The 57,492-nt window shown below is 39.8% G+C and overlaps 2 protein-coding genes across 5 annotated transcripts; one reads left to right on the forward strand and one right to left on the reverse strand.

The window, feature by feature from the left end:
- Positions 1 to 2,072: 2,072 nt before the first annotated feature.
- On the forward strand, positions 2,073 to 14,284 carry zbtb34 (zinc finger and BTB domain containing 34). 2 transcript variants are annotated; one of them, XM_023343817.1, is made up of 2 exons: positions 2,073 to 2,290; positions 7,691 to 14,284. In XM_023343817.1, exons 1-2 carry the CDS (start codon positions 2,273 to 2,275, stop codon positions 9,251 to 9,253), a joined length of 1,581 nt encoding a protein of 526 aa, XP_023199585.1. In that variant the 5' UTR covers positions 2,073 to 2,272; the 3' UTR covers positions 9,254 to 14,284. The 2 variants fall into 2 exon arrangements, with proteins under 2 accessions (XP_023199585.1, XP_014327214.1); XM_014471728.2 differs by having other exon boundaries at positions 2,285 to 2,372.
- Positions 14,285 to 23,367: 9,083 nt separating this feature from the next.
- angptl2 (angiopoietin like 2) lies at positions 23,368 to 34,781 on the reverse strand. 3 transcript variants are annotated; one of them, XM_023343098.1, is made up of 5 exons: positions 34,594 to 34,781; positions 27,678 to 28,594; positions 25,647 to 25,840; positions 24,591 to 24,861; positions 23,368 to 24,481 (listed from the first exon to the last, which is right to left on the reverse strand). In XM_023343098.1, exons 2-5 carry the CDS (start codon positions 28,567 to 28,569, stop codon positions 24,282 to 24,284), a joined length of 1,557 nt encoding a protein of 518 aa, XP_023198866.1. In that variant the 5' UTR covers positions 28,570 to 28,594; positions 34,594 to 34,781; the 3' UTR covers positions 23,368 to 24,281. The 3 variants fall into 3 exon arrangements, with proteins under 3 accessions (XP_023198866.1, XP_023198865.1, XP_005806986.1); XM_023343097.1 differs by having other exon boundaries at positions 34,268 to 34,781; XM_005806929.3 differs by having other exon boundaries at positions 34,288 to 34,780.
- Between the last annotated feature and the right edge of the window lie 22,711 nt (positions 34,782 to 57,492).

The following is a 57,492-nucleotide window of genomic DNA, read 5'->3' on the forward strand; positions in this document are numbered from 1 at the left end:
AAGGGGCAGCACATCAGAGCCCCAGGCCACACCACCTGGAGACCCCCCACCTCCCCCAATCGATCCTGGGCGCTGCTGCATTCAAAGCCATCCACGTTAGCTTGCTGCCATAAAATACTCGGTCGACCAAAAGACACCGAGCTCACAAAGCCCCGTTTCAGAAAAGATTACAACTTCAACAAGAAACTCTTTGATTGCAGGTTTGCTTGAAACGTTATCAATATCATGATCATTCCTGCGGATCAACAAAGAGCATCTCTAATCACCATACTTTGGCTGCACCTTCACTTGTGCGTTGGTCACCTGGAAAAAAAAAAAATGTGGGGATGGGAAGGTGGGGAACTCACGATGGAGAATAAAACACTGGCTTGTTTAACAAGACACACGTGCAATGACAAAGCGATTCCTTTCTCGATGTTGTTCACCCACCTGCACACAGATTAGGTCAGATATTTACCTGAGCTGCCAAGTTGTCACTCAGGCTAGTAAGAAAAAAAAAAAAGAAAAACAGAAATCCACACTGTGCACATTCATCCTTCCTTCTCCTCTTCGGGGAGAACAGATAAAGTCCTGCAGAGAATAGAGAACAGGGGCTTACCTGTCATTTTTGCTATCAAGAAAACAGGCAGCCAAGAATTATTACTCAGATTAAACGCAGCATAAACAGTACAGTGTTTAAAAAGAGACTCGCCATCAACACTGAGATGGATAAAAAAAGGATCAGACAAGATGAATCTTTAGTGTTGTCACATTAGGTCTCAGTGGTATTAGCAAATTAAGTGATTTGTGATGTGATTGTCATGTTTAATCCACATTTTCTTCACTGGTCAATAGATATTCTATTCTCAAAGTGTCCACACACCACTCACCATGAGCATCAGTATCTTGGTCACTAATATCTACATCAGGTGTGGGGATCCAGGCCAGTGATAGTTCATCTAACTGGCAAAATAGGCAGAGAGTAAATGCATGACATGTGCAATATACTGTATTAACATACAAAATATTGAATACTGAAGACATTCATGTTTTGTATAATTTCTCATAAAAATACAGTATTCTTTTTTTTTTGTCTTTGTTTACCTGTCATGGTCTACAACACATGTACAGCAAATACTATAACATGTTCAAGCATAATTTGGTCTTTAAAACTTTTGCAGGTATTTTTGCTTTCATTGAATATTTCCATTGCAAATCCAGTTAATCTGATGAGCTCGGCTCAGACTGTTTCGTCGCATTGGCCTCTGGCGCCACTCTGTGGAATCAATGCAGAAGTGAATAACAATTGTACCTCAAACTCTTCCGTCGAAAGTCACTTTTGTCGAGTATATAAAACAGCAGCAGACATTCTCACAGCTTATTTTCCTTTATTATGGTTGGCACTAAGGTTATTTTCTATCCCTTTCATTGAGCTTTTACCCAAACAGTTGCACACATAGAAATAGATCGTAGACCTTACACAAGAAAACACACACACACACTTAAATTCACAATTTTGTCAGACTTACGTTTTCAAAACGACAAATACAGAAACATATTAACACAAACGAAAGATGTAACATGATGCAGGGTTCCAAACAAAGAAACTGTAATTTAACACGTTTTTATGTCAAATTACATTTTCAATTTAGATTTAGTTTGTGTATATTATTATTATTATTATTATTATTATTATTATTATTATTATTATTATTATTATTATTATTATTATTATTATTATTATTATTATTATTAACAGTGTCTTTATTATTGTTCCCTCATGTACAATACTTGAACACTGTTTCCTCTTGGAGCAACAAGAAGAAACAAATACTCGTTCAGTAAAACTTGTACGTGATTACATTTCTGCCATAAATCAAGTTACCACAGAATAAATATTAACTTTTGACTATAGTTGAAAAAAAAAAGTTAGACTAGACTGCACAATGTAATTTCTTTTTTTTTTATAAAACATAACCTTCAAGCCATCAGGTAAACTACTTCAAAGCAAAAGACACGAGCAGCTCTATTTCTCATTTTCTGCGAGTGCACGTCCCTCACCCCGTCATAGATTAAGAACATAATATGTCACCGTACAACACTGACTCAAGCAAGGGAGGGGCTGCTCTGCTGCAAGATACATTAGATAGAATGAATGCAACGAGCCTAAAGAACACTTCCTGTTGATGCAAAAATTGCAGCAGCAACTGCCTGACACATCTGGACTGTGGAAAAGGGGGGGAGGCCTGGCTGTAGTGTTAGCGAGCTGCTGAGGGGAATGGACAGCATCTAAATGCCAACCTTCAAGACGGTGAGTGTGGTGGACTTCGTCTTTGGCATGGACTGGTGACCATAGTGCGTTTGTTATGTCGGCACGTCGGTACCTTTTCAGCGTAAGTAATGGTGAAATAATTACCTACGACCGCACGCTAGCTGCTACCTACTTAGCCAGCGTTAGCCTGTGGGTAACGCTAGGCGCTGAAACGAAAGTGACTAGTAAACTGCGGCTAAGCGTTAGCATTGGCTAACTAGCCTTGTAGCTGGGTAATATTATAGCCGACATAGTTTCCACCCGAGTTCGACGTCGTAACTTGGTTATTAACTCCCAAGGGCTTGACAGTCATTATATAGTAATGAACCGGAGCCCACGATTTATGCTCGAATAACACAAATTGGAACATTTTGCTTAAGCAGTCCATTTCTCTGTGAAACTTGATTGTAGGCTAGCTAGTGTAGCTGGTTAGTCTCTGCTTATTTGATGCTTAACACGCGGGTTGTCCAGCCCACTGAATCGGCTGAAAGTGGTTCAGTAACTTTAACCTGACTTTAAGCTTTTTGTTGGAGTGAGACATGGTAATGAAAATGAGCTCGATGTGACAGTGAAGCTAGCGTGAACGGTAGCAGCTTTGCTATTCAGACCCTCTCCTCCTCCCCCATCATTACTCGCTGTACATTAAAGTTTGAAGCTGCTCCTATTTGCTTCTTGGCAGTCGACATATAAGAGTGTGCACTGTATGCCTCGACGCTTCCGTGGACTTGTAGGAGGGGGTTATTTTTTTATAAACGCAGATTGAACTACTCTCCAGGTTGAAAGTTGCTACATGTTATATGTGGTGTAAAGTAAAAGGGTTTTTTTGATAAACTCACTGTTCAAATATGATATGGCACCAGGGCTGCATTTAGATCCCATCTGTCAAAACTTCACTGGATTTCCCGGGGCGTGAGGAGGGCCAGCAGATATGGCAGCACACTTTGTTACAATTTGTTCTAAGAAAGTGAGATATGGCAGGACAAAGTGCAGGGACATGGCATATTATTTTTCAGTAAATCTAGGTCTCCTGGGTCACTGAAGGCAAGGTTCACTTCTGTATATTTGACAGTCATTTGTTCTTCAATTCAATTCAATAAAAATTATCCTTAGAAATGAATCAGTATTAATGTTGACATTTGAGATTGGCAACTGTAACCAGGCTTATTTAAACAAAAGCATATGCCAGATTAGATTGTTGCTGCCAAACTAGTTGCAGTGTTTACAAGTGCTTTGTGGTATTGAACCCCCACATTGTTTTGTTATTACAGCTCTGTGTTTGCTTTATGTGGTAAGTAGTTAAATTGTATTGATTCTAATTCTGTTTATGCTTTATTATTTTTCACTGAGAGGCATAGAGCAAACTGGTCACTTGGAAGGAAAGTTGTTCTGCAGTGCAATAGAAATGTCAGAAGTTTTATGTAATCCTCGTGATTACATAAAACTTCTGAAAAGCACATGCTTTTGTAATATTTTATTCCACATATACAGTACACAACTGTGTGTCCAAACTTTTGGTCTGTATATATATATTCAGATACTCAAAAAGTGCAACAAATGGCTAACTTTCAGTTCTTGTTGAGTTTAGTGCAAATCTGATCAACGTTCATGTATGGGGGAAGATCTTGCAATCACTTCATTTTCTGCTTCATTTATAAATACTTTTTCTGTAGGTGATACTGTATTCATTTTTGTTTAGATATAGTCCTTTAAAACAACAACAAAAAAAAGAAATAATTTTGCAATCAGCTTTCAGAGAAAACCAGATCAGCCAGGTATCAGTCCGAAGATGGTGTAGTGCTGTTAAAATATGTCACTTCTCCAGCCTTAATGGCCATTAAAATGCTTCACACCACAAGCCACATTCCCATATTTTTAGGTCGCTTTTTACTCTGTAGATAGAGCATTTCCCTCCAAATTTTCACTGTGCACTATGAAAATCCATTAAGGTTTAATTCCACCAACCAGTTATAACTCCTCCCATCCCTCTAATTGCCCTCCTGCTAAAAGAGGACTACAGTAAAAGTTATTGTGCATTTAGATATTTCTAGCAACTGAACAGCAAGCGGTCACTTTACTTCCACTGACTTCTGTTATAAGGATGTTGTATCAAATTTAATTTGCATTACCCAACTGGAACCTTAATCGGTCCACTCTCTTAATTTGGTTGGCTAATCTTTAAATTTATTGGTGTTTGTTAACAAAAGCATAATGCAAACTAAATCAAATGTAAAACATTTATTAGGGATGTTTGTTGATGGTATCTTGTTTTAAAACCGATGAGGAGGATAAAGACAGGCCCGAATGTTTCAAGATTCTAACTTTTCTTCATGTGCTTAGCACGTATTTAGCCTGAAATGAAGAAGAAAACAACAAGCTTCATGTATTGCAAACAAATCCAATTGGAGAACCCACCCACAAGGCTCAACGTGAAACCTTCAGCGCGCCATGCTGATTTCTCGCTACAGAAGGCTGTGTCGTTTTCAGGGTGTGTGTTATTTTCACTTCAGCAAAGTTGTGCACATCTTACTGTCCCCTAGGCCCTCCACAGTCTATTTTTATATGGGTGCTTTACTATCTGTTTTAAATTGTTCTTCATTCTGTGCTTGTTAAGCAGTTCTGTCCCATGTCTGGTGTGGCCCACAAACAGTTTTTCAAAGTAGGCAAATGCTGCCTGCTGATGTTGAAGTAAGCATAAACTGCTTTCCTGCTGACCGGTTTTTTTTTTCCCCTCCTCTAAATGACAAGCATTTTAATATATCTTTGTGGACCTACATAGCAGCAGCATCAAGCTCATTATCTAGCAAGAAATATGAGCTTAGCTCCAATTGTTTTGTTTTTTTGCATCCAAGCTGAGCATGTGATCCTCACACACCATGTACATTCTAGTTACTGAGCTTACATTCTTTGTCTGCCTTTCCATTTGGCTCCACCTAGTTTACATGTTGTAAAGAGTCTGTCAGTGTGAATATGTTTTATTTATTCATTGTCATGGCAGGAGTGAAAATCAGCCGTCTTACTAAAGATATTCTTATGCCTTGTCTTTCTGTTGCTAAGAATACAGGTTCATTGGACAGATGTTTTAAAAAGATGTCTTGGCAAGCTTTCGCAACTGGAGAAAATGTTTACATCCCCAGTGTGCTGACAGTACTCAGTTTGCATAGGATAGTGCTGAATAGCCGGCAAGGGTTATGAGGGAAAAATGTGGGACAGTCGAGGAGGTAGGAGAGAGCAGTTAAATCTAAACAGCTATCACAGCCTAAGAGGATAGTCCAGAATATTTGAAGTGAGCTTAAAGCTTTATAAGCAGTTAATATCTTATTTGCAATTGATAACTCTCTCTTGGCGTTTTAATTTGTTACAATAAAAAGCTTGTCCTAACAGAGGCCAAAACTGATACAGACTTCTACTTTTTTGTAAAAACTCCGTTCCCCAAAAGTTGTTTTAATAAAAGTTCTCTTATAACCTCAAACTATTAGCATGTACGCACAGAGTGGCTATTTACCAGTTATTATAAACAGAGAAAATGACGGGAAGAGGTGGTGCACCAAAGATCTGCCTTTTTCAAACACTAAGAACATAAAAAAAATATTTTCACAAACTGCCTCCCAACACCTCAGCCTCTTGGAACAACTTATTTGTATTTACTTGCCCTAAACATACTGGAGTTTCATTTTGAGGCCATTCTTTACCTGTTTGTGAGTTTATGCCTAATTTCAAACCAGTGTTTTTGATAACCTAATGTCAGGGAAAGTGAGACTCAAACAGGATTTGTTGGTGAATGTAAAAGACAGTAACTTTGCAAACGTGTCCTGACTGTAAGTTATAATTTATAGTCAATGTTTTTTTTCAGATGTATATCCTAAAAAAGCCTGCTACGTAGCGCCTGAATTCAACTCGTAGCTTTTTAGTAAATGTTGTCAATAAGTGACAGAATCTAGAAAGATTATCACACATAGACAATTGCCCCACATGAGTTGTTCCTAATTGTAGTAGCTTTTCTTTACAAGCCTTCTGAAGAATAATAGGTGCGTGCCGACCTCCCCGGCAGAACCAGATTTTCCTCTTTCTCCGGTACTGTATGTACACTATACCTTTTTCGGTCTGGCTCCAATGACTGTTAACGTTTCACTACAGTCACTGACAGGTAGACTTTGAACAGTCATTTGCGTAAGTTTTATCTGCTTTCCCATCAATTTCCGTTTAAGGTGTAACTATGTACCCAGCACCTTTCTTTTTAACGCCAACACTGTATAGAATTTTACGACAAGATTATAATACACCTGCTAAGCATAACATTTGACCAAAATAGACCCGAGCCATTATGATATGGGCTACACTAGACCACTAAGGGTTTGGCAACAGATTGTTGAAGTCCTATAAGGTGGGATGTCCATCAACGGAAATTGTTTGTTCAGCACGATGTAAGATGTTCTATTGGATTGAGTTTTATGGAATTTAAAGGCTACGTCCGCACTTGAAGCTAGTTGTGCTTCTCAAACCATTTCTAAACTCAAGGATCTGCAGCTTAAGCAGCCTTGTATGCAATGGTCTCTGATGCACTGTGTATTTTAGGTATAAAACGTTTAATGATATCAAGCTATATTAAGGTTTTTAAATCAATTTAAGGAAATGCTAGGAGGAAGTAGTACATAGAGTAATGCCACTGACAAACCTGCCCCATCACTTGCTGCACATTCCTCCTAGTCAAATAGCAAACCTTCAAAGTATGCAAACCTTTCAAGGTTTGCATACTTCTCCATTTTCTTTTGATAATAAGAAAGACATCTAATGCTATTTTTAAATATTTTGTCGCTGCGAAAAACAGAATTATGGTGTGCAAACTAAAGAGCTGTCACCCATCACATATATCAAGTCAAAGATGTTTTAGTTCACAGCTGGAAGCTATGAGCATAAAGTCTGTTAAGCTGCAGGCAGACTGCATGAGGAGATAATCTGTTCATCTCAAACTGCAGAAAGGAGTAATGCTTTTTACAGCAAGCATTTCAAAACAAACCCTAATTTGCGTGGGAGCCAATTCTAAGCTTTTCTTTCAGCTCGAAGTGCTTCAACATCAGAGGAGCTTTTATTGGGTCAGTTCTGCCAGAAAGGTTTCATTTTCATCAATGTCAAACACTTATAAATATTATAGATTAATTAGCAGCGGTTGAAATGATAGTTTCTTTCCCGATACGGACTCTCTCAGCTCTTTATGCTTTCCCATTTGTTCTCCTTCTGACACAACAGATGTGGGGAAAAGTGTTCACTTGTTGCCTATTGTGTTCAAGCTACTAACATATGTAAGGGTTACTGTCTTTATCCCACAGTGGTCATGGTATTCTGTATATATTACAATGTGTGTATGCAGAACATTAAAACGAAAATTGTTTTTCTTCTTTTCAGGCTGTCGACAAACTGGAGAAACATATCCAAGAAATGGACGACGGCAGCTACATCGAGTTTGATGTGCCGGAGTTCAGTAATACAGTTCTGACCCAACTCAACGAGCTACGGCTGCAAGGGAAGCTGTGCGACATCATCGTCCACATTCAGGGCCAGCCATTTCGAGCTCACAAGGCCGTCCTGGCGGCTAGTTCACCCTACTTCCGTGACCACTCAGCCCTCAACACCATGAGTGGCCTTTCCATTTCAGTCATCAAAAGCCCTGAGGTGTTTGAGCAGCTCCTCGCGTTCTGCTACACGGGTCACATGTCCCTCCAGCTCAAGGATATTATCAGCTTCCTCACGGCGGCCAGCTTTTTGCAGATGCAGGCAATCATTGATAAGTGCACCCAGATCCTGGAGAGCATCCATTCCAAGATCAGCCTCCCAGTTAATGCTTGTAGCCCAGATAAAGACAGCTCGCAAATCAGTCACAATGGTGTAAACGACAGCAACCTGTTCATAAACCCTACCCAGATCTCCCCCCCTTATTACCCTCGGCAGAGCCAGGGAGTCAGCGAAGCTCGGTCGGAGCAAGCAGGCAAAGGACAGGGCCGGGTGCGGCAGCCGCAAGAGGAGGGGCAATCCGATCGTGGCAGTAGCGATGGCGTGTCAGAGCACGATGCAGTCATCGAAGGTGACACCGAGCAAATAGAACTGATTGGCAAAGATGGGCAAGTCACAGATGTGCATGTGAAGGTAGAAAAGAACGACAGGCCATCTTGCTCAGATAGTTCCTCAGCTGGTGACGATGGTTACCACACAGAGTTTGTGGACGGAGAACAAATTGTGGCGGTGACCGTGGGTTCCTACGGCCCAGTCATCCAGCCTGCTGCCTATTCTTACTCAGGGCTGTCCTCCTCCTGCTTCGTCAACCTCAGCAACTCCAGTCCTTCTCGCTCCATCCTCAGTGGCTTCAGAGGTGGGAGAGCCCGATCAAAGCGCCCAGTGGCTATCCCGGCAGGGGTCCTGAGTCAAATGAAACCCGCTTCGGACGACGCCGAATCAGCCGTGGGCTCTGCGGGGTTGGAGAATGACGTGCGAGAGCGTAGCCTCCGGAGCCAGTGGTACCCGTACAACGAAAGACTCATATGCATCTACTGTGGAAAGACCTTCAATCAGAAAGGGAGTCTGGACCGCCACATGCGCCTGCACATGGGAATTACCCCATTTGTTTGTAAGTTCTGCGGCAAGAAGTACACAAGGAAAGACCAGCTGGAGTACCACATCCGTGGCCACACAGACAACAAGCCCTTCCACTGTCAGATCTGTGGTAAGTGCTTCCCATTCCAGGGCACCCTTAATCAACACCTGCGGAAGAAGCACATGGGAGCGTCAGAGGCTAGCAATCACACGAACTCCCCGGAGAGAACCGAGGATAGCTCAGGTCAAAAGGACCAGGGTGATACACCAGAGGGGATGGCCTATAAGGCGCAGTATGCGGAAGAGGCACCAGCCAATGATATGGAGGAGAGTTCCAAATGCAGTCCAGAGGAGGCTCAGGCATCCAGATGTGATTTTTAAGGTCCTGCTTCAGGTTATGGAAGCTTTAAAATATGATTAGTTCAACTCAATCTAAAGAACTCACTTTTTTTGGAATCCCTCTGCTATGAACCTTTCTTGATACAAGCGTTTCTGTCAGTTGTTTTTTTTTTTTTTGGTAAAATTGATGCAGAGAATGAGTGAAAGAAAGTGGATGCTTTATTATAGAAATTCTTTCAAGCAAAGGGAGTCACAACGTACTATTTTTGAGGTGGTCCCAATAATCAAGACCTCCAGTTGATTGCTCTTTTTATCTTTCCATGTTTTTTAAAAAAAAATATTTACAGAGTTATATAGGCATGTTGCAATAATTGATAATGTGAAAGCTCTGGTAAGATGCTTGTCATATCACCTTTTTACCTGACCTGTTTTTGCACATGTGGCCACTGGAGGTCACTTACTCACAAGGAATGATTTTTCTGCCAGTGCAAAGCTTCGTGTGACATATCCATTTAATACCTCATGTTATAACTACATACTCATAACAGACAGTATTTTAACTTCAATGAAACTCACCGGGTTCTACCTCATAGCCAAGAACCTAGCCGGCACAGACGTGTTCACCGTTTGAAATCCGTTTTAGCTTTTATGTACAGTTTATCTTATTGCCAAACGCTGTAACACTTATTCTTTTTACACAAAGCCTTGATACTAGGGTGGGAAATATTCCTTGCTGATTGTATGGATTAGGGACAAAGTCCTTGTCAAATGTCTATGGTCAGCCAGGTTAAAATTATGATCAAGAAGGTGCTATGTTAGGAGTGCATAAAATCTGCAAGCTTACTTGTGTGCTTCTGGCAAATATTGCGGACAAATTAAGAAACTGGCCCTGTTATGATTTCAAGACACGTTTTACTTTCTGTCTGGTGATACTTGCTTTACAAATACACTTCAGGATTTTATCCCACATCACTACTGGAAGTCTCACTCAGTTGGTCCAGGTGTGGTATTAGATACTGTCACCCATGAAATGGGTGAAATATGTCCACGAAGTAAAGTCACATGTATACCTCTTTACCCTATAGGCTAATTTACAATGAATTAACTTGTGTCTGTTTTATAAAGAGGAAGGCTTCCAATGTAATACTCAGTATCTGACAGAGACAAGCGTACTTGCTGTTAACTAAGCACAGCTTAGGGACCAGCTTGAACAATATGCAAAAAGAATGAACAAAGGAATCTCAGCCATTGCCTCATAGTTTATATTCCGTCATTTATAAAGGCTCATTTTGTTTTGTTGTGTTTGTTGGGAATCCAATTAGGAGTGTGTTCCTCTGTGTCATTGTCGTAGATGTGGCATAGCTGGATTAAGGTTAAAAGATAAATATGTGGAAATGTGGTCAGTTTTTAAAAGTATTAGAGCACTTTGCAGAGTTAGGTTTCAGCTTAGTGCCAGCCCACTGATTAAAAGAGCAGAACTTCGATTAAAAGAGCAGAACTTCGATTAAAAGAGCAGAACTTCGTTTTGTGGTTCTTGATGCATATTTGGAGTATAACTTCAGTCAGAGAAAAGTACAAAAACTTTGTTGCCATTCTGAAATCTTATAAATACTATTGGCTTAAAGTCATGCATGTGGCATGACATTGTTATTTTTATTTTTTATCTATACTCATTGTGTTATTTGGGATCAGGGAAGGGGATCTTATTATGTATAAAAAGGCGCTAAAAGTGCCAAACTAACTGTTTGCGAGTTTAAAACTTAGCCGGGTGGTTCTGTTTGTGCTACTCTACTTCTTTATTTGCCATCCAGCTGTTAAATGCCTTTTTTTGTGTGTGTGTGTGTGTGTGTGTGTGTATTTTTAAAGAACACCTACTATAGACTTTTATTTTCTCCCATCTGGGCCATGTTGAATTTTATGCCAATGAACTAAAAATGTATTACATCATAGTTTATTTCATATAATTTCCATAATTATTGTACGTTTGGTGGAAGATTCTGTTATTTGCTTTAGTCTAAAATTACGTGGGATTTTTATTTTGTTACTTCTCTGAATGTCCTTACGTCATCTTTACGCTTTTAACGGATGAGACAGTGACACCAAAATGTGGAGAATTTCTCTTAAATCGGCATGTCTCGCTTTACTTTAGCAGTGTGTTCAAATGAAGTTCTCACTTTCACTTATCACAAGGAGTCTGTCAGCCTATAAATGTTTACCAAGTACAATTTTATCTCTGTCAAACGCTGACAACATGCGGGTTTGTCAGCTGATTTGACCTCATCAATATAAGTTGCTGACTAATATAAATTTTACCATAATCTTTACCAGTCTAAAAGGAAAACATCCACATTCGTTAGAATCATCTGTTGAATAAGTAAAAAAAAAAGCCTGTTAAATTAATCTTGTGCCAAGACATTACACCAAAGACTAATAGGTGATTTTTAGAGTCCGTTTTGATTATACTAGTTTAATGCTCAGTAATATAGGATAAGGTGATTGCTATTTGCAAGTTTGGTTTCTCAGCTTATAACAATCAATTGTGACAGATTTAAAGAACATTTTCAATAGGTAAGTCAGTAATGTTATATTTTAAGCCATAGAAAAGTTCAATAAGTTTTGTAATTATTAAGTCTTCAAAAAGAAAAAAGAGAGAGAGAGAGAATAGAGTGGCATCCTAAACCTCGTGCCTTGCCACAAGCTTTATACTTTAGATTCTGGCACTCTCTACATATAAAAATACTTTCTTCTATTTCACAACTACATACTACATTGTTTCAATTTGAAAAAAAATCTCTATAAATTACGCAGTGACTTCTGGTGGTAGTGTGGTAAATTATTCAGAAGGATATGAATACAGTATCGAGGCACTGTTAAGTGTGTACCAAGAATGAGTTGGACCTAAATTTAATCTATTGGACTCTGCTAAATCTGGTCTCTAACTTTCACCTAGTCTTTTTTTTTCTTCTTCTTTTTTTGGGGGGTTGGGGGAGTGGGTGGTTGGGTGGGCACAGGGACGGGCCGCTGATTTTAACTGATCTTTGTAGCAGTCGATCGCAATCAAACAAGGCAGACTTGTTTCCAACAACCAACCGCCCCATGTTCGCAGACTGTACTCGGACAATCTGAGTCATGCACTGTATTTGAAGCATTTCAGTGAAGGAAGATGATGCATGAAAAACAACAGTCTACTTCCTTTTTTTTTTTTCCTTATTATTTTGGAGCAGGAAACTGCCTGAATATTCAGCAGATAATTAATGAATATTTGTGCGGGGGGAAAAAAGAAGCTTATTCTCATATACTGTAGCCAAATTGCACGTTGCTCAGCCAGAAAATTATAAAAATGCTAACTGATAGATTTAACTTAAGTTTTCTTGTAATTGTTTCATTGACTGTGCACTTATATTTGTCAAAACTACATACCAGTTCCAACCGGAAAGTCTACTTTATCTCCTTATTTACATTTAAGGAACTCAGTAATTGTTCCCACAGTTATTTTGGTAGGTAGGTGGGGATGTTGTTCCCTTAAGTGGTGCTTTTAGCTTATTAAATAATGTATTCATGATTGGTGAATGGAGGCAGAATTGTTTAAAGGCTTTTTATTTTATTTTATTTTTTAAATAAACCATAGCTACTTCTTAGATAGTACACACTTCCAGAACCAACTGAACTTGAAACACTCTCAGATTGGCTCTTTGTCAGTTTTTAGGTCCACCTCTTCGAAAGGAACCGGACATGCATTTTGGGCCACAAGTAATCAAAAGGAAGTGTTTACAAGGAAGGCTGTCAGACTACTTCTTTTTAAAATTGCAGCTCGTCCTATTCCTTTTATAATAAACTCACTTCAGGTAGTTGACGAACACTGATACAGGCTTAAAAAAATCACAAGTCTTCCATAGATTTTCAGTCAGTTTCTGTCCACTGTGTATTATTGAAAGAAAAGCAATAACCTCTTTTTTAATATTATTTGAGAGAGTGATTGTGGGGTATTGGGATCATCAAGCCTAATGAAATATTGGCCTGTCATGTATCAAACACAACAACGTCAGGGAGCGGATGAGCTGAAGTAGGACCAGGACGATTTTAATATTGCTTTATCTTTATTATTTTTTTTAGAATACTTTGGATGGTTTGACTTTGCTTTTCACAACAACAAAAAAGAATATTCGATCAAAGTTTTTGTTGTTAAAGAGATGTTTCAGATGCTCATCGAGATGCAGCGGGAGTCGGTGAACTGCAACAACAACTGGGCGCTCAGCGGCACCGTTTATGGAGGTGCACGTCCAGCTGAGCGAAACGATGAAAGGGATTTCCGGGCTGTATCGCCACTGTTGTGGAGCGTGGGCCGTCTGTCGACATGTTGAGGTTCAGCGATCCTCGGCGGCTCCTCAGGATTCAAAGCTGTAGTTCAGGATCGGAGGAGAACAGTTCCTCCTAATGTTTTCCGCCCTGCCCCTACACTCTGCACTACAAAGTGTCTGACTCTCATGTATCTATTGACAAGGCAAAAAAAAAAAACAATCAAAAACCTCAAACTCAGGGTAAATATATTTTGCTAAAATATAGCTATATCCTTGGACACCGACTTCGTGTCCGTATCCTAAACGTTTGCTTCTCCTCGGGCGGGGAACCAAGTCTTCACTCCCCAAACGTTCTGCCTCATGCTCTGAATGAGCCCTTAGTTCCCACAGAGCTGAAACCTGAGGCCCGCCGAAGACCACGAACCGAACCGTGACAGCAGAAACGACTCGGCTCCAGTTTTTTTTGTTTTTTGTTTTGTCCACTCTATACACACAACCTCACAACCCAACTGTGAACCTCAGAACTCTACTGTTTTGTACAACTATGAAGTAAATGAAGCTAGCTACAGCTATAGACGTTGTATCTATTGCCATTTATGAATTTATTTTATAGCATGAAATAGATATATTTATTCAAATTATATATTTTACTCATAATCATTCTGTGCTGCTTCATTTTGGTTCTTAAGCTTGTAAATTGCCTTTTTATTATCTTAAAAAAAAAAATGTCCATAGAATAATGCGTTTGTAAAATAAAGACGCTGATTTGGCTCTGTTTTGTCTTTTCTTTGCGTACAAGTTGAAGTTGGTGAGTTCATGCGTTAACATCTGCTTGCAAATATCTAATGATTAGAAGAAATTCTGGAGTTCAATGCTTTGGATCAGCTTTCATGTACAGGTGCAGCTCAATACATTTGTAGAGTAAAATATACATTTAGTAATTAAATTAAAAACATTGAAATTCACAAATATAGTTTTATTACACTGAATGCTATATCAAGCATTTCTGTTAGTTTTCCTGATTGTAACCTAACGCTAACAACATTTTTTTTAAAGATGAGATTAGAATTTTACATGAAAGGGATCTATATTACAGAAATATCTGGACAACCATGGGGAAGAAGTCATTAACACCTTACAAAGAGGTTAAGTAAAAAAAAAAAAGATTGCTGAAGAAAACAGTTGTTCAAAGTGCTGTATTTATATAATACTACTGGAAAGTTCAGTGGAAGGTAGAAAAGCTGGGTAAAAGTCCACAAGCAAAATGAATAATCCAAAGCCTATTTAGGATTTTATTTGGGGGGTGGGGGGGAGTTCAGTAGATGCGGAGTTGGAGCTTCAAGAGTCACCACTCTGGGTTTTTTTTATTTTTTATTTTTGCCTTTAAGTTCCACTTTTTAATCGGTTTGAGTATGTGTTTAAATTTCTTAAGTACTGAAATATGCTAGTTGTTTGAAAGTATTGGATTTATTGCACCTGTTATAACACAAAGTGTGTGAATGAGAAAGTAAGCATGTATGTGTGCAGCTTGTCCCTCCAGAGGGAGCTAGAGAATAATTTTTCAGAAGAGCAATAATCGCCTTCGGCCTTCAGTGGTTGTTTTAATTTCACTCCTAAAATAATGATTAATACTAAAGGTTAAATACTAATTCAGAGTGATAATTAGCAACTTTTTTGTTAGGTCGCAGCAATTCAGAAGGACTTTTCTTCGCCTTCCCAGATAAAACTGGAAATATTGTGATCCATCCAAGTCACAGAGGCCAAGTAGCAGTGTATAAAACAATAAACGGCATTAGTCCCAGATGCCTGGTGATAAAACAGAAATTTATCACCGGTCTTGATGGTTCTCAAGACCAGCTAAATTCTTTACATAATTTTTGCCAATGTTACTTTTCCTGTCCCTGCTGTGTCCGAAAAAATCCATCCGAGGGGAGAAACACTTTAACTGCACGGCGCATGTGGTAGGACTAAGGGCATTATGTTCTTTTTTTTTTTAACAGAATCAAGTGTCTCATAAATCACCATTTGCAGCTGCATGCTACATTAATATAATGCTAACTATAGTGTTTCTTCTTCCCCTCGGTTAGTATCATAGCTCTGCAACATGGGGTGTAAAATTTGCATCATTTAATGCATAAAAAAAAATCGGGTAAAGTTTATGAATTGACAGTGTTATGGGATTGTAAGCACATGCGATCCTAAAATAACAGCCTAAAAATCTCTGCTTGGAGGAATAAGAGTTTAAAAGGAACCACTAAACATGAGGCCGGGAACCCAGAGGTTGCTGTGTTTCCACAAGGATCTTTAAATACAGTATGATGTGATTCGGGTTTTTAACACCAACGTGGACGGATCAGAGAAACTCGGATTATTGTGTCACACTTTCCTGAAATTGCAACTTTGAAAGGACCTTTCATGTCTGTTCGACTTTGAGGCGATCCTACGACAATTGTTTAAAATGCTGTGGGGAAAAAAAAAATGTATCTCTGTACTCTTGAGATTAATTCTGTTTTTGAAATAAAATGCAGTTTTCATCATTGGAAAAAAAAAATTATCAGCTTTTCTTGGGGGAGTGAATTTGCTGGCGTGCTTTGAATCATTGTCCTCCTGCATTACCAAAGTACATTTAAGCTTAACGTCTGAAATTGATGTCCAGACATTCTCATTCTGGAAATACAAATTCTGCTGTTATATTTCAATAATTCTCAAAATTAACAGTCATTATTTGGATACTAAAGGAATAACACTGTTCAGTCGTAGTGGACATGAAGCTGTTTTTAATATTGCCAAAACTTTGAATGGCAAGTTAAGAGCTGCCTGTGTAGCTGATTGATTAACCAGTTAATATCAGCTTACAGAGTTCAGAACAACACAAAGATAAAATATTTGGCACAATGAGCACATCTCTCTGAAAATTGATACTAAATTTAAAATACTAAATTGTCAAAATCAAATGAAGTGCGATGAACAACAAACGCATGCTGTGGAAAACTTTATTGTGACTCTAAAAATGAACCCAGTATATTGTTTTACCTACAACAGCATCAAGCTGATGCTTGTCTGTATTTTATTCATTTCAACTCTTTCTTCACTTTCTGTCACACTGTTATGCTATCTTATGGTGGCAGACAAGTCAGTGCCAGTTTTAAGGAAGCGGAAAAGCAGAAGAACACAAATGAGTTTCTCCTCCTACAGAAAATGTTAAATTGAAGTCTTCTGGACCTCAGGTCCGTTTTGTCCCGGGTGGAATTCCTTTCACAGACCGATCAGTCTCACAAAATAGTTGTGACAGGTAGGGAAAGTTAACCTTTGACTCCAGTTAAAAACGTCCAGTGGCTTCTGGTGTGCCTGCGCCAAATGTGACAGAATGGAAAACATTTCAAGAAGGAAATGTGCGAAAACTACCAGCGAAAAGGAAAAACATAATTTCCTCCAAAGCAGTAGCATATTATCCACACGGAGGCGATTTGAAGCATTTATGTATTTGTAACGTTAGCTGCCAGCTAGGCAATGCTACGTGACAGAATAGATCCAATATGGTAGGAAAACACTGAAACAAAATAGGTTAAACCTTAGTTTGTGTGGTGCGCAGTGACTCCAAATGCCACGTCTGTGTATTTGTCTTGACCACAGGTTTGACATTTTGATCTATGACGAATCCATACTGAAAAGTAACTCTATATTAGCCAAATTTATTTCCTCACCCATCTAATTAATCAAATTTGGGTGATTCAATCACTAGGAATGCAGATGACCTTGACAAACCTTTGTGAACAAATGAATGAAGTCCAGTTGCCTCACTATTAAATATTCCACAAAGGAACTTACATAGCCCTACAAGATGGCTGAATTTTTAAAAAATTTCTGCCCAGCAATTAAAAAGAGCTATTGCCCATTATCACAAACACTTGCCTGCAATTGTTGCCGCTAAGAATGGCACAATCCATCTTTAGTTTTAAGGGGCTACTACATTTTTCTGCACTGACCCCGGGAGTTTGGAACAGCTTTTTACCTTTAATAAATAAAATCCACAATTGATTTTTGATTAATTTCTTTGATAGCTGATTTTAGATTATTTAATGTTTTTTTTTTCTGCAGCTGGGATATCGAACAATGGAGTGAGAAGAATGTGGCTTCTTACAGATTTCTTTTGTTTTGCTTTTGTTCACACGTCAACATTTCAGATGTCCTAACAAATATTTATATGTCAAACCTGAGTAAATAGAAGCCAGCAGTTTGCAAATTATTATTTCATTTAGTAAGGACACCATTGCCCGCCCACTGACCACAATGATCATAATTTTTTGTGATAACTGGTAATTAGTCTTTTACATCATTGCAGAGAACTTTTTGCCCACTTTTCTTTACCAGATCACTTTGATTCAGCCAAATCAAAGTGGCTGATTTGGCCACTAGGCTGTTTTCGAGCAAGAATGACTTGTTCACAGTCAAGCTATAGTACTTCTAATAGATTTATATCCAGCCTTTGATTAGGCCAGTCCAAAACCTTCAATTTTTATGTTATGAGTCACGTAGAAGTGAGCGTACTGGTGTGTTCCTGATTATTTTTCTGCTACATAAACCAGGCTCAAGTTCATGAACCGATGGTCAGACATTCTCTTTCAGTGTTTTTAGTAGAAAGCAGAATTTATGGCTCCAGCAATTGCGTCTCCAGACCATCTCACTAACACCCCCAGGCTTAAATGTAAGTATGAAGTTCTTCTTTCATTTTTATTTTGTGTTAGATTGAACCAGATGTTTCTTGACTCACATCCTCCAAAAAGTTCCACTTATGTCGCTGCAGTCCAAAAAGTATTTCCCCAAAAGTCTAGATATCACTGAAATTCTGTGTGGCAAAAGTGAGATGGGCTTTTATGTTCTTTTTTTTTTTTGTCAGCATGGAGTTACGACTCTTAACTCTCCCATGATCCCGATTCAGTCATGTTAATCACGAATCCCTACCTGCAGTACTTTGGATTCTAATATGGATCATTTTGTGACCTCCTGGATGGACTCTTGGGAAAGAAAATGTGATAAGTCAGTCACTACTCGATTTCTGAACAGTGACTCTCATTGTAGTGTGTAGGAGTCACAAAGTCGCAGATTTTGTTTCTCACCTGTTCTTGAATTTCTTTAGAACGGAACGTGGAGTGTTGCTTTTTGAGATCTGTTTGTCTACTTCATGCTGCAAGAAAGGTTCTGTTTGAAATTATTTTATTGATTCTGTGGATTTGAATGTAATCAGACTTAGTGGAAATTACCCTCAACTGTCCAAACTCTGTGATTAATCTAAAATAAGTCAGGATTGAACTGTATCCATGATCACATAACTGTCTTCACAGCCAGTTACCATAAGCATGTGATTGTCGCTGATGCCAAGGGAGATACAACTAGACGGTCTTCCAGGGGTGGGCAATCCTGGTCCTCGAGGGCCGGTGTCCTGCAACTCTTAGATGTCTCCCTGATCAAACACACTTCAATCCAACAGCTGAATCACCTCCTAAGTGCAGTCAAGTTCTCCAGAGTCCTGCTAATGACCTCATTATTTGAATCAGGTGTGTTGAAGTAGAGATACATCTAAAGGTTGCAGGAGACCGGCCCTCGAGGCCTGGAGCTGCTCACCCCTGGGGTAATCCCATAGGGCCAGGCTGCTTTAGAGTAATTTCTTTTAAATAAATTAAATCATTAGTTGAAAACTGCTTTCTGCATTTTTAATGCGACAAAAAAGCATAAACACAAGCAACGTGTGAGGGGCTGTAAATTTTCTCCAGTTGTTCGAAGAACCGAAGCAAAAGTGTGGCTTTCTAGAGTACAGCTGACCGGTAAGAACAGACTTACAAAGATAACTTGATTATGCAGTTTTTTTTAATTTTATTTTAATTTTTTTTAAAAAGACAAAAAAAAAGCATACTATAAAAAAATAAATAAACAAATAAAATCTGTTGCACAAAGGAAAATTCCTCTTATCATTCCCGAAACGATTTCCTGTAAATCTCCACAGAGGATTTGTAGACCATTTGGAAGAGCATGGAATAGTGGTCACGGTGTGTGACTATAAAGTTATACCAGGATCTGCACATCTCCTCAGTTAGAAATCGGCTCACATGCTGAACTTTTGGAAAGTGGGGGAAAAAAAAAAGAAAAAAAAAATTCCACTATATAAAAAGCAAATACCTCACCACTATTTTACACGTTTCCATTTTGAAGCTTAACTAATAACTTCCATGTGCATCAAAAGTGTTTTACAGCAACAACTGGGAATAGCTCTTGTAAACGGTTTGGAAAAAGAGGCAGGTTTTTTGTTGTTGGGTTTTTTTTTTTTTTTTCTTACACTGAGTCAACGTTTGCTGCTTTCTTATATATTTTTGAAAGTCAGATGTAGGAAAAATTCTGTTAAACCTAAACTGCAGTTAGATTATGGCAATGTGAAGCCCTGGCTAAAGTCAGCGTTCAGTCAGTTCAGTGGAATGCTCAATTACACAGATGTCAGACGGGCTGCCACTTCTGAGGAAGAACGCTGAAATGATAGCCGGACTCTTGTACAAGTGCATGTCATGTCTGTCTGTGGTGAGTTATCGCCAACAAATGCAGTGAATCACATCGACGAAGAGAAGGCAGAGCGGAAAAAGGGATGAAAAGATGGATTTGATTATACTTAATGGTTACGGTTAGCACAATGGTTCATGATTAATGTTTCACTTGAGAAACTGTTCGGTTTGAAGGAAACAAAATGGGAGTTAGTGTTTTGTCACAGTGTGACTCTATTATATCTGTAATATTCAATAATTTTTATAACTGAACTCTAAAACTTCAGCATGTGCTCGTATTTTATAAAGTCTTTCAAGGAGGAATTTTCTCCAATCTCATCTCCAGTAGACCAAAGGATTGTGGGTAACGTGAGACGCAGGGACAGACTTGTGTGTGATGCTGAACCAACAAAGACTGCACAATAGAGTTCTGACAGATTGCGGCTCTTCTCCGTTTTACATTTACACATTAGCTTCTAGTACATATATAGGCTAAATATAAAATGCACTATATACTTGTACACCAAGTGGTGCATTGCGGACAAGACATCTGATTAATAGCAGATGGCATTTGGTGATTTACGTCACTGCAAACTCCAAATCTCATAATTACAGGGTCGCTCTTTTTTATTAAGTACACACTCTAGACAATGGGTTTGTATAAATACAACAGAAGGACCACTGTTTCATTTGTAAACAGTCTGTGCTTGCATAGCACTTCATCAAGGCCAGTAGGCCCCAAAGCTACATCCAGTCTTTCACCTATACATTCACACGCCGGTGGTAATGAAGCTACATTATAGCCACAGCTGCTCTGGGGTAGTCTGACAAAGGCCGGGATTGAAACTGGCAGCCTACCAGTTACTCCTACCATCTTCAGCTCTTATGCATTTAGATTTTTAGAAATGTGTTCAGGACTTTGTAAAAATCCATTGTAAATTCCTAAGTATACGGCATCATTTGTCCCCTCGACAGATGTTTGCTTCACAGAGAACCGAATGTCGCCAAACGAGCCTTGTGACCAAGGCTCCTAGTAAAAGCAATCATGATCTTTTCCGTTGCGACTACTAAGTGAAATAGGCATTGCGAGAGGCCAGGAAAGTTAAAGCATTCCTCTATTAAAAGTTCAAGCATGCAGACTTTAACAGATGGGACACAACAATGCAGGCTCATTGAAAGCTCCAGGTTTGAAGGTTCAGGAAATGTGGGCTCCTTTTGTGCTGAGAGAGCAGTATGTCAGCTCAAGGTTTTCCATGTTGGTTGAGGAGTGGGAGCGGAACAGGCCACCCTTACTCAAGGTTTTCCACTGTGGTGAGTCTTCAGACTTGCACGGCGTCCAACGAGTCTGTCCTCTATGTTTACGGAGACAATGAAACGCTGTCCTTTCTTTTTTTTCACCACCATTAAGTTGATTGAGAAAGCAGACATTTTGTGTTTGTGTATCTGGTAAGACCCCTTTTAGCAACTCATTCATGTTTTGTTAAGGAAAAGACACTGCTGACAGGAATGACAAGTGGCGTGCTCAAAGTCTTAACTTCGTCCTGTTTAAAGACTCTGTGACATGTGGAAAATAGCCGTTCAGCCAGATTTAACAGCCACCGTGTGTCAGCTTCATGCAGGTTAAAGCGTCTTTGACACTGTCACACAAGAATGTAAACAATCCTGTTCATGGGTAATTTTGTACCTGAAACTGAACATTTTCTGCGTATAATTGTTCTCCGATTAACTCCATATATACGTTAAAGACTGAAAAAAGAAAAATCTTTCACCTTTAGTTTGCTGTCGGAAAACGGTATTAACACAGTTGGGTTCATTGCGATGTTAAGTCATTTTCCTGTCACTCTGACAAATTGAGGATTACAGAGCATTTTAGCTGTCAGTTGAAGAGACTGCTGGATGCATTAAGTTTACTAGCCTGTCATTTTTCATCAGTCACGCTAACTATACGGGATATTTGAGTATGTGTAGACGCTGGAGCAGAATGTTGGAGGCACAATGCTTTCTGAGGCCATGTTTAAATATTCAGTGTTAGAAATTGTATATGTAGGATTTGTATGCACATTTGTAATATGACTTGATCAGATTAAACCATGAAATTATAGAAAAAAATCTGACACGTTTGCCGTATTAAACCGTCCACAGAAGATGTAATAGGGTGTCGCTCTGTGTGGCTTCAGACAGCGAGCAATCAAATCATTTCAAACTGGGGCAAAGTTCTTGTTTGCTCTCAGTGTTGGTGCTGCTTGCCTTTTTTAGTCTTCCGTTTCCTTGATACTTTTACCTAGAGATGTTCCGAATCCAGCCATCACCGATACCAGGAGTACTTTGAGGTCCAAAGTGCTGCAATCAATTTTGACTCATTTAGATTTTTGACGAAGCCGGTGCCTTAGTAGAGAACTGAGTTTTGAACCCAAAAGAAAATGATGAAATTTTGAGATTATCTCAATTTACACATCTAAGCATTGGTCCCTAACATTTTTTCCTGGTTTTATTAAAATCATTAAGGCATTTCAAAAGTACAAACTGTTTGTTGTTGCATTCATGGAGCAAAAATGGTGGGATTTCGTAGACATGATCCATTAAATGAATGAGGAAAACATTCAGATTTGTTTTTTCTTTCCTTTTAGCAGCACAGATCGGAACTAACCAATGTGAAATCAGCTTGTTCTAACTGATGGGCACATCTCTGCTGGATCAGCAAGATCATTTTAATCTGCTACAAACAAAAAAACAACAGCCTCTACAACTTTCTGAGAATATGATGTTTTCTCCGGGTGAAGAAAAGCTCTCAACAATGTCATCTAATTAATGCACTTCTTCTGATGCAGATGTGAAAGAACTTGCTCAGCTGGATTTGTTGACCTTCATTATTTAAAACAAACTTGACATGGCTTAGTGTTATGAATAAGTGCATGTGAATAAAAAACTTTGACTAGAGCATATTAAATCTACCAAAAAAAAAAAAAACAACTTTGTGCCCAAGCAGTTTTCACTTTACTGTTGAGGAATATTGCCACACATTTGGTTTTGTTGCTTGTTAAAGCAAACTGTGACAAGCAACAAAAACTTATTTAGGCTTGATGTCATGTTAATTTGTTTGGACAGTCGAGAGCAGAAGGCAGAAGGCAAAGCGATCATTTTCCACGTGGTGACTCAAAGTATCCATCGCCCTGCCTCATAATTTATATTGTCAAACATATTCAGGAGGTTAGCTGCAGAATTTATTTAAGGAATCTTTTTATGAGCAAACTTACCTTATTAGACTTTCTACTGAATTAAATAAGGAGTTGCAGTTGCAGTTTTCCCCCAAAAAAAATAAAATAAACACAAGATCTGTACATATTTTATTGCAACTCAATTATGAAAGAACTTTTACATACATTATATTACAATTATCCTATGTACAAACACATTGTGTTGGATTCATTTGCATCAACAGAACAACACATTTATACAGTAAATATGGTGCTCAGATTTCACAAGCAGCTTACGATACTTGCTTAAGCAATTCACCAAAAGATGAATATTTACCAAAAGATGAAAGATTCACCTTATGAAATCTTAGCAATAACTAGATTTTTTTTTCCCACCTGTTTTTTAATTGAAAAGAAACAACAACTGGTAAAATGTTCACGTGTTTGTATTTCAATTTGTGGCTTTCTTTAAGCAAAAAAAAAAAATAAAAAATTCAATGTTTGCAAATATTTTGTAGCGTGCACTGTAAAGTATGTGCCACAACATAAGAGTCTTTGTTGCAAATTAATTGTTTTAGTGTTACTGGAAACTACACAGTTTGAAATAAAATACATAATTAGCATGAAATTAAAGAACAATCACTGGATACATTTCCTGTGTCGACCTCCTTCGCTTGTTAAGATAGATATTAATGCAGTGTTTAGTATACAAAGCTACTCAGACCGAATAAAAGCACAATTACTGACACCCCCTGTATTACAAAGTGGAGTTAAAATCACTCTTGAGCAATACGCACTCTTTAAATATCCCGTAGCAAAAAGAGACACAGAAAGAGAAAAACGAAACAAAGAAAAAATAAACAGCTAAAAAAAAAAAAAATTATTAAAATATTATTAATTTGGTGGGGAGACCAGCATCACCCTGATATTTCAATATTGCACTTTCAGGATCATGTTTTTTTTTTTTTTTTTTTTTTGTGGTCTGACTTGGTCTGGTGGAAATGATGCCGAGGAGTTCTGTGTGATGGAAAACAGTGTTCCAGGTGTGTCCCTAATGGAAGGTGTTCGGGTTCGGACGGATCATCATGACTACTTTCTTTAGTGAGTAGGCTCCTCCCCTGAACTCTGCCCAGTAGACTCCATCTTGGTAGCGGCTGCGGTAGTGTCCTCCTCTGTACCAAACACCGTTCAGATTTGAATGTGCGCAAGAGTTGTACCACCACCCTCCCTTCTGATAGTGAGCACAATTTCCTGAAAAGGTTAGAAAATAGCAAAAAAAAAACAACAAACAATTAGAATAATTTCCTTCCGATAGTGACAAATGATCCTCTGCAATCTTTTAAAAAGCCAAACTTTTTACCTGTGTACACGTCGTGGTCTCTGTCCAGCGTTGTGAACTGTTTGCCGTTGTGCCAGGTGAGGGAGTCCCCGGCGTTTCCGTGATACCGGCCCACTCTGAGCCTGTAGAAGTCAGCTTCCGGCTCCACTCTGAAGCTGGCGTACTCTGCAAACACTTTCCTCCCAGACCAGTCCTCCAGCGTGATGAGCAGCTTGTAGGTTCCCTGGTTCGTCAGCCAGTAGATGTTTTCCAGACCGAGCCAGTACTCGCCGTCTATGTTGCCAAATCCTTGCTGTGGAGCAAGGCGATAAGAAAAACATAATCAGAACGATTGGGAAACACTCACTGCATCGTTTGGGTTGAGCTATGCACTGCTTGTTTGGATGTCTGCGGGGATGCCCACAGGATCGCCGCGTACTCCGTGTTGCTGAAATGTGCTATATAAATAAACTTGACTGATTGATTCACAGGCTTTTCGGGGCGACCTTGGTTTTCGGCTCTATTGTTTGTCGTCAGGGAACATGATCATAAACGGAGCCTTCGGGTCAGGTTTATAGCTGGTATCAGCTAGCCATGTTTCCACTGTTTGATTTTTGTTGTTGTTGTTATTGCAGCTCAGCAGGACTCACTACGGTCAGTGAGAAACTCAACAATCTGAACAGTTTCTAACTTCTTTGATCTGGCTGCCTTCACACTGTAAGTTGGCTTGGAGTGCCTTGAACCAGGGAGGGATTCCTCTTCATGAAGAAATGTACCACAGTCAGGAGAGCACTTAAGAGTCTTTTCAAAAGTTATGGAAATACGCTTGTTGCTGCCTCGAACAAAGATATAATTTTGAATTCACTCTTGTAAATTGTTAGTCTTGGAATAAAAAGAAGTCCTAAAGGAAAGTGAATGCAAGGAAATTAGAGTCACTTGCTCCCAAGGATCTAATGGCAATAGATGCTTTTAAAGCTTAACAATAATCAATTCATTAGTTGAACTTTTCACCATCTGAGTGGTGCGGAAACACCTTTCATAAGCCTCCATTCTCCTTTCAAACTATGAGCGCCTTGACTTGGTGTGAAGTTGTCGCACCTTGTACGTCTCCCAGTTCCTGAAAAAGTTGACGGAGCCGTCCAGCCTTCTCTGGATGACCGTCCAGCCGCCCGGGTCCTGTCTCTGATCACACCACACCTGCATGAGGCGGTTGGCGTTTTCTGGCTTCACCAGGTACATGCCGCTGGAAGTGTGGCCGTCTTCAAGCGCCTGCAGGCAATCTCTGAATGGACCTTATTGGGTAGAGTTGAAGAAAACATCAGCACCATGTCAAACTCCATCACTTGCAGCAGTATATGTCGACATATTAGAAAAGGAAGAAAGTTACAGTGACACAAGGAGGCATTGCTGTTTTTTTGTTTTTTTTTTGCAACAAAAGTTCTTGTTAGAAGAGGTAAAATTGACTTTGGCTGCTTTTCTCGTGAGGGAAATGACTGCTGGGCTGCACAGCCAAAAGAAACACTGGCAAAAGGGCAAAGGGAATCCTGACTACTGAATGAATGATGAAACGATAGCAGCAAGTTTCCATCGTGTATTTCATAGAGATTAACAGTCGAGCATTATTTGACTTATTTTCACCTATTGTGTTTTTTTTATTATTGTTATCTTCAGTGTAATTGCACATTTTTGTGGTGTAAAATTATCCACTGGGAATGACATCAGATTGACAAATCTCTATTTCATGCTCTGTTTATTTGCCAAAAGGCTTACTAAGGTTGAAGACAATAGGTTATGGGAACTATTATATGTTTAGTTGGAATGATGAGGATTTATTGCTTTACTGTGTGTGTGCCAGTGTAATTTTTATTCACATCTAATGGGAGATGTAGAAAACCCCCTGACGCCGACTGGCTCCCTGGCAACAATTTGTTTTGAAAGTGTTTACGTTTTCCTGATGTAACACTGGCGTGCGATGCCAACTGGCACAGAATACCGAGAGTTTAAATACAGTTAGAGGAATTAGAAATGGACTTACTGGGGTCACACAAAGAGGGAAAAGGGGCTGGGAAGGTTGCAGCAAAGCGTTTGGCGAGAATGAAACGAGATGGAGTTTAAAAGTGGAGGGCTGGGGGGAACCCTCTTATTGCCTATGATTGCCTTAAAGATTGTTTTTGGTCTATAAAGTGAGGCTGGATGATAATCTTCTTCTTGGCCTGTGCTCAGCCACCCATCTATTCTCAGGAATGTCTCTGTTGAGCAGATACAAGCCAGAGAGTTGCCCTGTCCTGGCCTGCTCTGTTCTGCCTGATAAAGTCTGCTCCTTCGGTGGAACATATGACTGATTCTTGCCTGGTGGAACAAATGACATCACTTACTCCCTGTATCTCTGTATCTACCTCACCCCCTCTGGTTTTCTCATCTTTCTGCTTTGTTCCCGTTTCTGTCTGTCTGTCTCTTCTGCACTGTATTGTGTATTCCTGCTCGGTATGCAGCTGTCTGTCTGTGTAAAGGGTTTGCGAAGGTTTTTCTTGTCTTAGCACCATGGATCTGGGCAAGAAATGACTCGTCTACTTTCAAACAGTCAATTCAAAGGTTGCCAGTCTCATGGTAAGCATTAGAGTAAACTGTCAAAGGTTAAAATCACCCACTAGTCATTAAGGAAATTGCATGTGCAATTTTTCCCAATTTTTCCAACAAAGTGTAGATTTATAACGCAAAGAGAAAGTAATAGGCCATGCAAAACACCCTTCACATCAGTTTTAAAATCTACTAACATGTGTTTTTAAAAACCATTTGACCTTGGGCCAGTGATTCATGTTGGTACACATATGTACCCTGCTAGTATACTTTGTTTTTTTGTGGATTTAATGATGGCCATTAATAGATATACATCTGAAAAAGACGACTGACAATAGCTTTTCTGTTCTGACAACCAGTTCTTTGCACTGGGGAATGCATGAGATCTTTCTAAATCACTCTTTCTGGAAGAACGGGAAAGAACTGTTGTCTCATGAATAGTGATTAGGCAACTCAGACACAAGAGGTTCTTGTTTTGATCCAGTGCTCAGAATAGAAACTGTAAGAGAGCTTCTGAAATAAATGGTCGCAATAGGAGTTTAAGCTACTCACCAGATGGTTTGTCAGTGGTAGATGGGCTGTGTGTACCAACGGGCATTGTAGGAAGGGGCGGAAGAGACTTTTGGTCGCTCTGGATCTCATTGCTGATTGGATTGTTTATGCGTGGAAGGAGAGGTGGCTGGTAAGGTGGCTGGTAAGGCTTGTTGAGAGGTGGAGATGGTGGTGGAGGAGGTTGAGGTCGTGGCTGCGAGGCAGGAATGTAACGGGGAGGGTGTCGGCTCTGGCACTGCTCCTCCAGCATGGCAATTATAGCTGACTGGTTTGTGGCAAGGGAAGCCAAGTGGTGGTACTTGTGCTCGAGATCTTTGTATCGACTGGTGAGCTGCTGCATCTCTGAGGTTTGGTTCAGGATCCGGTTCTCCATTTGGGCTAATTCCAGAGCATTGTCTCTCTTCCTGATGATCTCATGGAGGAGCTGCATGTACAGCTGAGTCACTCTGGAGTTCATATTTCTACTTTCCTTTCTTAGAAGCTTGACCTCGTTGACGATACCTCCGTCCACCTCCACCAGCTGCTGTAGGGTTTCGATCTGCCTTTTCTGTTTCTGGAGCTCCACGTTCAGCAGCTCTAACTCTTGCTTGTGGACCCGATTCTCCAACATGGCCTCGGGTTCCTTGGAGTTCACGCAGATGGCTCCGGTCACCTTTTGCTGAGGCACGATAAAAGTATAGGAACACTTGTCCTGTGGCTGTTCAGCTGGAGCACGTTTGCTCCTCCCGGCATACAAAAACTCTCCTTCCAAATCATCCTCACTGCTCCCAAATTCCTGGGTCTTATGCTTGTCTTGGCTATTGTCTGACAGACTTGCCTGTGTCTGCTGGACGCCCCAACTTAGTCCGTAAACCAGAATGACCCCCAGCAGGACCATTGAAGGGGGCTCCATGTGTTATTGTCCAACTCACCAAAACCTGTAGACAATTAATAAGAACACAGATCAAATTGTGATTACAAATATTTGTCTGAAATTGTCCTTGTTGAGCCACTATATGAGGCATTCACAACTTTTGCTCATGCCGCGAAACTGTCAGGATTTTGAAAAATTATCACTTTGACATTAGCCATTGGATAGTTGTCAGTATCGAGGTTTTAAAAAGTTATGCTTCAAAAGCACAACACTTTTCCATCGTACCATTTCTGTGGTTTAAAGGTCTTTTCAATGACATAATAGATGCAGTGTCGGAGTGTATGGAACCTTCTGTGGCTATAGAGTGAGGCAGTGCTCTAGGCCATAGCTCTATGGGCCCCTGCTACTCAGCTAGTTTACAAAAGTCTGCTACACTTTTCCTTTGCTCCTTAAAGTACAACTTTGGCTTTTGGAAAAGTTTTCAGGTCATGAAACTCACAAACAGACTTGAAACTAACAGAGCAGCTCCAATCCCAGGCTAGCTACCGGAGGAGACAGCCTGACTAATCAACCGGCTTGTAATACTAGGAAGAGCAGAATGGTGAGAAGGCAAAATAATTCATCTTTTTTAAGACTACAAATAAATTTAGCAGGTGATATATTCTTGTCAAAAACTACAATGCAGAATCAAAATCAAAATAAACTATTGTTATAACATTAGCAGAAATAATCAATGCGTTATGTTGTTGCAGTAGGAATGATTCTTGGTTTTCTGTTGTCCATCAAAAAGGGCTAAGGTTAGTTACATCATGTCGATACGTTTTACATTTTAGTTTGAATACTGTCATATCATGAAGCAATGGTACTTTTTCATGTACGACCAAACCTGTTTGACATTAGACGAGTGAGTGCATTCACTCCTCTGCTCATTGAAAGCAGATGTTGCTTGCTTTCTGTCGGGGTACACTGACTTGTAAATTGTGACGAACATCCAAACACAGAAGCACTGTGCATTAACATCTAAACACCAACAGGTTTCAGCACTAAAAAGATTTGGTGCAACCAAAAAAGCAAATAATCTGAGGGGAAATTGTTCACATGTGCCGCTGAGCGCAACAGTGGCTGCTTTGACTTTCCATGTCATAATAATCACCCGGGACATAGATGATGTACAATGCAGAAATTTCATGGTGTCTGCTCTGTCCTCTGTGGTACACAAGGAAAACCTAATTCATTGAAAATATTTACCTTCCAGCCTGACATGTTTGAATATGATCTCTGCAATCAAAAGCAACACCTGCTGTCTGAAAACCAAGGACAATATTTATTCTACCTAACAATGTGCCCGCTCTCTTTTAATCAGATAGATTGTTGCGAGGCGAGTGCTTTGCTTTATTCTGGCTCTGGTTCTCTTTAGGTAACTACCACAGTCTGTCTTTTACACACAAACACACTTGTTTTGTTCGCGGGGCCTGGAGATGGAAAAGCTGAGCCACTGCAGATGATGCAACTCAAGTGGCTATTTTAAATTCTGATTGGGTTGCATCAGTCAGGTCTGTAGCCTCTTTCATGACATGCTAGCACGGAAAGACGATTTCAATTATGTAACATCATCTTGAAAGGATTGTTGTATAACGTAGTTCCTATTGGACTAAATCACTGATTCAATTTTTGGTATTGTTCTTTTACTGTTAGTCTTTTTTTTTGTTTAAAACATGTTTTCCTTGTTAGCAGACCTTTCTGACACAACCCACAACTTTCGTTCAGGATTGCAGAGGAGTGAAAAAAAAAAATTACATTGCTCATTTGTTTGGCCTCAAACAAATGAGCGATTATTCTTTTTATTAAAACCAGTAATTGCAGGTTTTGAATATGATGTAGTCTTGACAGACACGAAAAAAAAGGCCGCAGACCACTGTAGCTGCTGTGTAAGCATAATGAGTCACTGAACTTATGAGGGGAAACTGAGCGAAAGCTGCTGCTAGTCAGAATATGGTGCTTTTCTGAGCCTTCCACCTCCGGAGTGTAATTGTTTAATCATAAAGTCTTATAAATTGTCCGATAGTCACTGCAGAAGGATTCTCGCACCTTCTACACAGATTATCCTTCTCAGAGATTTGAGCACAGAATAGGGCAGCAAAGTCAAAAATGTTTTAGCCTTGTTATGTAATGTGCGGGCATGAAGCCAGCACATTAGAGTGGAGACATAGAGAGGAGAAATGCAGCACTTCTCAAGAACACGATCCTCGGCGAAATCAACGCTTCATGTTTGATTTATTTAAGTGTAAAACATCCTTTACTTTGTTTCATTCAAAAATCTGCTACAGTAAAACAATGTAGTAATTGAAACCAGTGGCAATAATTTACAATGGAATACTCAAAAACAGTATATCCTATTCAATCAGAACAAAATTCTTGAATAAACAGATCTCACTCGAGTTGGTGGATTATTCTAGATTCTCTGCTCAATTTGGTTTTAACCTGGGCCTCAAACTCTGTTCCCTGGACATAAAATGCTAATTTTAAAACTGATTTTAAAATAAATCAGAAGCCAGTTCAAGCAGTCTAACACCAAAATAACATTATGTTGTTTAACACTGATTATAAGACAAGTAGTTCAATTTCAAAGAACTTGTACTTGAAGTACAGAGTGAGTCAACCCAAATTGCAGAGAATTGCATCCCTGTGGGATGAAACAAAGTGGGGTATCATGCTCTCACAGTCTGGTTGCGGTGGGTAAGGCCATCTTAGCAGCGAAGGAAATTTTATTAGTAAGTTCAAAGTATGTTTTAAAAAGTAAACCAAAGTGTGTGGCTGTTGAAAGGCTAAACAACTAGAGGGACCGTGGGAGCGCTATGCCAATCCAAATCCATTGAATTCTCAAATACAGAAACTTGCATTGCTTTTGTTGAAGTTTTATATGCCTCTAGGGAAGTTTGTAGTGATTGAAATGATGCAGAACTACCAACTTCCATATGGGGATATGTCTGTAATACATTAGAAAATTAATGTAAGAATAGGCTATATCACGTTTTCTGATTATTGATTCCAGCAGTAGAAAATGTAATCTAAACAGGATGGGGCCAAAAATTGAGCCATGAGGCACTGTCTAATGAAGAACATAAATTGGAAAAGCTACTGTTTCAGACACAGGGCTGACTTCATTTAAGTGCAGTGTTCCTAATTCCCTTACACATGATGAAGTAAATGCATGTTGTAATCCAGTTAATGAAAACCTCCTGGGTTTGTAATGTAGAATCTTCTTATTATTTTTCTTTAAATCATTGTTAAGCTTTTTTTAGAAGATCTTAGCATGGGACGAATTACTGCTTGTCATTTGTCAGTACATAGACTATTAGAGTCTATAGACTCAGACTCTGCAAATGTGATGTAACGTTCATGAATAAATAAAAAGGGAAACAACATTTTAAAAAGGTCACATCTTCTTCGAATTTCGCATTAGGTAATCTTTTTGGCACCACAATATTAAATATGTCAGAATTCCTTAACTGCTGACAAAGCCGGCACTCGGGTGACATCACTCTTGCAAGTGCTGATTGGCAAAGCGATGGTAGCCACAGTTATAGCTGTAGTTCTCCCTCAAATAGTCACGTGTCGTAGAGGATTTTCTAACAAAAACAGTAACAATAGCTTACAAATCACCCTGCACCAGGATAACAGAGCATCTCAGAGCTTGTTCCTTGTAATGTGTTGATGAGTGTGTTTGGCCAGTGGGTCTTGTGGTTTCTGTCCTGGAACATGAGCCAGTCTCTGTGTACAGCCATGTAATTTTCCCTGCTGAGGAGAAGTCCCGATTTAGACATTGTTAATGTGGAATCTCCTGCTCTGGGCTTCACCACACTTCAAAGATGATGAGGAGGGGAAATGTTTGCAGCTTGCAATGAAACACATGTCTGTAGGTACATGTGGCATGAGCATAACTGCAAGGGTGTTTTTGAAAAAAAAAAAAAAATAGAATCACAACACTTGTTGGGTGCCCGACTCCCAGGAAAGAGGAGATTCCCATCTGTCCTGACGGAGGCAACCTGTTATTAACCTGTCCGCAGCCTTCCAGAGGGAACAACAGAGAGCCTTTGCCTCCTTGTTTGCTGTTAACAACCTGCTTTTTATTGTCCTAGAATCGGTTTGCCAAAACATGTTGCATTTGACCAGCCAGTAACTGCAGTAATTAACTGTTGCTAAAGCGTCAGACATGGCTTGATCTGCTCACGGCATAAAGACGAGGGAATGACGCACGGTGAATAGCAACTAGCAGACCGACCTTGGCAGTGTCTTGCTACAGACCAAAATGTTTTGGTTAAACTGTCCTCAGGTGAAAAGTCTGTGTTTACACCACTCCTCGTGCTGGACTTTAGAGGGGGCTGGCGCAGGGGTGGGTCACTGCTTCTCTGAATGGTCATGCTCAGCACATATTAATTAGAAGGTGGGCAGCTATGCTCACCCTGGCTCGTATCTCTCACCTCAGCCCCTCTCATTTCAGCCCGCACATGGCATTCCTCACATTCTTCAGCACCTCATTAGAGTGAGCTGCCACGCTCATATGGAGAGCTAGTGGCGATGGCAGACAGACCCTGAGCACGGAGAACTACCGCCGCCCCAATCCGTGCCATTCCTAGAACATAAATCCACTGACCCAGTTCGTTCTCGATGTCCTACTTTCTATGTGAATGCTCCATAATGGCATCATCATCCACGAGGGGAGATCACAACACGACCACACAGCGCCTCATTTGTCAGTAGCTGAAAGGATCAGGACACTGTACTTTTGGGGATGGGGGCGTTGTGCAGCGTGTGGGGATCAGTGCCAGCTCTGCAGAGAACGGTTTCCCGCATGATACCCAAACTTTTCTGTATCATGGTCAACCTTAATTTGCCTTTCGTAATCCACGCTATTACCTTGCTTTGACTGTAATCACTCATTCCTTAAGCATGTAAGCCATGAAATGGGAGAGGTGATTAAACTAGACCACCTGCTCAAATTGTTCCCGAAAAGACAGCTCAGCCTCGGTTTCTGTCTTCCCTCCGAACGCAATCATCTGTGCTTTAGGTCTAATCACAGAGAGGGAGGCAGAGGGTCTTTGGGAACAGTTTCGATAAGTTCCACCATTGTACCTCAAAGCCCTTTTATCCAAACACTCCTCTGGCAACAGGAACAAAGAGGGGATTCAGCTGCCTGCTTCTCTATCCCCTTGGCTCAAGGGGAACATCCTGAAGCGGTGTGCTTTCCATAAGACGTTATCTTTTTCCGCTTCTCATTAGAATAAACAGCAAAATGTCACTCAAGGTTTCCCAGAAAATTAGACACTACAAAATGCCATTGCACTTAATGTTATTTTTTTAAAAGCTTATTTGCAAATAAAAAAAAAAATACACTCCTGCAGAAAGCCCATGTAAGTCAAACCTGTTCTCAGTTAGTCACGTTTCTTTTATTTTTCCACCAGCATCCTTTATGTTCCTCAGTATTTACTGGCACCAAGCGGTGAGTCAGATAACAGATGCTACGCTACCTCTGGTGAATCTGTGGTGACTCAGATTGACTGTGTGAGCCAAAGTGTGAGTTGTTTGCAAAATGGGATCAATCAGGGCACATGGTTTTAACAAGGCATCAGCTGTGGGGAGATGATCACTTTCTCTGTCAGATCACGACTGCCGTCAGTTTTCTTTCAAATTTCTCTGTAAAATTAGCCAACAGAATAAGATGCATGCACAAACTTACTAAGATTAATAAATGCTTACAAGACAACTGCACAGTGTTGAGGAGGTTCTCAGTGGCTTTGCCCTTCTGCCAGAGCTCTTCGGAGATTGCCTGGGTAGGAATTCATCCCAAGTCAGAAAGTTTCACTTATGTATCTTCTCTCTCCTCGTCCAGTCTCTCTGAAATGATCACCTCAGTCCATTCCAACAGTGGAGAACTTTGTCATTAAAAGGCTGCCACTTGCTCAGCAGTTGCCCAACCTCCCAGACACTCTTTGGCAAACATTGAGTAAACAGTTCAGAGATCCTCTTGAAAAGTGTGCACTCTGAGAAAAAGACAATGGGTACCTTTAGATGGATGTTGGAGCTTACTTTCCTGCCAAATGGTGAGAGTCCAGGGCAGGATGTGTACTGCCCGTGGCTGGTTGGGAGAAGACTGTCACTTTTCCGAAGGCTGAATCCATCACTTCTGCCTCACGGCTCTAAGAGGCTGTCTCTCTCCACCGCACCTCTCTCACCCTTCCCCTCCTTGGTGTGCTTAAATGATGAAAAATGCTCAAGCAGGTTTTTTTTTTTTCACCGGGGCAAAGCCCCCCTCCTCCTCCCTTCTTCTCCCTTAAAATGAACACATTCTTGTTTAAAGCAACAGCCGGCTTTCTCCACCCCTCCTCCCCAACGGTACAAAGGAGATCCACAAGCATGCACAACACAAGTTATTCAGACACACTGCTCACATTTCAAGCCCCCTGCCCCCTTGCCACCGGCTCATCACCACCACTATTTCTGCCAAGGCTTGCATTGGTTGCTCTGGTTAAGGACATATGTGGCATTGCATTAATCTGATCCCCATTGGGCACAAATGCCCACCTGTCCTGTGAGCGCGGCAGAAGAGAACGAACAGGCTGGAAGCAGATCCAGGTGTTTAGCTCTGGTCTGGTTCTGTGACTGCTTTTCAGAGCCTGGAGGTGAGATGTGTGAAACGGGCTGCGTGTCTCGATGCTGAACCAAATCTTGCAAGGGTGTGATTACATCATTACTCTGAAAGCACACTCGTGTCCATGTGCTTTGGTGGATTTGAGGATATGAAACACTTCAGTGGAGTGTTGTCAGTCATGCCAGAGTTATCCTAATTTCTCACGCTATGCTTTGGCTTTTTTTAAGTTGCCTATTGTGCCTGTTTTGTCTGTTTTTAATATGATTTTCTTTTTCTTTTTTCTTTGCCCAGTCAGCTATGATGTCGATACATTTCATGCTTCTCTCAGGATCATCTATTTTTTCATTGTTATGTATTTTGTTTTGTTTTATTGTTGGGTTTTTTATTTTTTAGCCAAGCACATGTTCTTTTCGTGTGCGTGCGCGCACGTGTGTGTTTGTGTGTCATGAATACTTCAGAAAGCAAAATTACAGAGGAATTGTCGCAGCTTCAGAAATACGTTTTTAATTATTTCTAACAGCTTCACTGAAATGTAATTGTTTCAGCTCAGCTTGGAGAAGCGCCAGATGGGCAGTGTTGGTCACATGTTTGTAGTTTGTTTTCCTGCTTCTCTCTCTCTCTCTGTTTTTTTTTCTCTCTAATGAATAAAAAAAAATCAGTTTAACTCTGCCACGCCTCGATGGGTCTTGTCACGTTTCAGTTTATTACTTAGTTTGCGAACCTTAACTTCACAGTTTTATTGTAGCTCGGTGATAAATAAATGTTCCATTATGTTTCAGAGTGAGCTTTAAAAGTCACGGGATATGTGATTCTCCCTCACTGGGTATAAACAGTTAATAAGTTACAGATGCCTATATTTCTTTGGGCTTACTACTATAAAGTTAAAGCACTAAGTACTTGGTTGCATTTAAAATAAACAAAAAGGAAGTATTTAGCAGAGCTGCCACCACACCAGCTTTGCTTGGATGTTTGATATCGGACAGCTTTACTCGTAGTTTGTCTAAAAATATTGCTTATTCGTTGAATAAATTAGCACAATCCCTCCCAAATGCAAACCGGATGTCTTGCAGCTGAATTCCTTAAAGCAATTTTGCAAAATATGAAAGAAAGCTGGTGGGCATTCTTTCATATTTTTTAAGAAAATTAGATTTTTTTCCAAAAAAGAAATGAGAGTTTTCCTTGTATCATTCAAGACTGCAACATCTGTTACATTTTCAGCTGATGCAATCCGCTTTCCCACTACACCGTGTCAAACAAATCAAACTCTGAAAAACCTGTTCATTCCTCGCCTGTGGTGGCGCTGCACCAAGAACTACTGAAGGAAATGACATAAAAACCTCTGAAGGAGACACCAGGCACTACTTTCTTATTCACAAAATGTGAACAAAAATGGAGTGGCATCAGATTTAGCACTTTGTTTTTGGTAAAAGACTACGAGACTAGCTCTACACTCGTGTATTTGTTTTGGTTGTATTCACCCATATTGCCCTGTGCTATATTCTCTTCCTGCTTTTGGAGCGGTCTCCAGTGCGGTTGCTATTCACACATGCATTCGAACCGCACCAGAGTTCGGTTCAAGCAAACGGAGACCTAGGTTTATAGGTAAAACAAAATTCACTCCCACATCAGAGTTGGACACTCACACCTCCCCAAAACCAACTGGACTTTCTAGGCAAACAAACTAGAGTTTGATTACAGTGGACTAAACAAGGCTGGTGTGAATGAACCCTAATTCTCTATGCTACATGTTTATATTGGCTTCTGTTTATATTTCAAAAACCTGTTTTGGATTTAACTTACATTCACTTTGTCATAAAAATATCAAATACCATTTTGCATTTCTCACCGCAGCACTAAAAACTGTTTTCAAAATTACAGTACATTTTGAACCTTTCTGTTGCGTCCTTGGCATCTCGTTTTGAAAAGTGGGTGAATTACTACCTGCTATAGTTGCAAGTCAAAAGCTTCTTTTAACCAAATTTGGGTCTTAAGAGCAATATGTGTAAGAGGAAAATCCAGACATCCCTGTCCCCGACAATATTCTCCAGCTCATTCTTAGGGATCCCAAGGCATTCCCAAGCCGGTGTGTAGTAGCTGCAGCATATTCTAAGCCAGTGAGGCACGCCCAAAGAGCCAACAAAGAGAGGCACCCTAAAGGCATCCTGATCCTACGCCTGGACATCTTAACTAACCGCCTTCAATGCGGAAGAGCAGCAGCTCCAGAAGGACAAAATGTCTTTAACAAATGACCTCATAAAAATAAGTGTTATCCAGAGAATACAGTATTACGTAAGTGATTATTTAATTTTCCATGTATATTTTTCTCTGGACAGATCATCTGTTATTCAGTATTTAAAAGTGGACAGCAGCTGTTTTTTTTTTCACTTCAGCTTTTAGTGAATGGAAATGTTTTAGCACCTTCTCCGAGGATGGAGCGAGATGTTACGACCGGCTTTACAGAATAAAAGTCCTTGGTTTGCCAAGAATTGGACAAATGAATTTCACATCTAAAACCGAAAGCCAAAACTGAAGGATCGGTTGCTCATTGAACAGACTAATCCTCTAAGTGGCTTTTTGATCAAAGAGAATAAGATTTAAGCTCAGGCATTCATATATGTTAGCAGATTAGGGGATGAGGCACTGAGCCTCATTTTAAACCACATTGTTGTTGCACTGATTAGTTCAGTTACTTGTGCTTAATCCTCAGCAGACAGAGGAACATGGAATTTCATAGATGTCAAGAGGAAAAACAGTGGTCAACCTGTGCACAGATGGGAAAGGTTGTAGAAATCATCTTCAGCTTGGAAAACTTTCACAGATGGGTTACTATGTTGGTTAATGGCCTGATTGGTTTCCTGGCAGAGTGCTAAGTTTAGAGGCAGATAACAAAATATTATGAGCACATCGCATGACATGCAACATTTTCATAATACATGTCAAATTTAGTGAACTGCGCGCTCATCTTGGAGTCGTAATGCTTTTTTTCTTTCTTTTTTTATCTTGTGAAAGCTTACTGCTTTTGACAGGACTTTCCATAACAAACTCTCAGATGGGGTGAAATAAAAGATGAAGCGGTGGTCCTACAAGTTGTACTAAAGGCAAGACTTTTCAACCCACTGCAATTTTTTTTCATATTCCTTTATTTAATCAGGTAAACCCCGTTGAGATCTAGATCTCATTTTCAAGAGGGACCTGAGCAAAAATTTGCAATACATAGCAACCTGGTTAAAAGATAAAAAATAAATAAATAAATAAAATACATTTCCAAATATTAAAAAAATAACATGGCAGCATTATAGTTTGTCTTGATGTCCAAGAATATTTTAAGAAAAAAAATAAGTTGTTTTTAAAAAAAAACAAAACTTTTTTTGGTCAAGAATCTGGACTTTTAAACTTGATACCCTGAAAAAGATTAAGTCAAAAAAACATGGAAAACATGGAAAATTATTTCCATCCAGATAAAAAAAGACCTTATTTGCACTTTTTTTCTTTTGATTTTGTCTCACAAATTAATGTTTTGCTACATTAGAGAATATCACAAACACACACACTCGGATCAGAGATTCTATCTCTTGAGACAGAGATAGATTCCCCCCCCCCCCAAAAAAGGGGGTCTGTAAATTTTTTTTTTCTCACCAGAACTGTTAATTGTAGGCAGATGAAAGGTGCAAACATGAAATAAAAAGTTTATAGTGACGAAGACCAGACTTTTGATGTTACATGAAAAAAAACAACAACTGGAGACTAACATCAAATGATTTAAGCGACAGATTTTGAGAAATCCAAGTCCAACAAAACTGTACTTGTTTCACAAGATCAGTAAAAGAAATCTAAATAATGCAGTAACTCTTACATTTCCTTTGACTTTTTTTTTAACACAGCTTGTCATCTTGGTTTAATTTACATCCTTTGATTTAACACACATCATTCCTGGTTTCTTCCACACCCATTTTCTTTGTATTGGGTGCAGCATGTGGTTTTGCATCATCTTGTTGCACAGATCCTAGGCAAATCTCGCTGCGTAGTTTTCGGCATCAACCCTGCCAGCCGCAGAATGGCACATAACAAAGGTTGCCATAACAACCTCATACGCTAGCATGCAGACACTCGCCGGACTCGTTGTTTGTAGCACACTACACATTTGCGTTGGCTTTTGATGTGTAAAACAAAGCCTTGTGTTTTCTACAACATCTGGAATATTAATGCTTATGAGCACATTGAAAATTTCCACTGTGTCATAGTTCATTTCCACCAGGTTCTACCGTCCTTACAATTCCAAAGGTCATTTGTTTCCACACTCAATAAACTGAAGTGTCCACTAATCTGGAGGCTGTATAATGCTGCATGTGGCATTTCACATCTCAGTGGAGCAAAACCTGGTTTCCTTCCTTCCCTCTCTCTCCTCCTCGTCCCATTTCCTCCATCTTCAGTCAGGGAAGTGGGGAGGAGTAGTGGAAGCTGCTGGCATGGACAAAGCCACTATAAAGAAATGAAGAAGAGTGATCTAATCTTTAAAGTCTTTCCAGCTCCCTTCTTGTGTTTCTACTTAGTGGAATAGTTCAATTCCAGATACACTTTGGGCGGATTTATATACGTTTTTGTTTTTTTTCTGTGGTATGTTCAAATGTTTTACTTGTGACTTCTTCTGTTTGTGAAGGTCAAGCAGAGAAAACGATTATGGCTATTGAAAGTTCATCAACTGTAAGATTAGTGGATGGAGAGAGAGAAAAGGAAAGGTTCCAGTGCTTAGCAGAGGTCTGTGACTCAACTGGTTCTCTGAAAATAAACAGAATCACAGCATTATGTAACCTAAATTACTCTTCTAGGAAATGGTTGAATGTTTGTCTGTTTTATGTTGGTTTTCTTAAGTGTATCACTGTTCAGACTACTACATAACATGTGCTTTGTTGTCCTTTCAAACAGGCACCGGGTTAGTACTGAAACAATCCTCACTGGAACTCCAGGAAGTAAAGGTTAGCAAATGTCTCACTCTGTTTGCTCAAAATAAAATAATCACTATTTGTCTTGTATTTAATTGCTTTAAACTGCCCCCTCCCCTTTCCGATCAGTAAAAGGGTGTGTATTAACACACACTCACACACACGCACACACACACACACACACACACACACACACACACACACACCCACACACACACACACACACACACACACACACACACACACAAACACAAAAAATCACTTGAGGCAATATTTCAAATGTCTCTGGTTCACACTGATAAACAGTTCAAATAGATATAATGAAGTTCTAAAGGTATTTTCTATGTTCTCTTGGTAAATATTCAGTTCATTTCAGTTCAACAATTAGATGATGTAGTAGCTTTCATTATCCAAGTTACTTTAAACAGTCATTATAGGTGGTTATAGCTGTGGGCAGAAAAGATCACAGGCTGCCTCAGACTAAAGGTGCCATTGCTAAGCTGCAGTGCCATGAATAGAAAGCTCTGATTTTTTTCCCCTTTCTTCTTGGTTCACTTTGTAAAGCATTCTTCTTTGCACAATCAATTCTACAGTCCCCAGAGTTTACGCCGGTCTTCTTTTATCAGCTTGTTGATTTTTGTGAAGTCACTGTCCCTTACGATGCTAGGTCAGCAGGCGACTCCTCAACCGACCCATAGGAGACATCTCGTTGCACGCACTTAACGATCCATGAGCGTCCTTTTGGAAATAAGATCTACTAATTACTTTCCTTTTCATCATATGTGGTTGGAAAAACTAATTAGTCACTCACTTCAGGTGTACAGTCACTTTCAATCACCAAACAATTAAATAACAGTACTTATTTCAAGCCCCACAATTATTTATACCCCTGCACGTTTGAAGTAACCTCTAATTTTACCGACACGCTTCTTCTGACTGGAAGCATAATTAAGATTTTGGAGTGGCGCAGACAGAGTTCCAGGGTTTCAAATCACATACAGAATTTGTGGAGGGAATTAAAGATTAGGGTGATGACGTGGAGACCTTTCAGATTATCGCCACAGATAAATTATCAAAACCCAAGAGGGAACTTGCAAAACCCTGGTCAGCATTTGCAAAAAAGTTTTGATTTCTGTAATGAAAATGAAGATTTTTCTGCAGAATCCACAGACGGGTGTGAATGATTTTTGACATGCTGTCTTTTAATAAAAGGCAAATAAAAACAGGTAATTATTTATTTCTGTATCTTTGGAGAGAAGTTTGTCTCATTTCTCATCACAAACAAACTTCTTGGTTGACTGAAAAACATTTTAAGTCTAAATCAGTATCAGTGATACTGGTCTGAACTGACTGTGGGTGAAGATTGGCACCAAGCAAAATTGATTCATGTTGCAACTAAAACAGAGATTTCTGAGTCGGAGTTTCATTGTTGACTTGTGGAGAAACCACGACCAGAATGCTTGACCATCTGATTCCGTGAGTTTAAATAGACAGAAATGTGAAACATGTAGATAGAGATTCGTCCCCCTCGTTGGCATGTGATCTTTTGGCCTCTTGACCCATGCCCTTTACTAAGTGGGAGTCCTTAGTAAGGAGTGCTGGAACACATTTAAAGCAGCCAGACCGCCTGTCACTACACCTTGTTGGATTGTTGCTGCTGCATAACAGGGATGCAACGGGCAATCGCAATGATCGACGACGATCAAACAAAAAATTGCCAACCCGAATTTGTATTGCGCTAAATGTCACGTGAATCGTCTTTGTCTGGAAGTTGAATGTAATGTAACCTCACAAGGGTCTTTAGTTTTACGCACATCAGTTCTTGCCTTTAAAAATAAATTGGATGGATTGTGCTGAAGTGAGCTAGAGCAGAACAGATCAATTGGACTTGAACTAGTCTCTTTAGAAGTAGTGGTGCTTGGAAATGGGTAAAACCAAAGACGGATCTCTCACACAGAGTTTTAAAGGGATTGTAGGGGTGTATTATGTATTTTCCAGGTACATAGGATCATTTTATAGCACAATCAAGTAACCATGTTACTTTCAATTGTTAGGAAGATGCTATTAATATGGGGTGCTGTGGGGTAAAGCACAACCCAAGTACGGAGGCCTTAGTCCTCAACACAGACATCATAGGTTCAAGTCCCGGCCTGTGATGACATGTCTTCCCTCCCTCTCACTTTCCTGTCTATCTACTCTAAAATTATTGTTGGTCGAGCCAAAAAAAAAAACTTAAAAAAAAAAACGAAAAAAAAAACACTTAATTAAAAAAAAAACAGCTTAGGAGAAATTTGATTGCATCACAACTGTATGTGATACTTGAAATTGGGCTTCATCTCTTTAAGAACCTAATATCCTTCAGCACTTCATCACAATAATGCTTCTCCATAATGCTGTTTACAACCGTTCTTCGGAGTGAGAAGTAGTTGATATGATGAGCTCAGGAGACACACAGCTATACCAGGTGTTTGCTAATTGCTGCTGCCACTAGTCTGGTGGAGTCATGTGGGGGAGTGGTGCTCTCTGGTGCAGGCACCCCTTAATGGTTGCCATGGGATATTACAGGATTTCTCCAACATGCATGAATGCGGTAAAGCAACACTCCGTGTGTGTGCTTGATGACTGAATGACGTTATCGCATGAGACAAAGCTCCAAAAAGTCTTCTCTGCATGATATGACGCCTTCCGTTTTGTCATCCGCAGCTGGAAACAGCTAGTGTGGGATGAATAAAAATAAGTGTTGTGTTTTATGGCTCCATCACACACTGCCAATGTTTTTTACCCTTAAGTTTTAGTAATGCTAACGTAACAATGCCTAACGAATGGTTGCAAGTAATTGATTCTGTTAAGTCATAGGAACATTTTACAAGTATTTTTTTATTTTGCGGTAGAAACAATGTAGACCTATGAAGGTGAAATCCACAGGTATGCAGACGGCAGACAGAAGAATAAAATATATGCATCACCGATAGCAGAAGCTACGTCGACAGAGATAAGTGATGGATGAAAACAACGGTTTACTGGTAGATTAGTCATCTACCAGAATATTCTCCCAATGCAGAATTAATGCATAACCATGACTTATTGACTCGGTTCGGAAGACAACCGCATAAAATCAAAGATTTTACTGATGCAGGTCTCTTTAGCGGCATGTCATGATTAATACAATGATACTGTAAAAAAGAGAGGCTAAAATGGAAATATTTACACTTTTATTTGTGGCTTGGGAAGACTTTAGACTTAATTGTCCACGTCCTCGCCGTACAGCATTCATTGTGCCTGATGGCTAGACACACAAGAGGGTTCTGCTGGGAGGAAAATTTTCGGTTTTATGATCTGAGTGGAAAGAATGGGGCTGGCTCAGGATTTTGTCAAGCTCACTCCAACGGTTGCAGAAACCACCAAATGAGACTGTTAAATATGCAACGTGTGAGAATTCAGAGGGAAGGGATTTCAATCAAACTTCATTAGCCTGACGTTGGAGGCCCGAGCAGCCTGTGTGGCCTTGTCTTCAATTCCCTCGTTATAATTCATGCAGTGACTTAACAGTGCTCCTAACAATGCCTTGGCTGCAAAAAGCATTAGGGAGTTTGAGAGACATTTTGCTCCATATTGTCAGCTTTTATGAGTCAAAGTTCAGAAATCTCTAAATCTACTTTTGTTTTGTTTTTCTGTTTGAGCCTTGTTTTGTTGCAAGCATCAAGAGCCAATTTATGTCATCGTGAATTTAATGATGACATAAGTTTGAACTCAACATTGTTTGGGGCAACTTAAGGTTCCTTGTATGCTCCCCCAGGCCTGCTTTGCATCATTTGAAAAGAGTCCAAGTGAAAACAATCCCAAAGGTGAAAGTTTATCCAGGTGCTGTGATTTAGTACACAAGGTAGCAGTCATGACAGACAAGTGAAGGCCTGTGCCAAACAGGAAGGACTGAAAAGATCTAGTAATGTGTAACCTAATGCACTGGGATTTAAAATGTCCCACATGTCAAGTGAATGCTGTACAGTCCTGGTAATTCTGTTTATTTCATTTCAGTTCAGAAGTCGTCTCTTTTGATTCTGGGATTTTTATGTGTAAATGATTTATGTGATTCAAATCTGGCCTCACATGTGATAAATTACAGCACTTACTCCTTTTACTTTATCCAATGATTGCAAGTAAAAATGCAGCCAGGGGGGATAAGTCGACAGTCTGTAAGAATTGATGTTCACACAGAACTGTGTTCACTGTGACAACAAGCTGAACAACTGTTTTATGTTCAAATGTGTGTGAGCATCACATTTCATGTGCGAATGAGAAAACAAATCCTTACTGCTTTAAGCACCGGTTGATTTTCCGTGTATTACTGATTAGCTTTGCACAAATATGCGGTCTTCTGTAGTGCCCAAAATGAGATTAATATTTTAATTTTCTTTAACTAACAAGAAAAAAATGTCATAATAATAATAATAATAATAATAATAATAATAATAATAATAATAATAATAATAATAATAAAAACAGGGAAACTATAGTTCATTTTTTTAAAATCTGCTGTATTGAATAGAAGCTGAAATTATTTTGCACTGCACCATAACCACAAAGTACTTTATCACAAAATTTCTATGACATGTTGAATTATTTGTTAAATCTTTGTTTAGTCAAAAGCAAGCCATTACATTATTGAGCTTTTCAGACTTTTTTTTTTTTTATCAACCCAGAATAGCATGATAATGGTACCAACACAGCACAATACCTCTTATGAGCATAAGACTCACCAGGATGGGCATTATCTGGAACATGTTGTACTTTCTTTTCTAGTGAGAAATAAATTTGTCAAAATGACTAAATCATGATTTAACAAACAACAAACCAACTTCTGCATTCAGTCCAACCGATAACTCAAAGACGTCATGGTGTTGCTCTGCAGAATGGAGTGCAGATGAGTATCATTCATTCACTCTAGGTACAATTGCGTTGATTTTTCATTTCATTTTACTCTCCAGGATACCTTTTTTTTTGGATTCTGTACGGCTGCAGAAAACCCCCTGAGGCATACATCAGGAACATCATGAGGTTTTCCGAATAGAAAACGCATTTTAGGAGGAGAGGCGCGGATTGGAGAGGGCAGATTTTATTTTCAGGTGCCAATTATATATCCTGCTGTGACTTGCTAAAATGCCACATCTTCCTCCGGGACTGCCAAGAATGCAGACAAATTGATAAAGGACCCACTCAAGTCAGTTCTGACAGCACATGTAACACGATCTAAGAAAGGTTAGCGTGACGAGCCAGGTGTGTCGTGGCGAACGCAGACCTAAGATTTGCTCCTTTGCACTTTTGTAGAGTGTTTAATGTAGCTGCATGAATGCTGGGCTGCCATGTAGGATTGCAGCATATCAGCTTTGACGATGATGGTGCATGTTCTGATATCAAAATGACTTTCCCTAAATAAATAAACAGTGTTTTTAGGCAAATGATGAAGTTGTGATATATTATGCAACCCTACTGGCATGTCACATAATCACGGCAAAAGCAGCAGAACACTGAACAGCGATCAATCAAACTTGATTATAAATACGTTTATAATCAAGTTTTGAAGATGGTGATTTTCGTCACCACTCTACTCCCATGTTATTGTCCATCTCAAAGATTATTAGAGTTACAGACTGCCTGAAGCAGAAACGGTGGTTACTGAATTATAGGTTTGGAAATTAGTTCAGCGGTGATCTGTTTACCCGCGTTTCTCTCCTAGATGAAGCCACTAACGGAGCCACTGCTGCCGTTCATTTTCTTTTTACTTTCCTTTAGTATAGAAAGAAGCTACTCCTGAATCAGTTCTTTGGTTTCATTTTTGTGTTCTGAAAACCCCCAGTCCGTCCTGACAGATGACCATTCACACTGAGCCAGCCTCTGCTGGAGGTTTCTTCCTGTTAAGGGAAAGATTTTTTTTTTCCCGCTGTTGCTATGTGGATGCTCAGTAGGAGGGATTGCCCTAAAGTCAAGGACACAACGCAAGGGACTGACGGCTTTCGCTACACGCTCTTTCAGGAGGAGTGAATGTTGCAAGTCAGTGACTTTATGCAGTTTGCTTGGTTTCCTTTGGTAGAAAACTTGGTTTGAATAATAAACTGAAGTTGGACGCATTGTTTGACAACTAGGAAAATTTGAAATCATCGTTGCTGTCTTTGCATCTGTCTGCATGTTGGATTTAATTGACTCTGTTTTGGTAAAGTCCCTTGTAAGTTGACATGTTGTGAATTGGTGCTATTTGAATAAACTGAAATGAAGTAAAATTGAAGTTAAGACCATTTCAACTGTATTTTGTAAAATCCTGCACTGAAAAAAATCATTACTTTCAGCGCCCTTCTTTGATGTGACATCACACAGTGACCTACTTAAGGAAAATGTGAAATGTGTTTTTTTTTATTAATAATTTGAGTTCAGAGTCAAGTATCGTTTTATGAGCAAAGTTTGTACCTGATTAAAAAAATACGCAACGTGCAAAAAGAGAAGTTTGGTGATTTCAGGTGTGTTACTTCATCCCTGAACGTAGAAGAAAACATGAAGCTAGCTTAACGATTTTGACTACCGGTAATATTGAATTTGAAACATTTTTCTTTTAACAGTGTTTGGACAAAAATCTTTCCCTTTGAATTTGGCTATTAAGCCCAGTAACATTTCAAAGTCCTTGTTTCACATTTGAGTTCAGTAGAAATTAATTTCCATTACGAATGAACTTTTTGTGTTGAAAGTTGAGTTCAGTCGGGTTGATAAATGTGACGACTTATCATTTCAGGTTCCTCCTCTCACATTTGGCAAAAATAGTCTAAGTTCACCTTCAACCAGCCAATGAGTTATGAGATCATTTTATTTTATGCTTGTTTGCAGCTTTGTATGCCATTCCAATTGGATCGTTTTATGTTCCATTTAGCACCACAAAGTAAAATGCCACTTTATTAAGACTTCAAATTATTACACCCCATTTACTGTGTTTATTAATAAACAGCATGGTATGATTCTTCTTTTCTCCCAATAAAGTTGATTACTGGCACCGTGTAATGTTTTGTGTAATGACAAAAAGTCTAAACTCTCAGCTCAAAACTGATTTATAAATTATGTCTTTTGTTCCCAATTTAATCCGTCTTTAGTTTTAATGAGCAACTTTCCTGGAGAGCGCCACTGACTTGAAACTCAGAGGGAATTCCTTCCCTCTTTTATGTGACCAAACTCAGTCAAGTGTGGCATTTTCCATCAATCGGTTTCAGCAAAGCATGTCTGTTTGTATGACCCTGTCATAAATATTGACCCTGCTGTAAATATTAAAATCTTGGCAATCCAGGAAAGGACTTAAATATGTTACAGTAATCAGTGACGCCGCCAATGACCTCTGAAGTCTTTTTCAGCCAAAAGTTGTGGAACTTAAGTTTCTCAGTCGGATCCATCAAAATGAATGGAGTTACCTTTAACAAACAATCTTTGTACGCCTTCGGGAGTTTGTTGTGTGCTTTATAACAAACTGGAAGATGTTCCTGATTCCCAGGAATTCATAAAAACTCCCCATCAGTGTATGTTTCTGCCACCGTACAGACCGGGTCTGATGTTGCCATTGTGTGGCCTTGACAGCATGTGAAATCAGACACTTCCAGCTCACAAACAGACGGTGAGTGCAGCGGTAAACACTTGACTCCCAACATGTATAATACAAGTACATGTGCAAGAAATTACCGACAGTAAAACTAACATTCGGCGAGCTCGTGTTATTAAAGTATATGGATAACATTAGAGCGCAGCGCCTCAGACTTGTTTCTGTCTCTGCTTTATTCCAGTCGATCTGCTTAGGGTTGTTGAACATCAGTCACCTGGCAAATATAATATAGTCACGTTAAAAATTCCAGATTGAACTCACTTTCCCGGTTCAGTCTCAAACTGCATAGTCAGCACACAGATGAAACCCAGTCATGGTGTACTTTAACAGGGTATGGGGAGGGTGGGTCGAACCCTAGCAGACACAGGGAGGGTGGGTGGCCGTCTGTCTCTAGCAGCTGGTGTCAGGGTAGAGAAACCCATAGCAGATTCAACTTCTAGTAGGACGACAACTCCATTTCATTGTAATCAAAGCTACAATGAAACCATTTAATTGACCTCATGATCTACTGAGTAGTGACTCAGGGTGGTTGAATACAGACACAATAAGACAATAAGAGCCTTTTATTGTTTTCCTACCACATTTGTAGAATCATATCTTACACACAGACTCTACAGTTTTCAGAAATTTTACAAGAACAAAAAAACCCTCAACAAATTAAGAGCTTTTTATTATTTTTCTACCACTTCTGCCACATAAACTCCTAACCAAATACTAGGAAGATTCTTGTTGTAAAGTTACCAATAACGTACTGTTGTTTCTGGTTGCTATGGTTACCATTTGTAACATTTTCTGAAGTAGAGGGGTTTTTTTTGTGTGTGTGTGTGTGTGTGTGTGTGTGTGTGTGTTTGTATCAGTGATGGAGGAACTAATGTTTGGGGCCTTCGTAAATATTAGAAGTGTGTCTGATGTGATTATCTTTATTGCTCCCTGCTGGGACACGGGAACAGACCACACAGTCTGAATGAGCTGCACTGGCTGCTGGCCGGCTTTGATCATCCTGGTTAATTGCAAACATTCTATTGATTTGTGGCCGTTGAAGAAAAGATGTAGATATACATGAAAGTGCAACTTTTAGTATCGGCTCAGACATGTATAATGACTCCACATCTGTAAATATTAAACCATTCAGCCATTTATAAAGAGACATCCAGCATATAGCACTTCTTCATCCCGCCCCCTCCCCTCTATCTCTCAATTGAATTACCATTTTATGAGGGATTTTACGTAATACAACCTGATGGGAAGCAAATATGAATTCGATTTTTTTTCCCTCTCTCTCACTCTCTCTTCCTCTCCCTGTAGTGAATTTTGTGGAGCTACAGCTTACAAATCATTTGTTATGGTTTCCTCTGTGAAAACAGTAGTTAATCAGGAGGCGGAAAGCTTCGGCTGCCTGAATGTCAAAAACAGAAGGGAGTCATCCTACTCTGAAGGAAGAGCTACTGGCTCCATTTGTTATGATTACTTCTCCTTTTGTGAAGAACAAGCTCTTGAGTGAACAAGGGGAGGCTTTTCCACACGGTGCTTCAGCGTCTCCTCTTACCGCTGCAACAGTGGGAGGATTGCAGGGCCCCACCTGACGACTTAGGAAGAGTTTGAACATTGATCTTTCAATATGGCGTGAGGGCGAAAGGAGAGCTCAGGAGAGCTCATTGAGCCCAAGGGTGACTCGACTGAAAGTGTTACCTGTGGGATTCCTGCTGTAAGCCGTCCCACCTCGTGGCCTGCGATTAGAGGGAGACGGAAAAAAAAACAGAGCAGGAAAAGGATGGGGGCCAGGCGGGTGGCTGCGGTGAGCCAAAATTGCAGACTAAGAGCATATCTCGAAATCACAGAACCCAGAGGATGGGAGAAGAATCCTCTTACAGTTATTGTTTCCCATGTTCTCTCACCTCTTCACCCCCAAATAATATTTTCCAGATTAAAGCAGTCTCCTTGCTCTCACTTCAATGACAGACCCCAGTCTCGCAGGAGAAAAAAAACAAAACAGAACAATACAAAAAAAAAAACGGAACCACAAAATGGGAATTGCTTTTCCACTGCATGAGATAATGCGCTGTGTGCCGCTTCGGCTGCCAAACTCGTCACGGCTCGCTTTGAAACGCAGATAAGAGAGCGTCGTCTCAACGAGAAGATTACGGATGTAGAACAATTATACTAATTTGCTATAGTTTATTGTATTAAGCAGCTTTCAATGATGTAATGAGGTTCCAGCCTTCTTGGTTAATGAGTAGACGCGTCAGGAAGAATTTTTTTTTATTTTTTATGGGGACCTTATACCATGAGCTTCCCCTGTGTGGAGAAATGTGGCTACAAAATGTTTACTGCCGCAACCTAAACATGGCTTAGGAAGCGCGGTGAGGCATTTCTTGGACCACATCAGAAAACAAGAGGAGCTTAATAAGCCTACACTTCGGCACAAACACATGTGTGCACTTAGTGTCCTCTCTGCAGAGGCTGCTGCTTTCCGACAGTGCTGAGATCTGAGATCATAAATTGGCCCGGCTTCTGCAGCCGTTTTGTACTATACGCTGCCTGGGACCACATAAAGACCAGGGTTGCACTCTTATATTTGAACATCAACAAAGGCATGTTTGAGTTTGGAAAATTGATCTCGGAAACACAAAGGCATGCGATTCGAAGCCTCCGGTTTCTATGTTTCAGCAAAAAAAAAGAAGGTTTTTTTGGTTGGTTTTTGAAAGAACTGACCCTGAGATTTTATGTCGGAGCACTTGAACCAAACCGGCTCGTACCGCAAAGGTACAAAAGAATATTCAGGTTCCCCTCGAATAAAGGCTTCTGTCAAACGTTTTGGACGGCAGCTCTTTAAAATGCGCTTCCACCGGATCCAAGCGAGGCTAGGGTACTTTCGATGCTCATCGCTGAAATGTCAAAGTCGTTGTCTGCAACCTCCCTCCTGGAATTTACTGCGAACCGTGCACGGTTAATCGAGTTAAGTGTTTTAATGTCATAATTAATCCTTTTTTTTCTCCTTTTTTTTCTACATAGGACAGATGCCACATGTCACCAAGGACTCGAAGTTGGGGAATATCATTCTTGCCGAAGTTTGTCCAGGGAGTGCACCCAAATCAAACATCCTCTTAACCCTTAGTGAGCTGCCTGTCATGTCCTCATGAAATAAGCTGTCTCATGAGGAGATGCTTAGTTAACACTAGCTGTTCCTCCAAAGTCAATCAGTAGATTTCTAATCCCAGATTTTCTTGCTGTTGCACCCTTGCCTGGATGATGCTAAGGAGAGCAGTTTGCTGCATGCCATCCCAGAAACTGCTTCGGGTTTGGAGCTACGCTCCAACCAGACTCGTAATCAGACCTGAGCTCTCGCTCGGACAGCTGTTTTCGCTCCATAATTTGTGGAAAAGGGGACTACAGTAAGTTGGTTACTGGCAGGATGAGTTGCGGGCCAAACAACAGTTTATTACTTGTTACCTAACAGACAAATTTAAACTCTTCACGTTGTGTTTATCGTACAGTCCGTGTGTCACCACTCGGTCGGCAGTGAGAGAGTCGAACAGTTACCTAATGTTTTAGTCAGAACTTCCATGGACTTATTTAGTCTCAACAGGTTTGCCAGCATTTGGTCAGTTATTTCCACTGGCCTGGCAGAGCGCGCCATCCGAAGGTCAAAACCCCAGACAGACACCATTAGGGCAGTCTGTCGCGGACGGTTTAAACGCTGCCAGGCCTTGTGATAGAGATTATTACAGTTGGGATTTATTAGCAGGGTGATTAGACTTGAGGCTGTTTATTCTTCTAATAACCAACTCGAGATGAACTTCAAAGTACGGCTTTTGTCTTGCCTGCAAATACCAAACCGGTGACCAAAGTTCTTTTCTGTAAATGAATTATAGCTAATGTATAAATCCGCCATCTGTGTTTTTACATTCTCTTACATTTACTAAATATAGCTTGTTTTTTGCCATACGTCTGCAGCTGTCTGATTTATTGCATGATCCAAAGCCGAGTTTCTATCCTCCTCCTGTAGGTATGTAGGTACTCAGAGCTTGTTTTTCCCATCCTGGCACAACAGGTCAGCAATGCCCATCTTGCGACAATGTTTCGTTACTTTATTCTCCTACCAAATCTTTTCTTTACTCTTTTTTGTTTTTCTTCCTGCCTGCCGGAAAACGGAGAACTCCTCCCTCCACAGCAGGTATTCAGATAAAATTAAAATCTGGAATCCTTGTTTCCCTCGTGGCTGAAGAAAGTACTTCATGCTGCTCTTTTGTGGTCATCATCGTGCTGCAGAAACACTTTTGGACCAATCACACGCCTCGCTGACAGCATTGCTTGAACAAAAAGGCCTCCATCTTAATATACCAAAGATTTTGCACAGCTGTGTTACTTATTTTGTGTTTTGGGAATAAGCAGCACTATTTCATAAGTTAACTTGTATTGTATTTTCATTTTATTTTTGTGCATATTATTGATAGAGAACTGCACTTAATGCTAAATGTGATTTAGCTTCAGTTAAGGCGCTGGCTTATGGTGCCTTTGCAGCAGCCGCAGTGCAAAGACAGACCTTGGCTCTAAATACCTTCTTGCTTTAGTTTATGCGTTTTTTTGGTTTATTCTGCCATAAAGATAACATACTGGTATGCTTATGCTAAAAATATCAGACAGTGCATTGTAAGTCTTGATAGCCATCAATCTTTTAAAATGTTCTCAGGTTATAACCCTGGACTTCAATCAATCATTTGAAAATGGACACAGAACTGCAGGTCTGCCAATACATCCGGGCCAAGCAATGACGGTATCGATCAGAGAAGCAGCTACGAGGTCTGTGGCAACTCTGACGGAGCTGCAGACATCCACAGCTCACGTTGGAAATCCACATGACAGGGCAGCTGTTAGTCACACAAACCACAAAGCTGGCTTTTAAGGAAGATTAAAGATAAAAGCTATTGTGGAAAGGAAGCCATAAGAGGTTCCGGCAGTTTGTTGCAGTTTTTCGGCAACCCACATAAGGGACACAGGAAACGTGTGAATAAAGGTGCTCTGGTTATGTGGGGAAATTTGTCCCACATGCAAACGGTTGTGTGATTAAAAACCACTACTGGCGGTGGCACCATCATGCTGTGGGGGTTCCTTTTTTTCAGCTGGGAAAGGGAAGCTGGTTGGTGTTGGTGGTAAGATGGATGGAGGGGGATTATGGATGATCAGATTGACAATCCTAAACCTACAGCAACATCCGCAATGGCTACTAAACAAGTCATCAAACACATTTGCTTGTGTTAGAAAGGTCCAGTCAAAGTCCAGATCTAAATCTAATTAGAAATCTCTGGCAGAGATGGTTTTCCACAGACACTCTCCATCTGAGCCTGAGCTGTTTTCATGCACTAAATGCTGGCACCAGATTTGTTTTTGTTTTTTTAACCACTTTCAAGTTATGCTCTACTTTAAGTTGGACGATATGTAAAAAAAATAAAAAGAAATTATTGAAGGGGTGTGAATCAAGGTTAGTGTGGTTTACTGAAATGAACAAAATAACAAAAACTGAAATCGAGAAAACATTTTTGTTAGCTGAAATAAATAAAAATGGTAATTCATAGAAAAAATCTATAACAAGCCTGAACTATATTGTGCGTTTTTAAAACTAAAACGCCCTGAAACCGTTGACATAATATCCTTTGTTCTTTGTGTTTATGAATCTGTTCATTAGCTTTCTGAACTGATGTGAAATAGATTTGTTTTCTCCCCAAAATGAGCAGTTTACATCAGCTGTAGGCTCCATAATCGTCCTGGCGGCTATGCTAGCCCACAAAATGGCGATGGTAAAAGTTGGGAGAAAACGCCAGAGTCAGTAGATTGTTCATCAATAACCGAATACATTTTTTATCTTGTGTATTCACTACCCAATCGATGTACACATAATCACAACACAATACTTTGACTTTTTTTAAAACTCTGCACCGAAAAGAGTATGAAAAAACTAAAACTACTACTATAACTAATTAAAACTAAATGATATTTAACCGATAAAAACTAGCCAACACACTCTAAAAACTGATTAAAACAAACTGAATTGGACAAACAAAAAGGGACAATGAAGCAAAACTGAACTATAACGAAGAGCCCAAAACTTTTAGAACCCTGTTTCTTCAAGGCATTGTACATGCATGGCGCAGCTCCATCCTGCTGTTTGGTACATAATGAAGCACATCATGTGGATGATACTCATCTTGACTCATGTTGCTTCTCCCTCGCACATGTTGATTAGACTCCATAACGTCGCCTGTAAACAGGTGACATTAAGGCCTCTCCCCCCTCATTCTTCTTCTCCAGCTTACAAACAGAGCAGACGAGGAAGAGGAGCAGATGTGTAAAAGGGATACAGTTTAGATTGTGAGTGTTTTTTTTGTGGGTGTGTGTTTCCATTCTGACTTTTCTTTCACCAGACAATTTTATTTCCCGATGTGACCCTGGACAGAGTGATTCCATGATGAAACATGTGGGAGTAAATCCCAGAGCAGAATAAATTGCTACAATTTGCGTCCGCTGTGTAGTTAGCTGTTACTTCGTGTCCCACACTGCAGGTTTGACCTTTCACCCTCCCCACCTCCTGAACAACAGAGCTGACGGAAAACCCATCTCTGCTGAGATAGATTTTACTGCTATCCAGGCTTGCTGGTCCGGCATGATGTCATTTTGACGGAATATCCAAGAAAGTGAACTAAGAGTTAAGTAAGAGTTCCTTCCTTTTTTGTGTGTGTTTTACCCCTGAAAGCTGGCGCGTCTTTAAGCAGGAAGGAAAGCGGGATCTTTCTTTTTTCTTGTGTCAGCTATATCTGAGCATTAACTACCATGAAGCTTGTTAAAGAACAGGGCTTGTTTCAGCACACATGGTCACAGCTGCAGTGATGCCTGCACTGTGAAAGTGAAAACCAATTAGGGTAGTTAAACTGAGTCACCGACTTTCAGGCCGTGGTTCCGCCGGGTTTTTGGCCAAACCATTTCTGTATCAGATTTTACGCACCGGCCTGAGTCTGCCGAGTTTTTATGACACTTATAGATGAACCTCGGGAATGACGCTGCTGCGCTGGAGCTCCAGAACAGATAATGGGTCCGTTTATGGAACAGAAACGGATTAATAGTGGGAACAGGATGTCACTCAGATTTTAATGACGGTGTTAAAAACAAATTTATTTGTTCTTCGAAAGTGTGGGTTTAGACTGAGAGTTGTAAATTCCATGTGCTTCTAATTTTTAACGCTGATAAACAGGATGCAAGATAAACAATAAAAATAAAAAATGTTGAAGACAGAAAGACATCTGGGCACAGTAACAATAAGGATGATTCAGTTGTGGCACTGAAATTAAACAGTCAAGTTAAGTTTAACAGACTTAAGGAGTTTGGAGTCAATGGATCTAATCTGGGTAAATACTATTGTTTTTTTAACTGCTCTGTTTAGTTACTGTAATGAGGCCTTCACTCCCCCACTTACCTTTGGGCACGCTTGACAAATACATTGTGTCTTTCACAGAGCTCTGTTTAATGACAACTTCTGCTTTCATGGATTGGTTTTTATAATTTGGCTCCCACGAAAGGAAGAGATTCTTTCAGAGCTTTTGGTTTTTTTTTTTTTATTACGGAGCAAGAAATATCCGTGAATTTTGAGCATTATATAATTCCCCTCAATAAATGAAACACAAGAAACTGGTCCAGAATGAATAAAAATGTGGAATAAACACGTGTTCTCTTAAGTGCTTTTTTTTTGCAATTCAAGAATAATATACTTTTTATTTGCCTTTTATAGACTAACTAAGCCCTATTAGTTTATAAATTATCAACTAATTCTTATTATATTTGGGGAACCAATATTTGGTTTTCTTGTTTTGTTTGTATTTCCTTCTAATTTATGTAAAGCCTTGTTGCTGAAAATGTGCTGTATGAATAAAATGACCTAATCTTACCTAACACAAGTATAGCAAGCTGACAGTAGCTGGTTTCTTAGTGGGGCTGTCTGCTGAGGTAGCTGCTTAGCGGATGTCGATCACACCTCGACTAGCTTTAAAACGGTGTTACTTTAGAAGGGTGGAGTTAGTTCATTTAGTTTCCATTTCTGGAATCATTCACATAAAAAAAATAACATAAAATAGTTGGAGAACAGACTGGGCTTCATAGAGTTTGAATGACTCTAGCATTTAATTTCCCTTCGGGATTAATAAGCAAAGTGTAGGAGCCTTCTCTCGGTCAGTTTACAGGCCGTGTGCTGAAGCATTGGGGGATGGAGCGGAACAGATTTCACCTAATGCTTCGAACAGCCAGAGAGAAGCACCGATCGCACCGGCACTTTCTCCGGATCCAAACTCAGTCAAAGGGGCTTTAACCCACAAACTGAACGACAGAAAACGTCAGCACACTTTAAACCCGAGATTTTCTTTTGTTTGTGAGTTTGTTTGAGCTCAGCCCGTGACTACTACATTCTGAAAACGCTGCGATTTAGAGCCTGACAATCGGTCCACTATTGCAAACGATTATAAGCCATCATTATGTGCAGGGAAAAGACAAATTGTCTCCCAGCGTTTAGTATTCGCTTAACTCCGATTAGCTGACTCCTGCGTTCAACACGTGCAGTTAAGTCTGTCGGTCTTTTGTTCCAGCTGTCCCTGGAAACGCTTTTTGTTTTTTTTTTTTGGGAGGGGGGAGTTTCATTCTTTGATGCCTCTAAGTGTTTCAATTTTGAAGTCAAATTGCCCAACAGTTTTTTCCATGTGAAGAGTAGAACATAAAAATAAAAGAGCATTTATTGTGCGCATTCTTTGTAATATTCTTAGCCACCCCTTGTGAGCAGCGTTTTCTGGATTGCTGAACTAAAGCGCATTACTGAGCGGAGGGAAAGAAACGAACTCCTGAGATCATGTCTAATCACTGTCAGATATTAGATTCAAGTGACGTTTCGCACAAGAGCCTGAGTCATCCTGACAGCGGGATGCTCACCTTGAAGACAGATGCAGATGGAAACCTGTCTGTCTGATGTGCAAGTTGTGTATCTTTTGCTTTATCTCTCCTTTTTTGAGACACACGCAGATGAAATCAGTCCTTTTTAACATATGATAACAGTTGTAGAAAAAAAAAGCAACTACTTTTCGTTTTTCTTCCTGGTACACTTAATCTAGCTCCCAGAAAGGGTTGTAAAACTTGGATTAAAGAGTTGCGATTCAACAAATAATTAATGTTATTAATCTTGCTCTTATGCTGCAGACAGCTGCAGCTCAAGGTTGCAAGGCCACATTCGTGTCCACTCAGTTTTCGCCCTAACCTGAGATTCAAACATTAACGTATAGAAATGGGGTGTTTGAACTGTTTCTATGACGCAGATTTAAAGGAAATTAGTTTGGCTTCCTTCCCCTTAAGCAGTGATTTTGAATGCATGTACACATGGAGACAAACTATGTATTTCAGTATCCGAATATTTTCACTGGTGATGTGGGATAATTGTTTACTTATGTAACAAGCACAAACAAACATATATCCTAACAATCACTAAGCTTGATAGCTGTCTACATGACTTACATGAGCGTATTAATAATGCATCTGTTTACATACTAGTGGTATACCTTCCTCACTAGGATATATTCTCTCTGACAGCGGTATATTTCATATTTAATGCCGCTGTTTGTGGCTCGCATTAAGCAGCATGGGACAGATGAATGGGTAAGGATTCAACTTTGAACTTTTTTTCCCACATTTTTGGTACATTGAGGCATGCGTTAAAAGACTTG

Source organism: Xiphophorus maculatus, chromosome 12 (assembly GCF_002775205.1).
Source record: "Xiphophorus maculatus strain JP 163 A chromosome 12, X_maculatus-5.0-male, whole genome shotgun sequence".
Lineage (NCBI taxonomy): Eukaryota > Metazoa > Chordata > Actinopteri > Cyprinodontiformes > Poeciliidae > Xiphophorus > Xiphophorus maculatus.

Coding starts and splice junctions, on each gene's coding strand:
- zbtb34 (XM_014471728.2), top strand. CDS start 2,346: ATGTCGGCACGTCGGTACCTTTTCAGC. Junction 2,373..7,690: donor CACGTCGGTACCTTTTCAGC/GTAAGTAATGGT, acceptor TCTTCTTTTCAG/GCTGTCGACAAACTGGAGAA.
- angptl2 (XM_023343098.1), bottom strand. CDS start 28,569: ATGGAGCCCCCTTCAATGGTCCTGCTGGGGGTCATTCTGGTTTACGGA. Junction 25,841..27,677: donor TACCACTGACAAACCATCTG/GTGAGTAGCTTA, acceptor CTACCCAATAAG/GTCCATTCAGAGATTGCCTG. Junction 24,862..25,646: donor GGAACTGGGAGACGTACAAG/GTGCGACAACTT, acceptor CTTGCTCCACAG/CAAGGATTTGGCAACATAGA.